We start from the raw sequence: 72089 nt of genomic DNA, 5'->3' as shown, positions 1-72089 counted from the left end.
CCTCATGGGAACAGTCCAGCCCGAACTGCCAAGACATGTTTTCCCTGGACCGGAAACAAGCTTCCTAGGACCGGTTTCTGGCATTTCAGCCGTCTTCAGCCAGGCTTGCTTGAATCCAGTGGCAAAGTGAGCAAGGGACTCACGTCTGAGCATTCCCTGCCAACTTATGGCGAACAAAGCAAAAACCAAAGGAAATGATGGACGGAGTGTTGAACATTGCAAGCACTCACCCCCAGTCAACTGATCTGGGTTTAATCCATCACCGTTCTTTAGCCCACTCTGCCACCCCAGTTCAGACATGGCCATATGCAAATCAGTCTGACCCTGTGCCTCATGGGAACAGTCCAGCCTGAACTGCCAAGACATGTCTTCCCTGGACGTTAAACAAGCTTCCTAGGACCGGTTTCTGGCATTTCAGCCGTCTTCAGCCAGGCTTGCTTGAATCCAGTGGCAAAGTGAGCAAGGGACTCACGTCTGAGCATACCCTGCCAACTTATGGCGAACAAAGCAAAAACCAAAGGAAATGATGGACAGAGTGTTGAACATTGCAAGCACTCACCCCCAGTCAACTGATCTGGGTTTAATCTATCACCGTTCTTTAGCCCACTCTGCCACCCCAGTTCAGACATGGCCATATGCAAATCAGTCTGACCCTGTGCCTCATGGGAACAGTCCAGCCTGAACTGCCAAGACATGTCTTCCCTGGACCTTAAACAAGCTTCCTAGGACCGGTTTCTGGCATTTCAGCCGTCTTCAGCCAGGCTTGCTTGAATCCAGTGGCAAAGTGAGCAAGGGACTCACGTCTGAGCATACCCTGCCAACTTATGGCGAACAAAGCAAAAACCAAAGGAAATGATGGACAGAGTGTTGAACATTGCAAGCACTCACCCCCAGTCAACTGATCTGGGTTTAATCTATCACCGTTCTTTAGCCCACTCTGCCACCCCAGTTCAGACATGGCCATATGCAAATCAGTCTGACCCTGTGCCTCATGGGAACAGTCCAGCCTGAACTGCCAAGACATGTCTTTCCTGGACTGTAAACAAGCTTCCTAGGACCGGTTTCTGGCATTTCAGCCGTCTTCAGCCAGGCTTGCTTGAATCCAGTGGCAAAGTGAGCAAGGGACTCACGTCTGAGCATACCCTGCCAACTTATGGCGAACAAAGCAAAAACCAAAGGAAATGATGGACGGAGTGTTGAACATTGCAAGCACTCACCCCCAGTCAACTGATCTGGGTTTAATCCATCACCGTTCTTTAGCTCACTCTGCCACCCCAGTTCAGACATGGCCATATGCAAATCAGTCTGACCCTGTGCCTCATGGGAACAGTCCAGCCCGAACTGCCAAAACATGTCTTCCCTGGACCGGAAACAAGCTTCCTAGGACCGGTTTCTGGCATTTCAGCCGTCTGAACTGGGGTGGCAGAGTGGGCTAAAGAATGGTGATAGATTAAACCCAGATCAGTTGACTGGGGTTGAGTGCTTGCAATGTTCAACACTCCGTCCATCATTTACTTTGGTATAGTGTGCTTGATATTATGCCTACCTTCTCACAGTGGAATGCGCCTATGGAGAGATATGTTTGCATTATACAGGCTGCTCAGCAATTTAAAGATGATGAAGTCGATAATGCGATGGAAATTTCAGAGAGACAGCATCGTATGGTGATAGATAAATGCTATCCGATGTTGCCAGCTTTCCCATCTGATAAAAGAAAGGATTTAGAGGATGATTCCTTGATGTCTCACCTATTGAGATTGCCTCCGCCCTATGCACAAGGTGCTAATGCACCCCAGTTGTTACAGCCTGTTCAGCCGCCAGTTGCGCCTCCGCCTGTTCCGGCTCTTCCACATTTGCCCCCTCAAGCATTGCCGCCTCTGCCAGCTTTGCCTTCGACTCCTTTACCTTCATCTTCTTTGCCCTCTGCTCCTCCGGTAATTACTGATTTCTCTTCCGTTAGTTCGCCTAATACCTAGTCCCCTATTCTTATGTCCAATTCTCCGTCTATGCGTAAACGACTCACAGATACGGTTTCTGGTCTTTTATCACCTTTCTTTGAGGCGTTAAATGTGTCTCCGGCATTTTCTCGAAGACAGTCTCGTAGTCAGTTCCCAGCTTCCGAAGAACGAGAAATGTTAGACTCTCTTGCTCGTAAATGGATTGAGAAGGGTCCTTGGTATAGTGTGCTCGATATTATGCCTACCTTCTCACAGTGGAATGCGCCTACGCAGAGATATGTTTTTAATGCTATGTGTTATATTCTTATTAAAGGATGGGAGGATATGGACTTGGGTTCGGTTCCTCAGGGTCTGTTAGACATTCAGGCTAATTTTGATAAGGGACTCATTGTGGATTCTAAGGTTGATGACGCTGTAAAGACACTTGTTACCTTCAGAACCTTATTTACCTCACAGACTTTTCTAGATTCCGATCCTTCTGTTAGGTTAACACTGAAAAATTATCCAATGAGAGAGGTTCCTCCGGTATGGAGAGACAAGTTTCCAGCAGCAGGTAACGTTCCACTTATTCCTGCTCACTTCCAGCGAATATGGGTACATGTCCCCTGGAAAAGATCTGAAGTTTTGGCCCTTAAACAGTCTCTACCGGATCCTCGTAAGAACCCTGCAGGTTATTATAAAGAATTGTCGCAAACTGTTGAAGCCTGCATCATGAATTTAGCAGATATTGATATGTTGATGGGGAATGTAGTTCCACAAGCATTATGGGCTAGGATTCGTAAAGAAAATCATGCCCAAGAATTAGGTGGAGACTGGGATGCTATAATTGCCGCAGATAGAAACCAAGTGGGTGGTGCGAACACTGATGCTTTGATTTCAGAACTCCCTGGTAGGATTATTACATTAATGAAAACGATGATGCCTGCCTTGAGAGTTAACTGGGATAAACTAGCCGCGTGTACACAGAAGAAATATGAGAGTGTCTCCGATTTCTTCACTCGTTTCGAGGAGACATTCATTGGTCACAGTGGTCAGGACATGACTACGGAGGGTGGACAGCGGTTATTTGTAGATAAGTTTGTATTTAATTTGCTTCCCGAGCTGTCGCATAAGTTGAAAGACTCTGAAAGTTCATGGGCAGTTTCTTCTTCAGCCCAGATATTGGCTACTGCTCAATATTATGAAAATAGAGATAAAGAAGAAAGAGATATGCAAGAGAAAAAGACTAAAGAATTAAAAACGAAGGTTCTCTTGCAACAGGCTTATCCACCTTGTTATGCTCAGCCCCAGTTCCAACAGCCTTCGCAGTTTCAGAGGGTGTATCAAAAGCCTGAGCCATATATTCCGCGACCTTTGTTAGGTCCTAATCAATGTGCCTATTGTAGACAGGAAGGTCATTTCAAGAATAGTTGTCCGGTTTTATTGCAGCGAAATGGGACACTATCTGCTCCACAAGGTCGTGCTGGCCTCCAGTCTGCAAACAGAGGTAGAGGTCGAGGTATGTTGACTTAAGAACAGCGTTCCCTTCCTCCTCCTAATTCCGTGAATTACTTTGTTCAGCAAAACGTTCGGTCTACACAGTATTACAATGAGGATTATTACATTGAAGACGGGAATGAAAGTCTTCATGCTAACTAGGACAGCCATGGACAAAGTAAGGGAGTTGTGTCGATTCCAGTAGATCAGAATGGACCTTATGTTAATGTCACTACAATGGGTGTTTCAGAGCCATTTCTTTTAGATACTGGTGCGATGAGAAGTTCTATCATTCATTCTAAACTCCCTGGGGCACCTTTGTCTGGCTTAACAAATGTATCTGTAAGATTTTCTGGCGCCCCTGTTCGTAATCCGGTTTCTTGCCCTTTGCCTATTTCAATTGGCCCTTATGACTTGGAAGCTCCGCTTCTTTTGACGAATGGTTGCGGTGAGAATCTGTTGGGTTTGGACTTATTGAAAAGAATGCATGCTACGATATATTGTTCTCCTTCTGGTGTACATCTTACTTTAGGACAGAAACTGACTTCTCCAATGTATTTGTCAAAAGATCAGTTTCCACCTGAATTGCTTTCTCTTCCGGCAACGCTTTGGGCCACGGGTCCGAACGATGTGGGCTGTCTTGAGATTCCACCTTATGTTGTCACTCTCAAGTCTAATGTTAAATTGCCACGTATTCCACAGTATAGAATTTCCACTGAAAGTGAAAAAGCACTTTTGGAAATCATTCATGATTTGATTCAGAAGGGTGTGGTTGAAGAAACGAGAGGAAACATATGCAATAGTCCTATTCTTCCTGTTCTTAAACGCACTGATCCTTCTCAGCCTCCTGTATATCGTTTCGTAATTGATCTTCGGGAGGTAAACAAAATTGTTGTACCACAATTTCCTGTTGTCCCAGATATCACTGCTCTGTTGACAATGATACCTTCCACAGCGACTTGGTTTTCTGTTATCGATCTAAAGAATGCCTTCTTTAGTATTCCCATTGCAGAAGAGAGTAGGGATATTTTTGGCTTCTCTCTTGGAGGCCGAAGCTTCCGGTTCAAGCGCGCACCTCAGGGCTATTGTGAAAGTCCCTCTATTTACAGCCAAGCTTTAAAATGTCATCTTGATACTTTTCATTTGCCGTCTGGTGCTGCTCTTATTCAGTACATGGACGACTTGTTAATCGCTGCTGATTCAGAAGATATTTGCAAAAATGTGACTGTTGCATTGTTACGTCATTTGTTTAATCTGAATCATAAGGTTTCACCTTCCAAACTACAATATGTTCGTCGAGAGGTTACCTATTTGGGTCATCTCCTATCAAAGGAGGGACGACGATTAACCCCAGAACGAATTCAGGCGATTGCGCAAATGTCTGTGCCATCCACACAAAGGGAGGTACGTGCTTTTCTGGGTATTACTTCTTATTGTAGGCAGTGGATTCCGATTTTTTCTTTGTTAGCTAAACCTCTGTTGGCACTCACTTTGAAAGATACGCCTCAGACCCTTCCATGGACTGACGAATGTCAGAAGAGTTTCACTGACTTATGTGCTGCGCTATGTTCTGCTCCTGTATTGGGTACTCCCGATTACAGTTAGCCGTTCACGCTCTATGTCCATGAGAGAGAGGGTTGTGCGTTGTCAGTCTTAACGCAGCGTTTTGGAGACAAACAGCGACCATGTGCATATTTTTCAGCTACGTTAGATCCAGTAGCCAAAGCATTGCCCAGTTGTCTTAAAGCGACAGCAGCAGCATCAATTTCTATTCGACAGTCTGCTGGAGTAGTGTTAGATAACACACTTATTGTTATGGTGCCGTATGCAGTGGATACCTTACTAAACCGAACGAAAACACAGCATCTTACGAGTGCTCGTCTGTCTGGATATGAACTGACACTTTTGGCTAGTCATGTGCACATCAAACGATGTAACACTTTAAATCCAGCTACTTTGTTGCCTCTTCCAGTAGATAAAGACGTTCAAAACCAACATGATTGTTTCCTCCGTACTGAGGAAGAGACAAAAGGAAGAATTGACTTGAGAGATACGCCGCTAGAAAATCCGAATGGAATTCTATGGGTAGATGGTTCTTGTTTTAAGCTTCCTAATGGAGATACAGTTTCAGCCTATGCTGTTACTACTTTACATACAGTTGTGGAAACAGCTCGTATCAAACACAATTCAGCCCAGGCAGCAGAACTGATAGCCTTAACGAGAGCATGTGTGTTGTCAAAAGGAAAAAGAGTGAACGTGTTCACCGATAGCCAATATGCCTTTGGTGTGGCGTTCAATTTTGGGCGTCTTTGGAAAGAAAGGGGATTCCTTACTTCACATGGCACTAAAATACAACATGGTCAGTTGGTGACTGATCTTCTTGAGTCACTTTCTTTACCTGCCCAGATAGCAATTGTGAAGTGTAGTGCACACAAGAAGATTACAGATGATGTTGGTCAAGGAAATGCATTTGCAGATGAAGTAGCTAAAAAAACAGCGAGAGATGCTACAAGTCGAATGAATGTTGCGGGTCCTGCAAATTGGGTTTTAGAGAGAAATGTATGAGGATACAGTAGAAAGTGTAAGGTCGATTCAGGAAGAGGCTACCGAGAAAGAATTGAGCAAGTGGAAAGAAAGTACAGGAATGTTAGATGAGATGGGATGTTGGGTAGAATTATCTGAACACCAACGTTGGCTGTTACCAGATGCCTATGTACTCCCAGTAGTTACTATGGCGCATGGTCCAGCCCACTTAAGTGCGAAAGGTATATGCAAGCTTCTGGCTCCAGTGTGGCAAAGTGAAGGAATCCCAAAATGTGCAGACAATGTAGTGAAACATTGTATTGTATGTTTGCTGTACAATCCAGGAAAGGGAACCCCAACTCCAGCGGGTCACTTTGCTCCTCCGACATATCCATTTGAGGTGTTGCAGATTGACTACATTCATATGGAACGATGCAACAACCTCAAATATGTTCTGGTGGTAATATGCGCCTTTTCTAGGTGGATAGAAGCATACCCTCTAAAAGACAATACAGCCTTATCCACAGCTAAAGTTCTACTAAAATAATTTTTCCCCAGGTTTGGTTTGCCGCGCATTGTCTGGAGTGACAATGGGAGCGAATCTGTGTGCCAAGTCATGCAAAAAGTTTGTGCGGGTCTTGGTATCAAGCAAAAGTTCCATGCGGCAAACCATCCGCAGTCAGCGGGTTTAGTGGAATGCTACAATGGAACTTTGAAACTTAGACTAGCGAAAGTGCAGGCTAGTACAGGACTTAATTGGCCCGATGCTTTACCATTGGCTCTTCTATCCACCAGAACTGCTGTACACTCTCGCTTTGCCAGAGGCTTCCACAGACCCAGGTCATTCCATCCGACCAGGAGACTGGGTTTGCATAAAGAATTTCCAAAGGACGAAAAATTTGGAGTCCAGGTGGAGGGAGCCTCGGTTGGTTCTCCAAGCAACGAGAACAGCAGTAAAAGTCGAAGGAAAGAAAAATTGGATTCACGGCGTGCATTGTAAGAAAGTGCCTTTGCCTCTACCCTTCGACCAATGGATGCGTAAGGGCATTAGTGACTCTGAGAGTGAGAAAGTTCCACGATTTGTACCTTTTAGTGATGCACGCCTGAATGGAACATTGTCTGAGAAAGAGGACGACGCCATTCTTCAGGAAGCGATAACACCACATCGTCGCTTGAATACGACAAATCCACGAACATTGTTCCGAGAACAAACTGTACCTGATAAAGAACACTATAACCTAAGACCTAGACTAAAGAACACTTAAGATTTTCTCTCTCCTATGTAGTATTCTATCCCGGTTGCAGGGTCACGGTAGGAGTCTTGGTTGTGACCTGAGTAGTGGCAATAGGCCTGCAGGACTTGCAGTGTCATAGGACGGCAGATAATCATAATTAAGTGATTGAGGAAGATTGCGGTGAGCATCCATTTAGAAAGATGGAAACTACATTAGGAAAAAGAGAGAGAAAAGAGATAATGAAAAAAGTATCCTGTAGATTAATGTACAGTCGTTTTAGTATAGCCTTATGTATTATTATATTATTGTGTATCCTTTTGGCGTGTATAAGTTGGATTATTTATGCTCTGCAGCAAAAAGTTGTCTCTCCTTCTACCTCTTCGTATTCTTCTACTGTCTCTCCACATCTATTTCATACCCTTCCTCAACATGAACTCATTAGAAGAACCGAATATTACAATAATTAATTTGTCCAGTTATTACATCAACACCAATTAGTGATCAATACAACTGACTGTTGGGTGTGTGGACTTATGCCACATGCCACAGAAAAAGGAATGCCGTATTTAGTTCTTCTGTTCTCTTATGAGGGTTCTGCTTGGGCTTATTTTGTGATCTTCTCCAATGCCTATCAAAGCAAATTCAGACGATCCATTAGTTCACATATTGGTGGTCCGGATTTCAGTCATAGTTCATTGATAAAGGGAATGGTAGCTATGGCTAAAATCATGGAAAATAGTAACATTTCCATTGACGAAAGAAAAGCGTACACTAACTGGAACGTCACCCATTATGTCACTAGCCTTAGTGATAAGGTTAAACAAGGAAAATCTCCACCGATTTGGACTATTCCTCATCAGGGAAATTTCTGTCTGCAAATAAATGGTCAGTCTACTGACACCGTACAAAGAAACAGCTGTTCCCACACATACGTCTACTCCTCTCAGAACTCGCTGCCTCTAGTACCATCTCAAGGCACATATTTTATCTGCCACGATAGGGCTTACACGTGGTTGCCAACTGGTTTTTATGGTACCTGTTATATATAGGCCTGGGCGTAGTTCGCGAAGTAGCACTTCGCGAAGCTACGCAAAGTGAAGTTCGCACTGTGCCAGATGTCGTTTTCAATGATTGCACAGTGCGGACAAGCAACCGGCACTGTGCAATCATTGAAAATGGCATCTTGCACAGTGCGAGCTGTAGTTTTCTGCTGCTCGAGTAGATTTTTGCTCGAGCTTCAGCTTTCTCAACACGAACTGGTAGTTTCTCATCGCGAGCGGTCGCGAGCATACGCGACCACTCGCAATGAGAAACCTGACCTCCTCGCTTTGGGAATCTCGCCGGGAGGTTTATTTTCCATGCTCGCAATCGCCAACTTGAAGTTGCTGATCGCGAACAAGGAAAAAGTCTCGCCGGGATGTCATTTTGCTTGCTCGCGGTCGCCAACTTGACATTGAGGACCGCGAGCAAGCAAAAAATGACCGCAGCACTAAGCAACACTACGCTACGCGTGTTCGCACTGTGCTACGTGCAGTTCGCGTAGTGCGAAGTAGCGTGAACTTCGCAAACTACGCGAGCGTAGTGTAGTGCTTCGCCCAGGCTTAGTTATATAGCTTTCCTTCTTCCCCCTACATACACCGCTTCTGCAAATCATCATCGAAACAGATATGGCAGAGGGATTATTGATTCTAAAGACACAGCAGAACAAGAGGGAGGAGATTTCTTCAAAGGATTTCTTCCTTTTTGGGGTCCAATGGCCAACAGTAGAAATATAAGGCAACTGGTTTGTGTCGTTGAAACCCCTATAGACATCACTGTAGGAGCCTTAAGTAATATCACGGCAGAACTACAGGCGGATCGTCTTATGACTTTACAAAACCGAGTTGCCTTAGACTTTGTTCTTGCAGACCGTGGTGGAGTGTGCAAATTGATCGGGTCAAGTTGCTGTATTTTCATACCTGATGACGCTCCAACAGTATACCAAGCTATCTTGTCGATTCATCAGGACGAAGGAGATTGGTCATTATTAGAGTGGTTTTGGGGACTACTGTCCAAATGGGGTTGGAAGATATTGACATTCCTTGGAGTAGTTTTGACCATCATTTTCTCTTGTTGCCTTTGTATGCACTGTGGTCCCGCCGTCTGCGACCTTTGTGCTACTATGTGCATCCCTAAACCCAAATCACAAAGAACAGAGAATATTAGAATGATGCTACAGCAACAGCTCGATGACCTCATGGCCATCGACATTGACTCAGATTAACGTGAGTCTAAGTATCTTACCTGAGTTCTGGCAAAAGGAGGGTCTGAGAAAATTCGATTTTCGATCGTGATCGAATCGACCCGCCATTTTGTGCTCCGCCACCATTTTGTGTTGCCCTCACTCAGGCAGCACGGCGAACAAAGTCTTTTCTGCTTTTCCTGCAGCATCGTGTCGAAATAAGCCTTCTGCCTCTATTTACAAAGCTGGTGTTTGGACTGGCCGAGTACACTAATCCCCGTCTGGTTTTTCTAATCCCTGTCTCAACTATCTGTTGGTTCACACTATTCTCTTCTGACTTTATCTTATCGTCTGGCCTTCGCTGTCCTCTGCTAGTATTCTCTCATTTCACAACTGTCCTCCAAAACACACAAACGTATCTCGCCACCTGCGAGTCAGTTACAAACCTGTTAATGAATTAGTTCATGGGGAGGGGTGGCAAACACAGTTGGAGGAGAGGCCTCTTCGAGTTACTTGATACTTTATTTTCAAACCTTTCCTATTGGTTCTGTTCTGTTTTCCAACCTTCCTTATTGGCTCTTTTTATATGTTTTAGGTGTGTCTTTGGCTAATGTATATTTCACCTAAGTACTATATAAGACTGTGCGCCACGGAGTGAAGTGGCAGTCTCCTGAGAACATACCGTGTGTACTTCTAGGACAACTGTACTAGCTGCAGCTAATAAAATCTGATCTTTTACGCCGACAGAGTGTCCCCGTGTCTCTGTGTAGCTGAGCAGGAGAACCCAGGAGATTAAGGCGTACCATGCCCAAAAGGTTCTGGTTCTTCATTGTTAAAGGGACTGTTTATTGAGCCCAGTTCTCTTGTAGCATTAGGTTGTCCAAGTCCTTTCATAACCATAGAGATTCATCACTGTCAAGTTTTTGTATGAGCCCTTGCATGTTACAGGAAGATAAGGTGAGGTTAGCCCTGCATGATCATTGCCCGTCATGAATTGGGATGGTTTGTCAGGGGGTGTTTCTGGTTTGGAGAGCGGTTGGCCGACAGCCCCAGTTGGGTTAATTTGACTTAGTATTACTGGGGTCATGACCTCCTTGTTGATTTTCATTCCCAATTGCCTGTTTGCCTTGAGGGATAGTGCAGGTGAGCGTGGCGGGTATTTTTGAGCTTTGTGATCCCTGTGCTCTGTTTAAAATAGAAAAGGTTGGATCATTATGCTGGCGAAGGAAAGCTGTTGGATAACCTTTGGCCCTTGCCGCTCTACTTTTATGCCCTAACTATCAAAAACTGTTGAATTGGCTCAGATGATTTCCACCCAGGTAGAGGAGAGGAAGGAAACCTGGGTAGATTCTGGTTTGTGTGTTCTTCTTGGCTCTCAAAATTCGATTGCCAGGATGTCTGCTGATCTTATGTGCTTTAGGTTTGGAATTGTTCGAAAGAGGAGGATCATGTTGCCCCTGTTTAGGTTGTAGTCAGCCCCCCTTGATTGGTATTCTGGGGTGAAGACCAGCCGATTGGGCCTGTGGAAGGCTGTCAGAGTGGTGACAGTACCTTGGGAACTCAAAATGTGCATTGGCAAATCTGATGTTTGACTAGAGTCCACATGTTTTTTGCTGTCAAGAGCACTGATGGTTCCTTGAGTTTAAGTCAGTGGTGTAAATTGGGTGAAGTCATCATGTTTTTCACTGTGGCATGCTCTGTTAGATGGTTCAGACCTCGGATTTGAATGAATTCCTGTTTTGCTAAGGGTCGCTTTTTTCACAGACAGTCTTGTTTGAGATGACAGGGCGACCTGAGTGGGCTGATGTAGCTCTGGAGGATGGAAGTCACTCCTCCTGAGTCATCAAGAGGTCTTGACCCTGGGACTGTCTATTGCCTGGCTTTAGGAGCTGGTTGTTTTGGGCACCAGCTGCCACTGCCAGGCGAATTTGGTCTGAGTGTTGGTTCTGTATTGCCAGGTCTGCTGATGAAGAGTTTGGAGACGATCATAGGACCGTTGCCTTAGACTCCAAGGAATGATGTATTTTGTCTAATTTTGTCTTAGTGGAGCTAGGATAAAACAATTTCTGTTTTATGGTAATTGGAACTTTTGGATTTTGTTTCTTTGTTTCCTTAGTTATTTGCAAAAGTGTTTTCTTAGTCTGCTTGGTTGTTTGGCATTGGTGAGAGTTCTTCTCTGAAGGTTCATTCATGTGGGAAATGGTTCCACAGCTCCAGCCAAGGGTTCAGAAGGTCTGATGTGACTCTTGGGTCTGAGACTCCAAATCCCACAATGCAGTTGGTCATTACAGGAAAATCCAGGTGAAGAGGGTCACCTGGAATTGTCCTCTTAGCAGATGTTGCAGGTAACGTCATCCAGCGCTTTTGTACCTGTTGCAGTTCAGGGAGTGCACTCCTTCCCCTTGAAGACAGGCGAAGTCATTCATGTGTGAAGGCTTTAAAGGGCAGCAGGAGCAGTCCTTTCAGTGCAGCCCTCTGTTATGCAGTCCAAGGGCCCAGGCAGGCAGTCCTTCTTCTTCAGATATTTCAAGCAGGATTCTCAGGTGCTATTGCTGCTCGCATATATTTATTACCCATTCAGGGCTGGCAGGAGGGGGGCAACAGCCCAACCATTGAGGTTCAAATTGCCACACTCCACCATAACAAATTCTTTTGAAGTATGTGAATAGTTCAGGTCTGGCTAACACAACCCAGAGGTCTGGCTAACCTTTCCCTAAACTCTCCCTTCCAGCCCCTCTCCTAATCTAAGCAGATGGACTCCCATTTGGCTGGGTATCAAGTAAGTGGGGGCTGGCCTGGGCCCTGTGACATCCGTGCTTCCTCCTTTGAAGACCGGTTTATCTCCCCAGCCCCCTTCCTGTCCCTGACTTCTCTAGGAAGCAACTCTCCTCCCACCAAATGGGTGCATTGCTTCAGCCCCAGGCCTCTTCACACCTACTTAGGGAGCAGCTTGGCTCAGGCTGTAAGAGGCTAGCCAATCAGAAGAGGCTGCTACAAAGTTGTTTTAGCTAAGTTCAAGACAGTACGTTCTAAAACTACTTTCCTGCAGTGGTTATAACAAACCCTACATTGGCAAGTTGTTGGATGTATTGTCTATTATTTTGTTGCTTTGAATTATGTTTCTAGCTAACACCTCTCAAAAGTCAGACTTTATTAAAGTTTAATCAAGCCTAATCATGTTTGTCTATGGAGTGAGCTGAACTACAATAGGGAAAAATTACTTTGGCTGTTTTCCCTAACCAGGGCATACAAAACATATCTAATGTCCCTTCTTTCTATAACAAGGCACCCTAGCCTTGCGTCAATGAGGACAGACCTGATGGGTGACCTATATGTAATAAATAGGCAGTTTTGGACTTTGGGAGTACTTTTAATGCCAAAGTAAAATTTGGACACAGATTTATTTTAAAACCAGGCTGCAAGATAGGGCTGGCTTTAAAATGACACCAGGCACCACCACAGTGCATATTTAAGTGCATTAAGCCCAATGAGGTCACTAAACCTACATGCCCTACCATAAACTAAGGACCTACAGTTAGGTTGTCTTGGCCAATTAGAATTATACCAAGTACCATATACCATTTAAAGGCAGAGCACTGGCCAAGGAACTAGTTTGCAGAGCCCAGAGCAATTTCACCATCATTTACCATCAGTATCAGTTAAAAAATGGGGGTGATCGGAGCAAAACGAATGACTTTCCTACAGAAAGGCTGAAAAAAATATGTGAACTGATCACCTGCAAAGGGGCTGGGTCCTTCAGGGAAGCCACAAAATTAGTATTGGGCAACCGATCACCCGATGTGATGGACTCAGAGTAATGTGATTTGATAGACAGCCTGCTAAGAGCATCTTCTAATTTGGTAAGTCTGACATTGCATACTGTAAAGGAGTTTATATATAAATTCTCCAATTTGTTAAAATGACAGGTAATCAGATCGACAACTAGTTATAAAGTCAATTCAGCACTCTTAGGGCCATATTTATAACCCGTTTTTGTCGCTCTTGCAACACGCAAAATATTTCTGCAACACACTTAAAAAGAGGAAAAAGTCTCTCAGGGCACCTTTCTGCACAAAAACAATCCTAAGTATAATGAAGGCACCCATGCACCATGGTGCAAGGGTGCCTGCATTTATCGCTAGGCTGACAAAACAGTGCCAGTGCAAGAGAAAAGCACAACAATGTGCCATATATGAGAAAATACGGCACATTCCTGTCCTTCCCCTATGACGCAGGACAGTGCAGCAAAGTGACTTGCTGTGCTGCTCTGCACCACAAAACTCATACATATGCACCTGTGTCTCGACACTGATGGGGACTATGGGGACTGACTTCTTTTTCCTCCGGGGGGCTTGGAAGATGACACAAGACCAACTGGGAAAGGTCGGTAAATGATGGCCTCAACAAGGTGCCTGTTTCAAGACAAGAGGAGTCTTGTGTCAGAATTAACATCAGGGGCAACCCCAGCCACTGGCTTGCTTCGATCCATGGAGCATTCTGAGTGTTTAGCAACAGATGGACCAAGGCCCAGCCATTCCTCAACTGAAACGATTTCATTTTGTTTAGCCCCCACTGCAGATGTCAGGTATATGAGAATGTTAGAGCCACCACACTGGCATTTCTGAGCACACACCACTGGGGACAATTTGCGCTTGCCCATACCTAGATCTTGAGAAACAATTGAAGCAGAAGAGCAGACATTAGAGGGGTGGCCCAACCTCCTCTGGGGTCTGACTGGTGTGGCCCGGGCATGTGCTGCACAAGTACCGCACCACAGGACCCCCTAGTGCATTAGAGCATGATGAAAGGGGGCATGGCCAGCAGGGTCCTGCCCTACTGCTGTGCTTGCTGAAACTTTCAGTCCTTCCTGAGGCTACTCTCCTTCCTCTACTGCAGGACTCCTTGAGCGCTTGAGAGTGTGAAGAAACAAGCAGAGGTTTCTGAGATGTTCTTTGTTCATGAGAGCTGATTTAATCTGAGTTAAGATGAGCAACAAGTGACAAAGAGAGCTTTTTATGTATAGTAGAAAGAAAACATGTTCTGCTATGGAAGTGGGATTGGCCTCTGCCGTTGTTCCAGAGCAGGAGGGATGAAATGAGGCAGAGCCCTCTCACTGCCCAGCATCTTCGCAGTACTGCCTGGCAAGGCTTAAAAAAACAGAGAGAGAGGGACCCCAAGCCAAGAGAGAGGGGTGCCAAGCAAGACCGTAGTCAAAAAGAAAGATCTCCCTTGGATCTATGAATATCAACCGTCATTCAAACATACAGATTTCACATTAACAGGATGAGATATGGCATCAACGAAGCAAACCAATTACTTGATAGCAAATTTATTTCAAAATAATCAAAAAATGTCACAATATATAAAATGTTGTACACATACATAAAAAAGGTAAACACTTTACCAAATATTAAAACAAAGGTTAAAACTTTCTTAAAATTCATACGCAGAAAGTGAAATGAATCACCATCAATATACATACAGAAACATAAAATTGGGAAAAAGAAAGAGAACAGGACAAATAATCCTACTCTGACATAGGAAATCGTTAACTACCAAATAAATCAGTTCTGACCACAACATAATTCAACCACAATATATATGGCACAAAACCATTGTAATTACAAATTGTAAACGGTTTCCTTATATTAGAGCATCGACGCGTTTCGGTAGGCCACAGTTTACAGCCAACACCTTCCTCAGGATTAGTTGCAGATCCCAATTATAATAGATTTAAAATCTGAAACAAATGTACAACAAAATAATATAAGTGACTCCACAAATGCTTTACCTCGAACAGTATTTGGTATACTTCGATGACCCTAACTCATCCCTTGTTCTTAAACATATACAGCACACACACTCTATCATACCATCACTTATAAATGCTAATACTATTTATCCGAGTAAGATTTAAAGAAATTCTCACACTGCTCTAAAGATGCCTAAATAGAGAAGTCCATTCATAATGTGTTGAAATAAGGACACTCTAACAAGCTATCCTCACTTAACTAGTGAATTGAGGCAATTATTATTTACTAGACCGTATTTATTTTAGATATCAGACTCACAGTTTGTGAAAATGTCAATGAATCACGATCCCTCTTGTCCAGACCGAGTCCACTACTCAGCACCTAAGTTTCATCTAGGATCTGTTTAGGTAAGAAGAGGAAAGGCTAGTATCTTCAAGCAGTTGTAACATTAATTCTTTATTTTATGGGCATATTATGAATATTACCTTATATATTCTTTAAGTTTGTTTATCGTAGTCATTCACACGTACATTGTTTCACAGGTATCCCCATAGGAAAAAATCGTGTGAGTGCGTTACCTAATGTGAATTACAAAATGAGTTTATTCGTACTGCATCACGAAAAACTAAGAATCCTAATTGATTAGTCATGATGCAGAAAACTTCATATTTACCAAATACTTGTGCTTAGTACAGACGTATCTTCTATCTTTTTCCGCTGTGTGTGTCTCAGTTTAGAGAATTACCATTTACTCTTCCAGAAGATCTCTGAAACAAAGAAAATGCTTGTGTAAACAATGTTAACCTACACTCGTTGGATCTTCTATGTTCAACTTCTCGTATCGTAGATACAAAGACAACTAGCATGCATTCTTAAAAACATTGCCCTTGGAACGCTATCTTCAATAGATCAAGTCTGTATTCATAGGTATTCCCCACTACATGTAAGCCAGACTGTTTAGACATGTGTGTGCACCGATATTCTCTAATTAGAGAATACACTCAGATAGAGGCGCAACTCACAGAATATCTGCAGAAACTATACTAGCCCACAGTAAATCACATTCCTACCACGCACAAGAACCGATACGGTATTTAACCACAGAGGTTTTTAAATCTAACATAGGGGACAACACACAAACTAACTAATCTCCTCACCCGATATCTTGAAAGAGTCTAAACAAATCACCGTTTACCTTCAGCAAAGTTCCTTTAGGTAGCTTGAAGTTGGTAAAGGTAAAACCGTCCCAAATCTGGGATCAGGTAACTCCCTGCAAGAAAGAGATCGCAGACATCAGTATGATGGTGCATCTCGGTTAAATCCGCCAACAGTTTCCTGAATGGGCTCCCAATTAACATACCTTATTCGGGTCCGGTAGTTTCTGCAAAGTGGATTCCTTAGATTCAGATGAACAGGGAACCCACAAACGAAGTCGATTTAAATACCGGCCAGCGTCCTCAGAACCGGATGTAAAACGGTCCTTCCGGGTTAGAAAGTTAACACTAGGTACGACTGCATAGATGTAACGCGCGAATAATCCGCCATCTTGGAGGAGTTTTAGAGGAGTTTAGAACGCACACACAAACTCTTATTTGTCTATGACGTCTTGGTTTCGAACCTCACCACCCTTGTGTATATAGCCGACCACAAGCCTATTAAAATATAATGTGGTAACGAATCATGCAGTATGTCAATCCTTCCGGATCTCAGAGTCGACACAGAATCCGACTTCATAGACACACCATATAGATTTTTATTTTTTATTTATTTTTATTTTATGTGTTTTATAGAGCGCGAACTTGACCCGTTAGGGTATCAGAGCGCTTTACAGGGGAGCAAAGCAATATACAGACAGATTTAGAGTCAACCAGTTACAGCTCAAGTAGCAGTATAGTGCAGGAATATATATACACAACGTATGTATTTACATTTTACATAACCGATTACAAAGAGCGACAAACCATATTTACAGAGTACATTTTCAATAATTCTAACCCGGTCCCAAGATTCTGGTGTTTCGGGAGACCCGGTAGGTAGGGGGGAGGTAGTGGGCCGTCATAGGCTATGCCAAAGAAGTAGTTGAGGTAGTGTTAGACGAGAAATTTGCCCATAAGGAAGATTTTGGCATCCTTTTTGAAGTGAGACAGTGAGGGGATTCTTCTGATGTGGGGTGGGAGATGGACTCGTCAACATAGCGATATTTCAATGCTGATTAAAACGCACGCTATACTACTAAAATATCAAATCCTCAACACATCTTTTTATGTAGCCTCGAAATATACTATTTCTCAATGTCAGGCTGTGTTGACACAGGCGGATCGGTAGATCAAACACCCATTAGCATGTGATATCTAATTGTCAAATGAAGCCTTACTGCAGACAGTCCCTGATAAACTCAAATGACAAACTGGTACAATTAATCAAATAAGTCTACAGGATCAGGCTGCTAGATGCCTCTCCCTGATCCTAGGCAAGGCAGATTCTAAATCCCTGACTCACAGTGCAGAGAGCAGGGAGGGAGTGTCAGCACGCTTGCAGTAGCTATTCCACACAGGTGCTCTACAACTCACCTTCCGATTCCCAGCACGCGTTGCTACCGTGAGACATGATGCTGAGAAGTGCGGTGAGTAAGAGCTGTAGCAGTGCTAAGGCAGAGCCCACTCCACCTCCACTTGATATGCAGCGTAGAGGCTGCTGGAGGTAAGCAGTACCTGTTGGATGCACTCCTTGCTGCCAGGCATTTGTAGTCAAAATAACATAAAAAATTCATTAGAGCAACATAATGACCAACCAGAAACAGTCCCAGTATTCCACAGCTGACGATCAAAAGTGCCAGCTCTAAGAATGCTTACAAATGTCATTGGGCCCGATTCACAGAACAAACTTAAGGCAAAATCCTAAACTTAGTACCATTTTGGTATTCACAGAATGCACTTACTACTTCTGGTATTCACAGAATGAACTTACTACTTTTGCGATTCACAGAATAAACTTACTACTTTTGCTATTCACAGAATGGATTTACGACTCCTAACTTTACGTCCGCACTCGGGCCGGAGCTTCCGGCCCGGAGGCGGGGCTTCCGGGCCGGAGGCGGAGCTTCCGGCCAGTGGCGGAGATTTAGCCATGGCCAAAATCTCCACCTCCGGGCCGGAAGCTCCGCCTCCGGCCCGGAAGCCCCGCCTCCTGCCCGGAAGCTCCGCCTCCGGGCCGGAATTTCCGGCCCGAGTGCAGACGTAAAGTTAGGAGTCGTAAATCCATTCTGTGAATAGCAAAAGTAGTAAGTTCATTCTGTGAATCGCAAAAGTAGTAAGTTAATTCTGTGAATACCAGAAGTAGTAAGTGCATTCTGTGAATACCAAAATGGTACTAAGTTTAGGATTTTGTCTTAAGTTTGTTCTGTGAATCGGGCCCAGTAACTTTACCTTGGGTCATGATCTTTAGACCCGAGGAAACATCAGGTTAATTTTTGTAAAATATTTCTGGGGGGCGGCTTCACAATCTGCAACCCGCCACAACACTCACAAAAGGTGTTGGTGGTGCCTCTGCCCAGACTGTGACACCACAGAGGATACAAACGAGTACATTCACCCAGGAAGGACATTGTGGAGTGCTTCTTCCTAGGAGCAGTGAATAATAAATGAATGGCTCTGACCACCATTTATTATTCTTTCCCTGCTTTTGTTTTGTATTTTATTATTGGTGTGTGTCCTGTCCCAACCAGGACTCCCGCAGCTCGCTTTTTTACTGGGAGCTATGGGGTGAGGACCAAGGCCCAGTGGCCTCACCGACTCCCTGCACACAGCCACATTTTTGTATGGGGCCGTGAGAGAGCCAGGCATGCTTTTCTTTTTTAAATTATTATTATTGTGGTGCACTGGGCACCCCTGTCAGCTTTCCGCAAACATCATTTTTTTTATTTTTAAATGGTGGGTGTCCCGGTCCCACCTGTGGCATCCACAACTTTTTTTTGTCTCATTAAGAGCCACAGGGGGAGGCCTATGGTATCCCCAGCCCTACTGGTTCACCTGGCAGCACCTATTTTGGGTACCCAGAAAAGCCAACCTGACTAGTTTGCTCCAACCCAGTGGAAGCTGCTTTTCTTTAGGCTCCCAACTCCTCTGTTCCCTTTCTACAGTAGCGCAGGTAGGGAGATACATTTCTGCTCCCGCGGGCGGGAGCCTTTCTACGCTTGCTGGGTGGCAGCAATGAAGTCCTGCCTCACCACTCTCTGGGAGCAGGAGAAAACAGTGTCCCGGGGAATGGGTTTTCCAGGATTATACCATGGCTTGGAGAGGGGGGTCTCATGACCCCTTTAGAAAAAATAATACAGCATGCCCCAGTGGTTGGGATCCCCCGGGTCCATTCCATTGCAACTGCACCCTGGTACACAGGGGAACTTAGGAAGCAAAAACTAATTTGCAAATGGCTAGAACGAAACTGGAGGAAAAAATTCACAGAAGCTGAGAAAGAAATCTATAAACAAAGCCTTATGGGCTATAAACAATCTGTACTTAATGCAAAAAAGCTTTTCTTTATAAACCAAATCATCTCTGCAAAAAAATCCTCAAAAGAACTCTTTAAAACTGTATCCAAGCTGACCCACCCAAGTCCACCTAAGATCGAGTCGAGCCAAGAACTAAGCGAGGAAATTGCGAGGTTTTTTGACAACATGGTCGAAGCCATCTTCTCAGTCTTTAACCAACTCCCGCAGGGAAAAACAGGTAATCCAATGATGGGAGTCAAGCAAGCTATCGGCGCCCATCCTGCTTTCGACAAATCTGCCCCACTCTCTACAACTGATACAAAAATGCTTCTTGGAATAATCAGGTCAGGGTCTCCCTACGACCCCTTTCCGTTACCAGTGGTCAAATTAGCCCTGGAAGCCACCGCACTCACATCCGTATTTAACGCCATGTTTTAATCAGGAGACTTCCCTAATACCTGGAAGACAGCCTCAATACTTCCATTATTGAAAAAACACAACCTGGATCCTAGGGACCCTAATAACTTTAGGCCTATCTCTCGTCTTCCACTGTCGGCAACGGCAGTTAAGAAATGATTTAACTCACAGCGGAGTGCCTTTTTTTATGAGAATCAGCTGTTGGAAACCACTCAATATAGGTTTAGAGAAGGGCACAAAATTGAGTCTGCCGTTATAAAATCAACAGAAGAAATCAGGGAAGCCCTGGATCAGGGAGGCGAGGCTGCACTTATCATGCTAGATCTCGCCGCGGCCTTCAACACGGAACACCATGATTTCCTGATGGATCGTTTGTCGGAGTGTGGAATCCAGAGCAAAGCAAGGAAGTTACTAAAATCCTTTCGAACTGACAGAACACAAATAGTGTCCCTAGGGAAATTTGACTTCAAACCTTTTTCTTTGCCATGTGGCGTACAGCAGGGTTCATCCCTCAGCCCTACTCTTTTTAATGTATACGTGGCGCTGGCCCCCCTGATAAGATCCTTTGGCCTCAGTCTTACCTCATACCCAGACGACACACAAATTGTTGTGTCACTGTTACCAGGACAAGAAGTAGGGATGTGCAAGAGGTTTCATGACTGCATGGAAGCAGTTAGAACCTGGATGACACAGAATTGCCTGAAACTAAACTCAGGCAAAACTGAGATCCTCATGTTTGGAAATAAGGCCAATTTCTGGACCATTGACTGGTGGCTGACAGCATTGGGTACCCTCCCCAAACCCATGAGGAAGGCTAAAAATGTGGATGTTATAGTGGATGATAGACTGAACTTTGGGAATTAGGTAAATGACACGGTCTCAGCCACTTTTCACTCTCTTAAACTGATAAAAAAATTCAAACCATTCCGGCTGGAAGACAGCATACGAACGGTAGTCTCATCCCTCATTTTATCGTGGCTGGGCTACTGCAACGGGCTCTAGTTGAATATTCAAGAGCGGTACCTAAATAAACCGCAGATACTGCAAAACACGACAGCAAGACTTGTGACAGGTACTTCCAAATTTGTATCGGTCGCCAAGGAAATCAAAAGACTACACAGGCTGCCTATCAGGAAACGGGTGCATTTCAAATTTTTATGCACAGTTTTCAAGGCGCTACATGGCCTGGGTCATGAATATTTGAAATGACAGCTTCAATGGTACACTCCCAAAAGAACTCGGCGATCACTAGGAGCCAAATTAGTGAGAGTACCACCCACCAAGAAAGCTACGTGGGGGGATGAAGCTTCATCACTTGCGCGGCCAAGGCCTGGAATGATCTCACTTGGAATCTGAGGAACTCCACTGATTTCGTATTCACGAAAGAACTGAAAACCTGGCTTTTTTACCTATAAATTCACCCACTGACAATTTCCCCAGAAATCTTGATCTCAGAAGAGTCAGCTATCCGCGCCAGGACACCCCTGGGTAAGCGTTGCACTTTAAAAATGTAAATAACATAACATTGTCATGTAGGGCAGCCCTGTCACTCCTCCGCAAACAGTCACATGGCGGGCATCGGGGATGGTGTCCCTGAGTCTATTGGATGGATTGGGGAGGGGGAGCACACACATATCTCCCTCCCTTTTATTTATTTACTGTTGTGTGGACCTCTCAGCCCTGGCCCACCCTGAGGATCTTTTAATTGAAAAGGGCGAGTGCTCTGCTTTAAAAATCATTTTACCGTGGTAGTGTTGTACTCTTGTACTACTGTGGTACCACAATACCGTTTACAAAAAAACGAACTGTTTTTAGCCCGCCAGGCTTAGAGAGTTTACTTACCCAGTCCCCTATATGTTATTTACATTTTTTTCAGAACAGAGGGACTGACTGCCCCGAGTCCTAAAATGGTTGCCAAACATCTCTGTTGTTGTGAGGAAGTCATTTAGATCTTATCTTTTAATTTGCTGGTCAAGCAATACTACCATATTTCCATATATGCATACATTTTAAAACTTCATTTCTCCTAAAATTACTGAATGAATTTACCCAAAATCATAAAAGCAGGTTTTCGGGTAGCTTGCTGCCAAATTTGGTGTAATTCCGTTCCAGCTGTTTTTGCGGTGTTGCTTTTCAATTTTCCAATGTAAAATTGGGTTCAATGACAAAATATTGGGACGCAATATATATATATATATTGTGGTTAAAAATATTGCATCACAAATATCGAGCACGCAAAAATATAATTTTCCTATACTTACAATAACAACAATATTTTATACTAATATCCCAAAACATATAAAAAAAGATAGTGTTTTTAGATATATAGTTAAACATAGTAAACATGAAACATTTTAACCTATAACAGTCATATAATATGAACTTAATATATTTAAACAATGTAAAACATATATAAACATATAGTTAGTTAAACAAACAGATATGCATGTGTATGTTTATTTGCACATATAAAATGTAAACTGAAACCTATGGTTTTTTCAGTGAATTTCTAAGGTTTTTTTAAATGTTAATTTCATATTTTAATATTTATAAAACCTCTATTTTTTCTACTTTTGTATAATATTTTCGAACTCTAAACATTTTTTTTACTTTAAAAATTATGTAATGTTTTATATCTTCAAAAAAATAATCTATATATTATTTTTTTTTCTGAGAAAACTAGAGTCCCGTACCGGTAGTCTACCAAGCTCCATCAGCACACAAATCCTATACGCCATATTGAAATGATGCACATTTCGTATCCGACGAGTTTGTGGCACCACGTCCCATGTAAGAACATATACATATGAGGTGGCGCCAGCTGCTACTTTGGTATGCAATGGGTATGCAATACCAAGCCGCGCCTTACGTCATGTAATTATGGGGTCGCGCCCGCTGCACGTTGCGTATTGTGATGATTGCACGCTGCCAGGCCCTGTGTTACATCATAGACGTATGGTGCCCCGCCGGGTACGCCATTCCCTCATTTTTTTTTTGGATGTCTCAAAACAATATCGACATAACTTTAAAGTGTATATGAAAGCAAGCGATAATCTAAAATATTTTAAACATTTTTATATTTCGAACTGTAATAAACTTATATTATGGTAATATTTTCTCAAAATCGCGTTGGGTGTGGCCTCCTTGCGCGCTCGCTGCACGATTTCCATGTGACCTCAAAGAAAATCATTTGATTGGTTCATAACATTTCCCATTGTAACAGTTGGAGGACCCCACCCATTTTTGCCATTCTCTCTACAGCGTTTCATGAGAGACTCCTCTTCTACTTACAGAGCTTTTTTTGAAATCTTTTTTCTATCTACACATATCTGACAGTACACACAACATGCAACCATCATCTTCATCAAAATTCATGCTCTGTAAACCACCTGTGATAGCCATGCATCTATAAGCAACATAACAGAACTTTTCCCCACTGCTAGAGGTAACATGGTTGCATACGCTGTCCTCTGCACAATGTAATGTGGTACGGCCAGGGGTGGTATCATGCCTAGATAATGAACACACGGACACAGATAGATAGTGGAAGTGGGTACGGGCACATGCGCTCGACTCCTTTTCATTACCAGGGTCACTTATCCAGTGACGTCTGTGCTGGATGCGTGTGCGGTGAGTGTAAACCAGCCCTTAGGGAATGGTTGCTGCTAGCATCAACTACAACAGTAATCATTGGATCACACACAGAGATTCAATAATAAAAGGGTCAATAGTTTGTGCTGCAGTAAGGTAGGGACAGTAGATGTAAAATAATACAGAAAAGAGTCTATTGTAAAAGAACCATAACTTGTGGTATACTGAGATACAGGCAGTAGATCTGAAATAATACACAAAAACATTGTATCATAAAGGGTCCAGCAGTTCTAGTGCACTCAGATAGCCACATCAAAAGCATTCAGCATGCGCACAGCCAGCGATGAAGCCTGCTGCGAGCGGGACGTACTAGCAGCAATGTCTGTTGCCATCAACACTGCATCATCTGCAATAGCGACTCGATCTCAATTGTGAACACTACTCTCTGCAGTGTAGGCCAGAGAAAGCGGTCAGCAAAGACCCACAGCTACGTAAGGTGGACTTGAGCTACACAGTTTGTCGTACGCGAAGCAAGAAAAAGCATGTGCGGAGCCTGCGATAACGCATATGCATGGAACGGACAGAGCGCACTGCAGCAATGTCTTTTCCTACAGGACTGCGTCATCTACAATACCGACTCAACCAGAATTGTGAACACTGCTGTCTGCAGTGTAAATTGAAGGGATTAGTCACACAGACATCCATTAATACTTTTTCTCACTTCCTCTTCCCAAAATACAACAACATAAATTACAGAAAACTCTGCAATAAGCATATCAAAACAATTCAAATTGCGATTTCTACTGTCCACAGTGTAGACTATTCAGTGTTCCTTTGAACTTGCAAGATGAATTTCACCATTGTACTAAACATATAATTCATCTAAAAAAAATTCTTCAAGCAAATATACTAAAAGAATATTATGTATATTTCAAAACGTTGTAGTTAGTTGCCTACTAAATTCTGTAATTAAACAATCACAACTCAATCTGAATTGTGAGCCCTGCTGACCGCAGTGTAAGCCAGAGGTACACAGAAATCATTACAGACTTTAACTCAATCATATAATCAAGACCCCGTTTCACTGTTCGGACCTTCTGTACCGTGGTGTAGTCCTCCGACTACAGTCAACCAAGCCAAATAATCATGTGCAGCAGTTAACTACGGAAGCACAGACACTGACTGATGCACCTCATCTGAATCAGTTCTGTGAAAAGCAAGCAGCAGTTAATATCGGACACCGTCCATTGTAGGATCAAAACACGGTTCCACTTTTAGGACCTAGAGTTGTTTGCAACTGTTCGAAGAGAATACCTTCATCTCCACTCTCAGATGCAGTTCTAACATCGTCCATTGTGGGATCAAGACACTGTTCCACTGGTGGGACCTAGAGTTGGTTTCACCTGGTGGAAGGGAGTACCTTCATCTCCACTCTGAGATGCAGTTCTAACATAGTCCATTGTGGGATCAAGACACCGTTCCACTGTTGGGACCTAAAGTTGATAGCACCTGGTCGAAAGGAGTACCTTTATCTCCACTCTCAGATGCAGTTCTTACATTGTTCATTGTGGGATCAAGACCCCGTTTCACTGTTCAGACCTGCTGTTCCGCGGTGTACTTCAGCCACTACAGTCAGCCAAGCCAAATAATCATGTGCAGCAATTAGCTACGGAAGCACAGAGTCTGATGCACCTCAACGGAGGGAGTTCTCTAAAAACTCAGCAGCAGGAAATATCAGACATTGTCTATTCTGGGATTAAGACACTGTTCCACTGTTGGGACCTAGAGTTGCTGGCACCTCGTCGAAGGGAGTACCTTCATCTCCACTCTCAGATCCAGTTCTAACATCGTCCATTGTGGGATCAAGACCCCGTTTCATTGTTCGGACCTGCTGTACCGCGGTGTACTCCACCGACTGCAGTCAGCCAAGCCCAATAATCATGTGCAGCAATTACCTACGGAAGCACAGAGTCTGATGCACGTGAACAGAAGGAGTTCTGTGAAAACCCACTAGCAAGTAATATCGGACATCATCCATTCTGGAATCAATACACCGTTCAACTATTGTGGCCTACAGTTGGTTGCACCTGCTCCAAGAGAGTACCTCCATCTCCACTCTCAGATGCAGTTCTAACATCGTCCATTGTGGGATGAAGACACCGTTCCACTGTTGGTACCTGTTCGACTACTGTGTTAGTAGTATGCAGAGCACTCCACGCTGCTGGGCCTCAAACTGAACGCTGTGTGCCTGTGTCACGGTAGCCAGCGTTGACCTGAGGAACCTTCTGACCTCGCAGACCTCACCCCAGGAGCTTCCGCCTGCACGTGGTGGACCCTCTTTCAAATAATGCGGTAGCGAAAGGTGAACTGTGGGGCATATGTGCATCGCAACGGCCACAACGGTTTCTGAGTACAAGCAGGCTGAGAGCATTATTCCCTCAGCCACCTTTGCTCACGGCGTCAGCCTCGTGGCGGTGTAAGTTGCGCTGACCTGGAAGACACGGTTGCCATTCCGGAAGAGAATCACACCCAGAGAAATGTGGCTTTTATTCAAACCCCTACGCTAGCCTGGCGTATGCCGAGCCAGCCCACTGCGCTAAAGATTTTGGGGGGGGGGAGGGCACGTACGTGCTATGGTTTCGAAATTTTCCCTACTGACTGTACTATTATGGTTCCGTCCACTATCTACTTCACTCAATAGACCATCAGTGTATGTTCACATGTACATGTGTGTGCTCTGCATACTCAAGTGTGTCCGGCACATCCTCTCAACACTTTGCATTGTATACTTTTATAATCGAGAATCACTTAGCATCTTCGCACACACTTTGCTCCCATCTCTCCCCGCATTCTGCATTGTGTGAAAGAGGTGCTATGCCATGTTTGGTTTGTGTAAATGGCTATCCACGGTTCCCACAGTACGTAGTGTAATTGTGTATGATAGGTGTACATGTTGTTTGTCATGTTGTATGCGATTATATAAGGTAGCGCGTTTATTCACGAGCAGTGGTTTCTTCCATTTACATATCGCTGTCTTAAAGAGCATACAGAAGTTTTTCTCACAGGTACAAACTGTGACCACAATGGCAGTCATTCATTACTATGCAAGAATTTCCAACTGCACAACACTTCTAAGCTTACAGCCCCGAATCATGCCTGCTTTCTTGAAAGCACACCAACTCCCACAATCACACCAACCTTCACACAGCTTTCTAACGGAGTTATCCGCTTCTCAATAACATGCACTCCTATGGAATGTGAGGTGGCATACCGTATGTCCTTACTGTTTCAAACCGAGTAACTTCCTGTAGCAATGTCTACTCCCACCCACACAAACTAACTCCCAAACTTCAACTTGGCCTTGAATCCCTACTTTGCAAACAGATTTCATTAAACTAACCAAACTAAAGCACTTTTCTTCACAACAGAAGTGTCCCTCACTTCTGCAAAAGAGATTTATCGCCTGCAGATAACACAAACTTCCAATAAAATACACTGCCTTTTAAATTCGAACCTCCCATTACACTTTGTGAATTGTTACCCAATTTTCAACACATCTCACACTCAAGGTCTGGCACACTTTTTTAATACGGTCTCCTCCGGCCTTCTCACAGCCTTTCAAACTGTTTTTCGTATAAAACCACACTTCATTTATTCGATTATCTCTAGAATAACAGGAACAGTGCCCAAAATTCTCTCTCTCTTTACAGCCTTCCTACTAATATTTTTGCTTGTAAAAAATGACTGCGCTCCCTGTGGTAACAAGCATCTCTGACAGAATACGCCTCTATGCGAAGCTACATCAATACCGTGAAAAAAAATGGAACAACATTTCGGCTGCCTGTCTCTATCTATTATTGGAGCCAGCTACAACATGATATTTATTTACACATATACAATCTGCGTGCAACCATCTTTCTATTGCAAAATTTGCCCATTCGACTGGCGAATGGATGTATGCCTTGCCAACATCCCAACAATCGCTCCCGATATCCAGCAGGTAATGGAGTATCTTGAAATCCATTAACTCGATTGTTCAGGCAGTAGAGCAATGGCGGATGCAACGCAAAAAGGTATCGTGGCGGAATGGGATTTCTGCGCAGCCGCGAAAGATCTACTTCGCTTTTCTCACACGATGGCAACAATGACCTCTTGGAACATTATGCATCTCAAGCCACTGAAGAACTTCCGGACTGCAATCTCCAAGACTTGTAAAAAATTCTCGTTCTTCTTGGATTGATTTTTACCAACTTTTTTGAGTTATTCCTTTCAATTTTTTTAATACACTTCAATTGAACTATTTTCATATAATACTTTTTAAGTATGCTCAGGCATTTGAACTCTGTTTTCATTATTAACCCTTATGTCTCCAGTCTAACAAGGGATGGGTGATGTATGGCCTATCGAAATACGTTATTTACTTCCTAAATTAGCCTAAACCCGTCATCCATTTTGAAACCATCTCTATTCTTTGTGCACACGTCTCTCGGCCTGCCTGTTATCCACAAAATCCTTTCACACAAATGTACTCATCCTCAGCCTCTACTCACGAGCTGGCGATCAACATAAAAAAACACAACATTGTTTAGGAACTGGTTGGCACAGTGTGCCAATCGTATCCGACCTTTATTTTCATTATAGAATTTCGAGTCATTCAAGTGTGATAGGTATTGTTTAGGTCACATGGAACTGTAATATGTAATGTGGAATTCAGTGACGCAGGAGCTTACGTTTGAATACAGCAGAACCGGTTGGAATTTGCCTCAACTGAATGCCTTACCTCTTGCACCAGTGGATCCATTTATGCCACTTAAATAAAGACATTCTTTATATAGCTTTCAAACTCCATCGCTTTATTACACACAGCCACTTTCTTAGACACACCTGATTTCACCATTTCTCTTCTGTGGCATTGCAACATTCTGCATTATATTCTTCACGATTATTTCTTTATTCCTCCTTCCTATTACACACACCCACTTTCGTAGACACACCTGATTTCGCCATTGCTCTTCTGTGGCATTGCAACATTCTGCATTATATTCTTCATGATTATTTCTTTATTCCTGCTCCCTAAAACACTACATTTGAGTCTTCAGACCGGTAGCGGTGAGTAGTTTGCTTCCCACTCCTGCTATAGTCTAAACCCATACTAACACCACTTGCACAGCTATGTTACAGCGGCCAGTATGCTACAGCGCCCAGAGCACATCAGTTTACAGCAATCAGCTCACGGTTTCATCCCTGAGTGTACCGGCACCTCACCTCAGCACCATCTCACTCTGGGCAAAACAGCACTTTCACACCGCTAGGAGTGAATACTTCACTTCACACACCCTAACCACCCCACAGAGCTCACACCGCTGTACTCTAAACTAGGCCTGGGCTAAAATTTCGTTCCGTTCGCGGAAATTGCGATAATTTGACATTTTTGCGTTCCGCGGAGAGCACGAAAATGTCAAAATTTCCGCATTCCGCAGCTTTGCGATAATTTGGTTCTTGCTCGCGCTGTAAAATAATACATTCTCGCGCGCGCGCGATCGCCTTACCTGAATCCCTGCGTTCGCCGACAAGTTTTCTTGATCCGGTCACGTTCTCCATGAGATGTTGTATTGTTTTTAGCCATTTGCGCTGTCTCGCGACAGTTCGCGCCCGCAGTGACGTCATGCGTCGCGCGATCACGTCTTTCTTCTCGCGATCATGCACCGCGAGACAACTGAAAACAAGATGGCCGCGCCCGCGAGCAACCGCATGGGTAAGTTGGCGAGCCGCAACCATGCAGAAAATCTCGCGAACATGCGGGAAAAAAACGTCTGCATCTTCGCGATATTTCCGCGTGTTTGCGATAATTTTTAACATTTTCGCGATAATTTGCGAAAGTGGATTTCGCAAATTCCGCCCACCCCTACTCTAAACCCATACTAACATCACTTGCACAGCTATGCTACAGTGGCCAGTATCCTACAGTGCCCAGAGAACATCAGTTTACAGCAATCAGCTCACGGTTTCATCCCCGAGTGTACGGGCACCTCACCTCAGCACCGTCTCACTCTGGGCAAAACAGCACTTTCACACCGGTAAGGGTGAATACATCACTTCACACTCCCTGTGTAGCACACCCTAACCACCCCACAGACCTCACAGCACTCCTACCCTCCTCTTTCCAACTCTAGGAAAAGAATAGGAAACAGGAGGCTAGGAGCACTGTAACCTCTGTGGGGGAGTGCGAAGTGAAGTAGTCACTCCTAACGGACTGAAAGTGCGGTATTGCTCAGAGTGACATGGTGCTGAGATGAGATGCTGCTACACTCGGGTATGAAACCGAGAGCCTAAACCGTGAGGTCATTGCTGTAAAGTGATGTGCTCTGGTCTTTGGAGCATACCTGTGAAAGTAGTGTTAGAAGGCGTTTATACCATAGAGCGAGTGGGAAGCGAACTACTGACCTCTACTTTGGATTTATACTATATCGGAAGTGGAAAATGAAGTACTCACACCTACCGGTGTGAAGAGTCGGGATCAAACCGAGCTGATTGTTTTAAAGTGATGGGCTGTGGGCACTGTAGCATACTGGCCGCTGTAGTATAACTGTGTAAGTAGTGTTAGTATGCGTTTATACTATACAGGGAGTGGGAAGCGAACTACTCACCCCTACCGGTCTGAAGACTCGGGGATTAAACAGTGAGCTCATTGCTGTAAAGTGATGTGCTCTGGGTGCTGTAGCATACCTGTGGAAGTAGTGTTAGTTTGCATTTATAAAATATAGGGAGTGGGATGCAAACTTCTCCCCCCTACCGGTCTGAAGACTCGTGGATTAAACCGTGAGCTCATTGTTGTAAAGTGATGTGCTATGGGCGCTGTAGCATACCTGTGGAAGTAGTGTTAGTTATCGTTTATACAATACAGGGAGTGGGAAGCGAACTACTCACCCCTACCGGTCTCAAGACTCGTGGATGAAACAATGAGCTCATTGCTGTAAAGTCATGTGCTCTGTGTAGTATTCCAATGTAAGTCATAGTAGAATGTTATATGTAATGCTACTATAATGTAAGTATGTAATGTTAGAATGTAGGGCTGTCATGAGGGGAATCTTGGGGAGTTTGTACACGGTGCTGACTAAGACGGTTACCTTGATGTCTGCTCCTGTTGGTGGCTGTTTAAGCTCTCTTCTTTCCCTGCAATAAATCTACTTATCGGATCCACTGCTGTCTGCCTCTTCACTACATAAATTTGGCGACGAGCAGGAGAAGGTAAAAAGAAGGCAGCACTCACCAATATTTCGAGCTTCCTTGCGTTCTGCTGAAGACCCGTTTTCTTCGTGAAGCTGTTCCTACTCATCCCAGGGTCATCGGCTGATCGAACTATGTGATCCTACCTCTGGTAGGATTTCTATTTTTTGATTTTGGGCTTCCTCTGCCTCTTCACCACACTCTGGTTGCTGTACTACAGTGTGCAAGTAGTATTAGTATGCGTTTATACTAATTCTGTAGTTATGCAGTAACCAATGCATCATGGCCCTATGGAGCACCACCTCCCAGGCGCAGCTCATACAATGTCCCGGGGTGTGCATCCGCGGGACATTTATGTTTGCTATTACAGGGCGGGAGCATTGCTTCCACCTTGTGATAGTAAATTCTTGTTTGCCTCGTTGAAGCGAGAGGAGGAAAACCTTGTATCGCTTCAATAAAGCGGATCTGGATGGTAAAAATGGAGAAAAAAAAATTAAGTGGGGTCTCACCCTTTCTTTTAAATGAGCCCACTGGTGGGTAATGTTCCTGGGTCAATCCTATTATTATATTGCGGGGTCTCTGCAGCACTGGGGATCTTAATCTCACATGTAAATTAGGCGCGGGAGGGCACAGAGATGTTTTGCAGCCTAGGGGATCGACACCTCCCTGGGTATTGTTTACAAATTGTTCGGGGGGGCTTCGAGGCCAACTCAAGACCGGGGATCGGCAACCTCCGGGGCTTTACTTAAATATGCAGGGTGGCCCTCGCCAGTCCTTGAAGCCTCGGTGGCCCTAGGCAGTGCCTTATTGGTTCTGTAATCTCACGGGCAGTACTCATGGTGTTATAAAGTGATACACTGAAAGAACCTTTGCCGTTGTAGAATTACCCAGGCTTCATTTATTTAATAGTCTGTTGGTTTATATTTGGTAGGTGCACCGCAAAATTAAAAATGTTTTCCCTCATAACCTACTATCAACCGCCGATTATCAGAATAAACCACAGGCAAGTGTTGTCCGAAAAAGAAGACCCATACACTCACTTATTTATTGGTAAAAAAATAACTTTTATTAAAACAACGCAAATAAATGGAAACTTAACTTTAGTCGAACAACAGTAAAACATGAAAGAAGTGGATGGGACTCCACTGGAAGCAGCGTACAAAACCTGCAAGAGAAAAAAGAAACATAAGTATATGTGCTATGTCCAAGAGAACAAGCATTTGCAATGCAATAGGTCTCGCATTAACGCGAGTTTAAGCTATTGGCATTTTAAATGACAATGCCTTTTATTAATGTTTTAAAAACAAAAACAAAAATAAAAGGCATTGCTATTTGCATTGTCAATAGCTTAAACTCACGTAAATGCGAGACCCAATGCATTGCAAATGCCTGTTAATTGCTGGCAGGTCTACGACCAGGAGGGACCCGGCCTACTTAAAGCCCTGCACACTGTACGTTTTCAAGCAAGCGCCCTGCTCACAGTATGAGGTTCCTATCCCTAAAACTCACCACCATTGGATCACCACATGAGACCAGAGGCAGCCTTAAGCCACGCTCATGAGCTGGCATCAGAAAAGAGTCAATACCAGCACGCGCTCTGAAGTTCTCGTAAGGCGCCACTTAGGCGCTCTAGAAACGTCAAAATAAATACAATGAAATAACAAGCCCGGGAGTTGTGTGCGGGGGCGAGCGCGCCCAATTTGTTTTAAAAAAACCACACAAGTGGTGCTCAGAGGCGTTTGAGTGAGTGCGCTGGCGATGAGCGGGTGTGTGATAGCGCATCCTGCTCTTTTTCAAAGCACATACTCGTGCTTGTGGCGTGTGGCTGTGCACTCCCGCAAGCCGTATGCCGCCACAAGCACGAGTATGTGCTTTGTAAAAAGAGCTGCACGACTAATAAAGGTCTCGTAAGCAGTGCATGCGCACTGCATAGGCGAGACCTAAAAAGAAAGGTAGTCAGAATGAAAGGAAGAAAGTGAGAATGGGACAGAGAGCGAGTGGGTGGAAGGGAGAAGGGGAGGGAGAGTAAAAAAAACAGAGGGAGGAGGAGAGAGAGCGTCAGCCTTCTACACCCAGCCCTCACTGTTCAACTCCCGTCACCCGTGTGTCTGGGATGCTGGGGTCCGCGAGAAAGAGTGCAGTCCAGCAAGTCTTTCAAATGAAACAGAGATATGAATGAGGCCAGAGATTATATTATTATCTACGGCAACATCGCTTGTCTGCACCTGTGCACCCAGGCTGCTGCACCCCAGCCCCTTCCCCCGCACTGTGCTCAATTGCAGCTCCTGCGCACCGAGCCATCACTGCTCACCTGTCACAACCGGTGTGTCCAACGACGTGCCGGGGCAAGCTCCAACTCCGGGGTGCCGCTCTTAGGGTGGCAGAGCAGGTCTCCGGTCGGGGACGGTGTCTTGATGCCATGATGGAAGGTGTCAGAATGCCCAGGGCCTCATCACGGGCTGCGCATCCGCTCAGCCGATTATGGTGCCACTAACTCAGTGTCTGAAAAGGGAGAAATATTGCAATGGTGGAATCGTCTTAAGGTAAATGAAGGTTTATTTCAAGCTTAAGAGAGAACACCAGTTGAGTGTATCCTTCCTTCTTGAAGAACGATCTACCAACTGTTAGTGGTAATCGTGGTTCAAAGAAGAGTTGGAGTGCACGAGAATGCACAAGGGTAAATAATAATATGTTATGCCAACGTTCACATACAAAGGAACAGAGCGCATGCTAGAAGCTTAATGTGCGTGTGCAATGCAGTTGGGGAAGTCTGTGTGCATGTACACTTAGTAATCAGCTCACTACAGTGCCCCAAAAGCCAATGCCACATGTTTGTAGGGCAGCGCTGCCCGCTGGCTCAGGCATACAGTACGGTCCAGCAGGTCCTTAAAATGAGACAGAGATGTGACTGAATGAGGTCAGAGATCACATCATCATGCACGGTAACATCGCTTGTTTGCACCTGTGCTCCCAGGCTGATGCACCCCATCCCTCCAGCCACAACGTGCTCAATTGCAGCCCCTGTGCACCCAGGCCCCACTGCTCACCTGCTGTCATTAGTTTGTGTCCAAACATGACATCCAGCAGGGTTCACAATTCAGAATGGAGTTTTGATTGCGAGGATGATGTACACGTCATGGATCCCTTTTTTTATTGTGCATTGTGATATGCGAGGTGGATGTGGCCATATCACCTGAAGCAGTGTGGAAGAACTGGGACATGTGGCGTCGTCGCTATCCTATTTATGCGCACGCAAAGTGGGCTGGGCTTGCGTATGCCAGGCCAGCGTAGGGGTGTGAATAATTATTCCAGGGACCTGGGCGTTATTCAGTTCCTGCCTGGGCAGGAAGTGTACTTATGTGTGTGTCCCTGTTGCAGTTTTGACGTCGCACAATCTGCAATTTACAATAATGTAGCATGTACCGGGAGGGCGGCAGCTATCGCTAATGAGATGTTGTCCAAAAACATTGAATGGACAACATCACATGTCGTTGTCAAGCTTGTGGATATGCGCAGACACGCATGTCAATGGTGTGCGGTATTATTGAAAGTGTTGCTATCCCGAAGCGCACACATGTGAATGTGCTCAGATGGAAGGAAGATCAGCAGCGAGGCTACGTCATACACAGTTATAATGTTCATTATGCTCAGTACAGTTAAGCAATGCATGTCAAACGTAAATCTGAAAGTCTCACATATGACACACTACTATACTGGTAAAGCCTGACAACAGAGCATACTGCAACACAAATCTACATATTACTCTTTACTGTTTGTCACATGTGATCTAGGATGTGCACTCTGCCCGTGGCTGATGATACCCCTTCGAGCCACCAATACCTAGGCCGAAAGGCAGCACAATAATGCGCACACACACACACACCAGGGGCATCGTGTAACACACATTTGTTTTTTGATGTAACGTTCAGATGCATGGGTATCACACGTGGAAGGCTACTGTACAGGGCATGATTATTGATCAAGATGATTGTTGCATGTTGTGTGTACTATAAGATATGTGTACAAAGGCAAAAGGTTTTCAAAAAAGCTCTGTAAACAGAAGTGGTGTCTTATCAAACGGTGTAGCGAGAATGACTAAAATGGGTGGGGTCCTCCAACTGTTACAATGGGAAATGTTATGAACCAATCAAAAGCTTTTCTTTTAAGGTCACAGGGCAAGCGTGCACCGAGTGCACAAGGAGGCAGCACCCGACGCGATTTTGAGAAAATATATTTACCATAATATAAGTTTATTACAGTTAGAAATATATAAATGTGGAAAATATTTTAGATTATCGCTTGCTCTCATATACACTTTAAACTTATTTAAATATAGTTTTGAGACATAAAAAAATAAATGAGGGAATGGCGTACCCGGCGCGATACCATACATCTATGACGTAACACTGGGCCTGGCAGCGTGCACTCGTCGCATACGGAAAGCGCAGCTGGCGCGACCCTATACGTAGATGATGTAATGCACGTATTGGTACCGTGCAGCCGTCGCATACCAAACTAGGAGCTGGTGCGACCTTATACGTATATGATGTTAGGCGGGACACGGTGCTACGATGCGCATCCTTAACGAGTTTCGCAATATCGTGGATAGGATTCGCGTGGGGATGGAGCTTGGTACACTACCAGTACGGGAGTCTAGTATTCTAAAAAAAAATATATATATATACATACTTTTTTGGAAGATATAAAAATTGCATCAAATTTAAAAAGAAAGGATAATAGAGTTTATATGGTAATTATGAAATTAATATTTAAAAACCCTTGAAATTCACTAAAAAAACGTAGGTTTTACAGACGTTATAGTTAGGAATTAGCATTTAAAAAACCTTAGAAATTCACTGAAAAAGCCATAGGTTTCAGGGACATTATAGTTAGTTGGACATTTGACTCATAAAACCAGAGAAATTCGCCTGTTATAGTTAGTTGAGCTAACTATAAGTCGCGCGCCCGCAATGCACTGGTGATGATGTCACATATTACATCACTCATGACACGGTCAGTGACATCACTGATGACATCTCAAATGACATCACTGATGACATCACTGATGACATCATCCACTTGATAATCTGAGGCACATAATGATGGCCTAATATAAACTTTGATACACACACTGTAAAATACAGACTACTATTTTTGAAACCATACACATAACAATGCCAGATACTACATACCACCCACTATTTCCTAGGTCTTCACTCACATCCACTCACTTATACATGCAGTTACTCATCAATACAGTACTATAATATGCACTCATACACCTATACATACAGTCACAGTCCGCCACTCATTCATACAGTTACTCACACACCTAGTCAGTTATGCAAAGAAACAATCACGTAGGCATTTACTCATGTATACAGTTATACACACCAACTGTGTTATTTACACACACACCACATCACTTATTTATGCAGAATCTAACACATACTCACTGTCTTATACAATCACTTATAGAAGCAGACACTCTTTTATACACCCACTCTTCAAATAACTTACTCTCACGTATAGTCATTTATATACTCCAACTCTCACATATACTGCCTTAAAACATATGTAGTTACTCACACATATACCAGTGAGACATTCATTCACTTACCAACTCACCCATAAACACACTAATTTACCCATACAGCCCTTCCCAGATGCAGTTTTTAATCCATACAGCCAGTGAATCACTCACTCAGACATGTATGCACAGAGTCACACACCCCCGCACCTACCCAATACAGACACTCAGACACCCATACAGATACTCAGAGAACAAATCAATAACCCATATAGACACTCATGTAGCTACTCACCAACCCATGGAGCCGCTTATACACCAACTGAGACACTAATACAGACTTTCACACAGTTTAGTTACTAACCCATACATTAAGTAACACATGTTCAATCACTCACTTATACAATCAGTCACGCACCTACTAAATAATCCATTCTGGGACTTGTAAATTCACTCTTTCTTCAATACACCTTATAGATATATATGAAAAATATTTAAACTTTACAGAAACACACATTCACTGGATGATGTCATCAGTGATGTCATCTGTGATGTCATTTGAGATGTCATCAGTGATGTCATCAGTGATGTCACTGACCGTGTCATGAGTGATGTAATATGTGACGTCATCACCAGTGCATTGCGGGCTTTATAGTTAGCTCAACTAACAATAACAGGCACATTTCTCTGGTTTCATATGAGTCAAATGTCCAACTAACTATAATGTCCCTGGAAACCTATAGTTTTTTCATTAAATTTCTAAATTTTTTTAAATGCTAACTCCTAACTATAATGTCTGTAAAACCTATGGTTTTTTCAATGAATATATATATATATATTATCTACTGGTGGTAGTTAGGACCTCGTTTCTGTTCAAAAACCGGTTTTTGTTTTGCCAATATCTTTGGCGCCGGTTGATAAAACTTCGCAAAAATTTTCAAACTAATGGGGAGCTCCGGACAGCTCCTGTCTTGAAAGTTTTGGGGTGATTCGTCAAGTGGGAGCCAAGAAAAAAGGGGGGACCCAAAACGAGTTTTCCCCATGTTAATTTCCATAGGAAATTTTAGACACGGCTACAGTCAGAACTGCTGAACAGAATTACACTAAATTTGGCAAAAAGGTAGGTCTTGGACCTCAGGACACAAGTGGACTTTATCCCCCAAGCAGCAGTGTGCCAGGAGGCGCGTATGCAGAGTGGAGTAAAAAGGGGGCGTGGCCTCGAACCCATCTCTTCAATACAGCTGTGTTGCCTTACTGGGGGTACCTGGTGGGCTAGTTGGCCCCCAGGGACCCTCAGTATTCAAGGGAAAGTAATTCCCCAAATAATAACATGCATGGGGCGCGTTTGCAGAGTGGTGGAGAAAGGGGGGCTTGGCCTATTTCTACGTCTCAGCAATCCCACTGAGTGGGGCTTAGTGGAGGTAAGAGGTAGGCTAGTTGGCCCCTAAAGGACCCCCAGCAGCGAAGGGGACTGCAATCCCCATCCAAGAGCGCGCCAGGGAGCACGTTTGTAGAGTGGTGGGCAAAGGGGGTGTGGCCTGCAATGATTACTTACCAATGCTGCTATGTGGGACTTACTGGAGGTAATAGGAGGGGTAGTTGGCCCCAAGGATGTCTTTGGGGGCCAACTACCCCTCTTGTTAGCTCCAGTAAGTCCCACACAGTGGGATTGCCACGACGCCTTTTGAGGCCATGCCCCCTCTTTCTCCACCACTCTGCAAACGCATCTCCTGGCAGACTACAGGATGGGTGATGAAGTCCAATTTACTCCTGAGGGAGTTTGGTGGCCAAGAAGCCCTCCTAGTACCTCCTGTAAGTCCTATGCAGTGGAATTTCTGAGCGCTGGTCGGAGGCCCAGGACCCTTTCTCCACCACTCTGCAAATGTGACTACTACTTAAAGAAGTACCTTTCTGCACCTCTGACTTAGAGGTAGTTTTAATAGGGGGATTACAGAGGAGGTCATGCCAATCTCAGGGATACCAGAACACATAGAGTTCCCTAGTGTATGTAGGTGTTTTCACTGTATTCCAAGTGTTTTTGAGTATAGCACTGGCTCTAGGCCTGGTTAGTCAGAGTCAGTTTCCAACAGTACACGTCAGCAAAATGTTCGGGGCACAGGATGATTTTGCAACAAGGCCTCTTTCTGTTATCTATTGGTTATTTCTGCACATCTCTTGCTTCTTCCTCCACTTTTCTTCGTCTTTCTGGACTTTTGTTGCCTCTTTCTGCATGTCTTTTGCTTCTTTCTGTGTGTTTGTTCTTTCTTCAAATGTCCTACCTCTCTAGGCATAGTCAGAAATTTGCATTTATACAACCTTTGAAATTCACTGAAAAAAACATAGGTTTCAGGCATGTTATAGTTACAAATTAGTATTTAAAAAACCTTAGAAATTCACTGGAAAATCCACAGGTCTCAGGGATGTTATAGTTAGACATTTGCATTTAAAAAACCTTAGAAATTCACTGAAAACAGCACAGGTTTCAGGAACATTATAGTTAGTTGGACATTTCACTCATACAAAACCAGAGAAATTCGGCCGTTATAGTTAGTTCAGCTAAATATAATTCGCGCCCCCGCAATGCACTGCTGATGACGTCACATATTACATCATTCATGACATGGTCAGTGACATCACTGATGACATCACTGATGACATCTCAAAGGACATCACTGATGACATCATCCACGTGATAATCTGATGCACCTCCTCACACCCTAATATAACCTTTGCTACACCCACTCTAAAATCCAGGCTACCATTTTCAAAACCATAGACACACCAATACCAGTTACTGCATACCCATTCACTGATTCCTAGGTCTACACACATCCACTTATTCACCTATACAGTTACTCATACATGCAGTCACTCATCAATACAGCACTTTCATATGCACCTATACACCTATAGAGACACTCACACAGCACCACTCACCCATAGAGTTACTCACACACCTATCCAGTCATGCAAAGTATCAATCACACTCCCATTTACTCACTTATAAAGTTATACACACACCACCTCACTTATTTATACATATACTAACACATACTCTCTTATACAATAACTGATACAAGCAAACAATCATCCATACAGCCAAACCCACAATCCCTCACTCTCACATATAGTCATTTATATACTTCAACACTCACATATACCGCCTTTCACATATGTAGATACTCACACATGTACCACTGAGACATCCTTTAACTCACCAACAGAGCCATACTCATACTCACCAAGCCATACAGCCCCTCACAAACACATTCTTGAACCCATAAACTCAGTGAATAACCCACTCACACATCCATGCAGGTAGTCATGTATCCCCCACCCACCCACACAAACACTCAGGCACCCATACAGATACTCAGACAACCAATTATTATCCCATATAGACACTCATGTAGATACTCACCAACTCATGGAGCCCCTTACACACCAACTGACAGACTGATACAGACATTTACACAGTTTAGTCACTAACCCATGCATTCACTAAGACACGTTTAATCACTCACTTATACAGACAGTCACGCACCTACTAAATGATCCATTCAAATACTTATACACCCAGATAGTCTTCAATACACCTTGGCATATATATATATATATATAAAACATACTTAAACTTTTCAGAAACAGACAGTTAGTGGATGATGTCATCAGTGATGTCATTTGAGATGTCATGAGTGATGTCATCCGTGATGTCACTGACCATGTCATGAATGATGTAATATGTGATGTCATCAGCAGTGCATTGCGGGGGCGCGAGTTATAGTCAGCTGAACTAACTATAACAGCCAAATTTCTCTGGTTTTGTACGACTAACTATAACGTCCCTTAAACCTGTGTTTTTACAGTGAATTTATATATTATATATATATTTAAATACGCAGTTGCTATACCATATATATATATATATATAGGATACATTTCACTAAAAACATATTATATAACACAATAATATCATTTTGTGACCACAAAAACATAATAATATTATAATTATCAACGATATAAACAATATTTTAAAATTCTAGGAATAAAACATATAGTCCACCCTACATCATAGGTTTCTGTCCGACCGCTGTCTTATGATAATGGCAGTCGGAGGGAAACCTGCAGGGAAATTCCGCTCTTCTTCCGATGGGCTCACGGAGCCTGTCTGGGTGGCGGGTGGAATTATAATCCTAAAATGGCAGCAGAGCCAGCCTTGACTCTGCTATCGGGATTACAGAGTCGCTTCCCGCCTGCCCTTTCATGGCGGTCCGTCATCACATCATAATATGGCCTATAGCATTCCCACTCCAGTCTGTGCAACAGGAAAAGTTTTGGACTCAGTGGGGTAAAATTTACTATTCCCACTCCAGTCTGTACAACAGTAGGGTCACAAATCAGTTTAGACTTTCAGAACAGCATACATACAGTTGGGCAGTCAACCAGTGAACTCTTCATCCATTGACTATTTTACCAACGTTTGGATCTGCCTAGTAGGCAACCACTAGTTTTTAGGATGTCAGGTAGTCTGACTAACAATATTTTGCCAGCTTACTTTGTGTTACTCTACCACCAGAGAAGTCTGACTTCAGGAGAAATGTATTTTAGTTCATCCTCCTTCAGCTTAGCTGCAAATGCTGACTAATGCTAATCAATTAACGAGTACCAGCAGGTCTGCCGCCATAGCTACTGGACCACAAACCTACAAACCTTTACTTTCTAATGTTTTTATTGAAGCACATACCACCCACATTTAGAAGCCATATGTGTTTCTTTATTTCTTTTTTTATTTGTTTTAGCATATACTTGCACTACAAAGGAAACCACCACCTTGTTTTCAGATGGCTAGGGATACTTTTTTGATTCCAAGACTCTTCCCTGCAAATGTTCATGAAGATATGGCTCATGTAGTCTGTAGTGATGGTGCAAATGTGCCTTACGGGAGATTAGATAACCTCACTGGACATTTAGGCTTCAGTGTAGCTAACTTCAAGAGCTTTGAATTACACTAGCGCAGATACTCAGCTTGTGTCTCCTCTACGCCAATCTAACCAAACTCTGCTCCTCCTTAATGAGCGATGGCCCTGTGTGTGAGCAATGCACTTTTGTGAGGACAGGATAGCCACCATGTTTTGTGAGGGCATTATGAGGGATGTGCCTGTGTTGTCTTGTGTGCATTTAGGGTATGTGGTGTTACAGTTGAAAGTTGCATTTGGCTGACTGCAGAGTGCAGCATATGCCTTTGTGAGTGTGGTACGAGGATATGCCTATTGGAAGGCATTAGTGTGAGTGTGGGTTCCCTGCATGTCGGTTGTGTTCCTATTGAGAGCTTTTTGAATTGCATGCATATATTGTGCACCCCATAGAGTGTTGGATGTAATTGTGTTGCACCAGTTTGGACCAATCGCTGAGGTTTGCTCATATTTTTTGAAAGTGCAAATAATTAATCGCCCAGCAAAGTGCTTCTATTTTTAGTTAACATTGAAGTGCTTTAATAATACTAAAACAAGGCAATACACATATAAAATGTTAATCACCAGAAAGTTATATATTACTGGTGCTACCTACACAGAAAGTAGAAGACTAAATCAGTGTCAGTGTGGGCACACTATGGTTGCTGATAAACAGCATTCCTAGTTTCTATGACCCATAGGTCAGTTTTAACACCTTTTTTAGACTGTTCTCATTAAGCAGGATTTTATTTTATTAGAGGATGGATCCCATATAAATATTTAGTTAGGTTTATGGTTAATCTCAGGTGATAGTTGTACCTAAGATGTCAGATATTTAATAGGCCTAAACATGAGTGTGTGGGGCATCATTTTACAGATGAGTAATCATGCTTGTGGGTGCAGCAATTTGTGCAAGAGTAGTGGCCCTGGAGAAGTTGGAACAGTTCAGGCAGGTCCATCTAACGCCAGAGGTTATCTTTCATTTTCTGCTGAGTAGTCTGGGTCCTGGTCTCACGGTCTGCACATATCTGTTGTCCGCCTCTAGTGGAGCTCACTGGAATGGGTACATTAGGGGGGGGGTCAGTGAGCAGGTAGGGCTTACATTGCTTAAATGTAAAAACACTTAGGAAGGCCGATAGACTCTCAGGCAGACTCAGGTCAACTTTGGTACTCTTCCACAAACTGTCTGCTCTTTTGGTCTGTGCCTCCTCTGGGCTTGACAGCTGGGCTCCTTCCTCAGGCACTCAGATCATAAAGGGCCAGACATACTTCTCCCCTTCCTAGCAGATCAGGCAGGCTTCAGGTCACAGCTTGACCCACAGCTCTTTCAGGTGATGTCCTCTCACATCATGTTTATCACGAGCCCCTGGGTCTCAACAATTCTTCACGTACTCACTAGATCACTTCCTTCCTTGATCTTGAAAAACATTTAAATGGATCCAAGTGGGATACTTTGGCTTCCACATTTATACACTCATTCCAGACAGGTGATGTTTATGCCTTCATCAGTACCCACAAACTGGTTTTGAGTGGTTCTTTTTTTCTGATTACCCACAACCCCTACCAACCATTATATAGCCATACATAGCCAACCCTCCATGCTCACATAAGGATACTAATGTGTTATATTCAGAACCAATAAGGTGGTAAATGTTTACAAATTTATATATGGATTTGAAAAAGATGTCATATATTGTCAACTTGCTGGCTCTGGTACATTCTACTTAGTTGTTGAGGGTGTTATAATATATTACAGGTCTATATTATACAACAAATCCAACAAGGGTTCAAGGAGACCATTTGCCTTAACCAAAGGGATTTGGTAAACAAACAATAAATTTGGGCCTTACTATTAAAGAAACACGAATTAGAAAAAGACTGACTTTTTAGATCAGGGTTTTCTGTTATAAGTCCTGATGAATGCCACAGACCCATTAGGACGATAGGACATTAAATATGTCAATCCATGATGCAGTCCAGCTTAGTGCGCCAAAGTGATATCTGGGCCTTGTAAATCAGTGGGCCATCACAGCAACTTAGGGCTCTCCTTTGCATTGCCATAAACCACCTGAGTAGCTTCTAATTCATCTGAACCACAAAACTGATACGAAACAAAAAAGTAAAGCCAGAGCCTCCTCGAGCTATCGCAAACCACTCTTTCTTAATGACAGCTCAGTTCTGTTCCTTAGAACCCAGTTTGTGACTCACAAATACCACAAGGCAATCTCCTTCCTTGTTGATGACATGACTGATTGATTTGTCTTGCCTGAGGTGTCGGTCCATACCATGAATAGCTGACTGTAGTCAGGTGCCTTCATCACAGGTGCATTGCATGTCATGACTTTCAGGTCCTTAAAAGTCTTCTGCACTTCACAATCACGATCACTTTCTTTGGCTTCTTGTTGGAGATTAGGGCTCTTAAGGGGACTACTATGGTCAAACAGTTGGCCACAAAGCTCCTGTAGCATTGTATGAGTCGTAGGAAGGGTCTCATGTGGGTCTAGATAGTGGGAATCTCCAACTCAATTACAGAGAGGATTGTGGCCTCCAACCGGCAGATCTTCCCATTGCCCACCTGGTGTCCAAGGATGACTACGGAAGGCTGATTCACATTGGAATGTGTGGCCTTCATTGTTAGTTTTGCCCCCTGTGATCTTCCCATGAATTGTGATCAAGGTAGGCCACATAGAACTCATCAAGCCATAACAGAGCACAGTTTACCAGATGTTGAAAAGTGGAAGGGGCATTCTTGAGTCCAAAATGCATTATTCTAAACCATCAAGAACACAGAATTCTCCTTGGACCTATATGATAAAGTAAACTGACAATAGCCACTGGATAGATCAAAGGTTCTCAAGTAGAGAGTAGGAGATAATAAACTTGGGGTATCAGGCAGGCAATAGTCTGTGAGGGAACAAAAGTCCATGTGTTATCAAAGCAGCAAAAATCAATGCAAATACATAGGTTCATTGACTTTTGTTTTGGGACAAAAACCATTGGACTGATCCATGGACTGCTCAATCACATCCAAGTCTCAAACCTTTACAAGTGCTAGTCATTCGGTATATGATATGTATAAATAATTGGCAGGGGATGTATAAATGTATTTCACTTTTTTTCTACTAAAGTATATTTTGGTGAGGCAATATTTTGATGATTTGGGAGGATGTGTGCTGTTGGAAATTTTTTATAGTTGACTTAATTTTCGTTTTTGACATTGCAGAATTATTGGCAGTGTTTTCCTCCTTGCTTACCATGCCTCCTTTGTGTACTGCCCAAGTGGCCATTTTTTTGTCTGGCGTGTGTGTGTGCCATTAACAACTATTTTGTCTTTTGTCTCCATGCCATGTTGCCGGTGGCCCTTTTGTGTAGTCAGTGTCAGTAGATCTGCATGTGTTCTTGTGTTGTCTAGGCCTCCTTGCTTTTTGTTGGTTGAACTTGTGGGCAGCAGCCATTTTGGATAGAAGTCAGTATACTTTTGCTGTTGGCATGCATTTGTTCTTTCTTGTCCATGCCTTCTTGCTTGTTGTTTAAAGGTGTGGCTGGTTGCCATTTTGTACAGCCAGCCACTCTGCTTTTGCCATAGACCTGCATGTGTTCTTTGTTGTCTATGCCTTCTTGATTGTTGTTGTTTGAACATGTGGCTGGCAACCATTTTGTATAGCCAACTAGTGTGCTTTGCTATTGGACTGCATGTGTTCTTTGTTGTCCATGCCTTCTTGCTTTAAGTTGTTCGAACATGTGGCCAGTGGCCATTTTTTGTAGCCAGTCTGTGTGTTAAATCTTTTTTTCCAGTTTGCCAAGGCATTTTCTAGAGACATTGATGGAAGAGGGCTATGCCTATTTGGCTTTTTGTTCATATTTTTGCTTTTTTCCTGATATCAGTTTAATGTGCTTGAGGATGATTGCAGTATGTATGTACAGTGTTTATACAATATTATATGCCTTTTTGCCATTTTCCCCTCACCTCCTTGCCTCCCAAAGTATTTCCTATTGTCTCTAGTGAAACATCAGCAATAACTTTTTTTTATATTATTTCGTTTTTCACTGCACCCTCTGCCTGCTATTGGTCTTGTAGGCCACGGGCAAACTCCAGCATTAATGTTTTAAGGATTATTCAATTTTTCCACTGCACCCACTGCCTGCCAAAGGTCTCTTAAGTCATAGGCACACATCAGCATGCATTTTTTAGGATTATTTCATTTTACCCTGCACCCCCTGCTTGCCATAGGCGCACACCTGCATTAAATATTTTTGAGGATTGTGCCCTGCACTCCCTGCCTGCCATAGGTCTCTTAGACCATAGGTGTACACTAGCATTTTTAAGGATTATTCAATTATTCCCTGCATCCCTTATGTGCCATATGTCTCTTAGCCCATAGGTGCACACCATCATTAATTATTTAAGGATTATTTCATTTTTCCTTACACCCACTGCATGCCAAAGGTCTGTTAGGCCATAGGCACTAACATTTTTAAGGATTATTCAGTTTTTCCTTGCACCCCATGTCTGCCATAGGTATCTCAGCCCATACGTGTACATCAGCATTAATATTTTAAGGATTATTTCATATTCCCCTGCACCTCCTGCCAGAATAACTCACCAGCATTCATGTTTTTTAAGGATTATTCCATTATCCCTTGCATCCCCCTGCCTGCCACATGTGTCTCATTAGGCCTTAGAGGCACATAAAGTAATTTTTCCATCTGTATGTTGCTGTTGAAATATTATGTTATGGTATAGATTGGAATGGATACACTTTTGTGAATTATTTGGGATAACCTGACTACATTATACTGCCTGGTTGAATAATTTAAACTGCAAAAATGCTGACTGTTTATCTTGTTTGCCAGCGCAAGGTGACACCACACCACCTGAATCCCCCCCTGCTTCTGCTTGTGCAGCTAAGTTACATATGACAGAGCTTGAAGATGGCCGCTAAGAAAGGTGTTCCTACCAATATAGGAGCCAGTGAGGAGGAGAAGAAGAAGCAGATTGCCACCACTTGCATACTGCCCTCCACCTTTATCAGGAAACGTGGTGCGCCTGCCCCACAGTCCTCCACGCAGTAATCTAGGAGCAATGATTCTGAATTGGATTTGCCTCCACTGCAAAGTACCCAATCGTCATAGGAAACTGAGCAAAGTGGGCAACAGGAGCTGCAGCCAGCAACAGCTCTTCCTGAAGTAGGAGCAGTACAGGAGGTCGAGCTTCTTGCTGAGCAATATGTAGCTCTGGGTCTTATACCATTGGCTTCACGATCTCCAGCAAAAAAAGAAACTTTACACTACCATCTTCTCCAAGCCCCCCTTCTGATTATCTAGACATTGATTGGACCCCGGGCAAGTCGGAGACCCACCACAAGAGACAATGGAAAAGGAAAGTCCCTAAAAGCCTTAGAATTAAGGAAAGTGACCGTGATGAGGATGAGCCAGTGATTGTCAATACAGAGTGTGGCTCAGAGGATGCCAAAATGACCCCCCCTATTCAACCTGCTCAGTGGGATGTGACACTGGTTCCACCACCCCTGCCAGCTTCCATGTGTGTAAGATCCCCGCTGAGTCCTGCATCCACCACTACCTCAGTCAAAGTACGTACTGTAGAGAGGCAAATGACACTCCCACCGACCTCCAGGTCTTCAGGCATTAGGCAGTGGCACACAAAAAAGTTCTCCTTCTCAGTTTGGCACTTCCTTATGTTAGCAAGCAGGAGGATAACATTGCAATATGCCCCATTTGCCACATGAGGGTTCATCAAGGTAAGCCAGGTTCACACTATGGTACTGGAGGCCTACAATCCCATATTAAAGCACATCACGCAATCCAGTAGCTAGTGGTGGTGAACAGAGAGAGGAAGCAGCTCCAATTATGGTGCTAGAAGGATATGATGAGGGGAAGGAGGTGATGAGTAAGAAGCAGTCCTGTCCCCTGCAGTGTGCCTGCATCTCCTGCATCGGTATCAACCAGCCGCGGTCCGTGCAGGTAACAGTGGTGGGGCCGTGGGGCCATGTGTGGGGGATTTCGAGGGATGATGCAGAGGGAAAATTAAATAAATAATTCATTTTCCCTTGGCATCATCGCGACTAACGCGGCCCCATGGTGCCTTCACTGTTACCTATGCAGACCTCGACTGGTATCAACTAACAGAGTCAACCCAGTAACCCTGATAACCAGTGTAATTATATTCAACAAATTACTGTGGTTCACTTGGGATAGCATTGACCCAGAGGAGTAATGCTATATATTTAAATTACTTTAAAAAGTGACGCGGATTGCGACCACTGCTGTTGCACTGCTGCGAAGGAAAAAAGTCTTCCATATAATCCAATTTTTCATTTTTAAACCAAGTAATCCATAGTGAACCAATCTAGTTAAACCTATTGTATTCATCATCATCTTAATCAATATGTAAAGTCAATCCGGAGACAGCTGAAGTTCACTTGATGTTTATTTATGTATTTTCAAACGTTTTCTGCAGCACATCCAAGCTTTAACATAAACGTGTGCAATTTTGCAATTTTCCATGTGACCCAATGCATTTCGAACCAATAAGGTTCTTCGTCAGGGGTTACTGTAAAAGATTAAAAGCATGCTCTTAGCCATCCATTCCAACGTGACAGACTTAATAATTCAAAAACAAAAATTGTCAACCCTTTTAAAGCTACGAAAATCCCCACCCTTAGCCACCCTCACTGTGTCCCCAACGATGTGAAAACAAGAATCAAACACTCAAAAGTCTCCTTTCATAAGTGAAACTTATACAAGATATGAAAATCAAATGTGCCCTTTCAAAATACCCCAGCTGTGTTAACACATAAAATGCAGACAAACAACTAAAAACAACCTTTCCCATTACGCAACCACATTATCCCATTTTACCTAGTGAAAACAGCTACAGCATTCTGCTCTCTTTATGCCTTCCCTCATTCTCGGCATCTATAAGAACAAACAAAATCCATCATTAAAGCCTAACCACTACGAGTTTTAATCAAAGCAAGTAGCTATGAGGCAACACATATAATACTGGTACATAATATACAGAATGGATGGCTCTACTGATTAAACAACAATGACACACAGTTGGTTACATTTAAGAATGAAACAGTATCAGAAACGCAATTGCAACATAAACTTACGGCAGTCCATATTAGTTAAATGGAGGTTGACGTTTCAGCCCAGCGGTAGAATTGACCAGGGCCATAATCAGGGCAAAATTGTTGCAAAACATGTAACGAGAAGCCAATGCCCTGTATGTTAATTCTCCTGAATAAAGGATGAATGTCAGGGCATTTTATTATATATGTATATACATAAAAATTAAATACAACGGGAATACATCACCGAGTGAAGGGTGATGAACTGTAACAAGAGTACAAAAGAATACCAATTACCCTGTGTGTAGGCTTGAACAAAAAGAATAGAGACAGATAGATTAATATTCTAAGCAAAAGAAAATCCCAGAAAGACATGTGCCAAATCCAAGGGTTGTAGAAACGTTTAACCTGAAGTCCATTGTAATTAAAAACAAACATGCAATCCTTACTTACAAATGCATCTTTTACAAATGCTTTTAGCAAGACCAAATGTATGTCCTTAAAACCTCAAAGGTCCTTTAGGAAAAACATCCATGTTGGTAGGGAAAATCTTAAAATTGTCTCACATTTTAATTATCCTGGTATTACTATAGACTCTAGGGTGCTGGGGAACCCCCAAATAAGTTACACAAAAAGGATTCTTAGACATGGTGCAAGCGTGGCCTACAGTAAATATCATAAGTCTACAATAAAAGCTGTTACGCCGGCTCTAGAGATATACAAGTACAAAGTCCAGTATGCAGCATTCTATGGGTCCAAGCTCTGGGGCATGGAAAATTTGAGGCAGCTTTCATTGAGGAAAATAAATTAATGAGGGGGCCATTAGACCAACCAGCGCTACACTATTAATGCCCCTTTTCCACAACCTTAACGTAAAACGGATAGAGCATATTGCAAACTTGAGACATCTGCTCTTTTGGGTGAGGTTCTAGATGATAAAGGAGTTGGATCACTATTGAGAACGCCTTAGAGAAAAAATAGATGTAGTTGAACTGCTAACTCTCCCCTGGCTGCGGTATGTGAAAGCATGGATCCTTTATCTTGGTTTAATTGATTATTGGGATGAGCCACAGACACTGTCCCAGAACTCCAAGAAACAATTGAAGCAGATATATTGGGGATACTAGCTGGGCATACTGCAGAGTAACCCAAGATTAGGCAGATTAAACTCACAATTTTGGGAAGTTAAGCCTTGTCCAGGGTTTGAGGAGTTGTTGGATGCTGTTTATCCTCCCCCGGCGAGAACAGTATATTTGTTTTGTTACGGTATCCTTCAAATTAAAACCTATACAGTAAAATGGAATATGGATAATGGGCTAAACGCTGAATTCCGTTGCACTTTATGCAGAAAGTATTGCACATATATTGTTCTTTTGCATATTCAATGACGAGATTAGAAAGAAGTAGATTTCCCCTTTCTGTCAGAAGTTGGGATATATAAAACAGCAGGAAGCTCTGAGAATTTTGAGGTGCACTACGCTGCCTTATGATGTTTTTAGCTTGAGCAGGTATTTATTAGCAGTTGCAATTGTACGGAAAAAAATATATCCAAAGTTTTAACACTTTTTTCTCTTTTTAAATAATGTATTAATTGCTTATCTCACTCTGCTTTTATTTTTTTTCCTTTGTTTTAAATGGAGAAATGTATTTTAGAGTAACTTTTATGGTTAAAATGCCAGAAATAATGTTTGAAAGAGTGAAAAGTCAATGTGTCCTTGTAGATCTTGGAGTGAAGGGCATAACTTACTAAAGTGTCTAGATCGTCATAGTGTGTCTAGATCTATGTAAAACATTGCACGCAAATTTGTTTTTTTACATCAGAGGTTTTTATTGACCTTGAAAATTTCTATTAATTTAGGAACTCATGTGTGGAACTTTCTGTTTCATTCTCTGATTATTTCTCCTTTTTGAACCTTGTTGCATACATGCCAATAGACCCGAGTCAGGCGCAAAAATCCCGATTTTTTAAATCCAAAATTTGCTGTATTTTGACTGTCTCCTGTCTGAAATTGCCTGTGCTCCCGATTATTTTTTTTTAATCACCCTTTTCTTCTTTTATAATGCTGGCATGTATGCTCTCGATCCCTTGCTCCTGTGATCCTCTGACGCTCCCTCTCCTCTCTCTAAAACCAAGGATGAGTAAGTCTTTGCCAATGAATTTTGAAGGCCAAAGTTATTGCCTTTGCAAATTCTTGTTACATATCGATTGAATATTAGCACAGTTTTATGGTTCATTTTTAATCCGTCCAAAAAAATCAATACAAAAAACTGGGATGAGCTGTACTGCCCACCACATGTTTAAAATAACTGCAGAAGGAATGTCTTCGAGTCTAGGAGCACGGCTAATCTTCAGACCTTCAATTATCGTTATAAAGGTATTCTCCATCACAGAACCCTTCAAATCACTATCAATGGTCAGGCCACAATCAGATATGTCTTCACTTGACGCATTACAAACCCTACAAAGAATGGCCTGGCAGCTCCCCTCTGCCACTTACAAATAGGCTCCCGCCATCTATGTGGCTGAAGAGGACAACTGATGCTTGTAGGTCGGGTCCACCTGCTTATCACCCCAATAGGCATCCTCACCACATCTTGAGGATGGTTGTATGATGTTACAACGCATTCCGTTGCAACGCATGCCTTTACCACGCATGCGTTACAACGAGAATGCAATTAGTATGCATAACCCTTGCCACGAAAATGCCTTTACCACTCATGCTTTTACAACGTTTTTCGTTGTTAAACCATGCATGTTGATGGCATTTTCTTGCTAAAGGTTATCTTCGATCCCTTCCCCATTTCCATATACTGCTCCGATTCCCACCCACAAACCCTTTTATTAAATACCCCTCCCTTTAACCCTAATATTTTACCCCTTCTCTACACAACGCCCCATCCCTTATTTTTTTCTTTTAAATACTAATATCCCCCTTACCTCTTTAAGCGCTCCTCTCCAAGCTCTTCCGATGTCATATCGCACGTCGTAAAGAGGAACCGGAAGTGTCTTTCCAGTTCCTCTAACAACGCCGATTGCCTCCACATCGCGACTTCAACTGGTGAGTTTTTTTTTTTTGCCCGTTTATTTTTTACCTTTACCACACATGCCTTTACCTTGTATCTCGTAGTAAAGGTATGCGTGGTGAAGGCTATTTGTGGTAACCACGCATGCGTTGTAATGTAAATGTAAATGTATTTATATAGCGCACTTCTACCCAAGGGTCTCGTAGCGCTGTATTCATACCGCTGTAGAACCCTTCCTGGTTTTCCTGTGAGATGTCCACTCCTGGGCACCCCCAAGGTGAAGCCAGGCATCCTAGCGCTGTGGGGGCGGTTGTGGAGATTAGGCAAGCTATTGCCCAGAGTTGCACAGTGGGACCCATGGTTAGAATAGGCACCGAGGCAAGAATTATCTAGGCCTGGAAAATTGAATTCAAGCGCCACCGAGGCAGGAATTGAACCCTGGTCCCGGGCCAGATCTCTGCATCAGGGTCTGCCGCTCTAACCATTGAGCCACACTTCTCCACAAGCCATGCATGCATGCGTGGTTAATGTTAAGCGTGTAAACGGCCGTGTTGTAGTGGTCGTTTCCCCTTGAGGATGGGTATGAGAGGCTCTGTCATTTGAAAAAGTATGCATTGAAGGGAAATTCTTCTTGTGACTTGTTACTTCTGCCGGATACAACCTGAAGCAGGCCTAGTGGGTACACATATGTATGCTTACTTGAATCAGGGAAGGGCACACATGAAAATTAGCCCCTTCCAATTTATGGGGAAATACTCACGGTATAACTCTGTGTGTGAGTGTATGTGTATGCGTTTGTGCTCGCGCGTGCATGCACGTACATGTGTGGCACACCCACAATGCATAGTCTACAACTGCAGTTTGTGAATAATGGACTCGGGTATATCGATCATGCAGGTGGAATTTAAAAAACTATCTGGTCAACAAGGCAAAAATAGAGATCATTTGGCACAACAAATTACACACAATCTCTTTTTTTCTGGCAATGTAAGAAGCACACATGTCAAGGTTAAAAACTGAAAAACTCTAATTTAAGAAACGATTTCGCACATATATTTTCCCACCCATTATTGTAGAAAGTGATTGCACATGCACGAATGTGTATGTGCGTGTTTGTCGGTTTTTGTGTGCACTTGTATGTGTATGCAGTTCTGTTTCTTAAAGTTCACAACAATATTTAGGAAATGCTGTTCCTTACTTTAGATAGGTGTAAGCATTTTAAATATATGAGTAACAGGGCATTTTCACAATTGCCCATCAAAATGATTTTCTGTGTTACTTCTGTAGCGTAAGTATGTTTGCAAAGCTACAAAGACAACATGCCATGTTTGTAAAATTAATTATTTTGCACCACGGGAACAATGAAGGCAAGAATATAATGCGGTTCCATTTAAATATCTACTGAAAATTAAATGCTCAGCAACTGATCCAAACACTCAGGAGCTTATTTACGAGAAAGTTTGAGCCACCGGAGCATCACTTTTTTTGATGCTCTAGTGTCGCAAGCCTCTCTATTATATCTATGATGCCATGGAAATCCACTTTGCATGACTTTTCATGAACTCTTAGATATGGAGTAAGACAAAGCAGCCCAAGTCACTGCGTTGCCTTACTCTGTGCCAAGGAGAGGTTCCATGGGTGTTGCAGTGGGTTTTCCTGTGCATCACCCATGGATTTTGACACTGTCACAGATTTATTTAATCACATAAATCCAGGGCAGCCCCAAAACCTTACACCTCCCAAGAGCAGGAGTAACAGGGAGAAATATATTTATTTCTCCTCATTTTTTCCTCTCTCTATGCAAGCTGCATGCTGCAGCATGCCTAGATAGAGGAAAAACGCCGCTCTGGATTGGTTTGTGCAGTAAGATGCCCCTTCCTGCACAAAAACAATCCTGCATGCAACGCAGACACGGTGAAAGGTTGCCTGCATTGGCACTAGGCAGCAAATGTGGGCCAGCACAGGGTGACAGGACAGCAATGCACTCTATTTTATAAATATGGTGCATTCCTGCCCTTTCACGTTGCTGTAGGGCAGCGCAGCAAGCCTTGTATTGCTGCCCTACACCAATTCCCTATAAATGAGCGCCTCAGTGGATCAAAGAACAACTAATGCCGCAGCGAAGCAAAGTGCAACCAATAAAAGAAACAATGAAACTCTAGAATATGTTTATTTAACATTCACAATCCAATCAAAAGAAAAACAAATCAAAGCGATTTGTAAGCAAAGTGGAATATAAAAGGCCACACACAATAAATACATTAGGCTTGTTTAAAAGCCACCCTTTAAAGTCTGCGTGCAGTTTGTCTTGGAAGAGATCCGTTTTTCCCTCTTACCATGTTCTAGTTTGGGGCTGGCATTGTCTGAATCCCAGAGTGAGAAGCAATACATCATCCTGCCTCAACATCTGTTAGAGCTCCTCTTGCCTGCTGATCTACCAAGATCCCAAAAGCCTTCCCCACCTGCCATAGCAGCACATGCTCATTAGAGCACACAGCAACGCCCTTCAACGTCCTCTCTGCCAGTCTCTCAAGGTCACGCGGAACAACGCGTGTTAGCGCGCAGGCCTCCTAGAAAGCACACCAGCCTGCCACGAGGAAAGAGGGGAGGAGCAGATGCCATATGGGAGGCGAAAAATAATTCGGTGACGTTCTGGGGCTGGCGCTCGTGCTCTGCTTTAAGGATGAGGCAACCTTTTCAGATGAATCATGATTCCGGACAATGACGCGCTCGAAATTAGTAGGTTTCACTTTCCACTGGAGCAGACGAAGAAACCACTAGTGGTTTGGAGCCTAAGTAGTGTTTTAAAATGGCCCGTAGGAGGGCCTAAATATAAACAAAAGCCCTGAGGCCTCTCGTTGGTTACTTAAGTATTACCGTTAAAATACATGAAAGGCTTCCGTTTTCCTATTGTAATCTTAGTTGTGACATCGCCAGAATCTAATGCAATGCCCTATTACAAACGAGACGTTATGTCACAATGCTGGTTGTAGGTCACACAAGTTTGTACATAAATATTGTTTTACATAAATATTGTTCCCTAAATATAGTTCACAGAAATATCATCTGATTGAGCGGAGTTGTTCTGTTGCAAACTGCAATGGAATGGCATTTTAAGAGAACAATATTCTGGTAGGACAATTCAATGTTTCTGCAAGAACCAACAGACATAGCAAAATGCAGGCCAAAGAGCAGAAAAAAAAAACGCTGCTTAAAGAAGGAAGGGGCATATCAGCAAGCGGCAGCGCTAATTATCGCTGGCCGCATATAGCGTGCAAAATCCTAACGCCGCCTAACGCCGGATTCTATCGCCTGGTCAGCGCAATATTCACAACGCGCATCGCCGAGGCGATAGAAATCCCGGCAAAAGCGGCGATAGGCATAAAATATCGCAGGAATACCAGCGATATAACAAACAGTTAGAGAACACCTTGTAAATAGGGAGAGATGGATCTAGCATTATGATCCACCTCCCATGCAACATATTGCTAAATCGTGAAATTATCAGGCGTAAGGAACCAGCGAAATACCCGGTTAGCGCTACTTTTAATGTCGCTAGACGTGTTAATAGAGAGTAGCCCTGTTAGCGATTATTCCCGCTGAGTTTCAGTCGGGAACGCCTACCTCGCATCTCATTAGCGATGCGAGGCAATAAGAAAATGGGCACAAAGCATGGATTCACGCGTTAGCTTGTCCATGCTGATAGGGCGTTATGAATTATCGCAGCTTTTCGTCATAAAACTGATGCTAAAGCGGCGATAATTCTAACGCCTTGCCTTGTAGATATGCCCCCGAGGACGCGTAGCTTTTCATCTATCTTTCTTCCGAATTTTTCTTTAGAAGTATGTGAATGATACCTCGTGGCTTTCTGGACTTTTGCATTTGTCACCCGTGTGTGTAGCTTGGTTAGTAACATTGGGGTAGTTGAGGGGGGTTGAGCTTCAGATTTCCCACCAATCACGCTGGCATACAATGTTAAAATACATTATACAACAGGCAGGGCACATGAGTAGTGGAAAGGGAGTGGTATGCGGATTGGTAACAGTACTAAGGGAGAAAAAAAATACAATCCTTTGTGTAAAATAATCAAAACGTGTTTAGGGCTTTCAAAGCAGATGACAGAGTGCATGTGTTCTTTTGTCAGTGTGAGCCTGCAAAAATCCCAGGTGAGAGCCACCTCACCACACCCGACTAAAAACACCCGTACACAACTATTCATCAGAAAAGACATTTATTAGGGGGGTGTAAAACCCCAAACATCCCCCCTGAAGCTACACCTCTGCACCCATTTTTAAAGATTCTTAAAGTAATCTATGTTTGCAATAAATTATAAACAACACATAGATTTGTTATTTTTTTGCAGTATAGATATGACAATTATTCTACATGCAGCCAAAGGACGTATTTCATTAGAAGGAGCACGACACTGAGAATATGAAAGTAAATTGCTTGCAGTGTGTGTTGCCATGGATTACAAATGATAAATGAAATACACTGTACTACATGTAAAAATAATATTAAAATTCCCCACTGAGATCTGAGACCTTGGAAACGAACTCCTCAGTGACTTGTCCTTTCATTATAACCTATGTTGGAGTTATTTTCCCCATATATTATGATGCAACGCTTATTCCTCCTCACGGCTTTCTTTAATTCACCCTAGAAACATATCACTTACCTTCAAATCTTCACATAAAAAAACTGTAGGTGCAGCAGGAAAGTGTGTACCATATGACAGTCTCCAGGGGTGATCAACACTGCATGTGTTCTTCTTTACTGGATATTGCAAGTTTCAGTGCGAACTCGAAAAATTGTTTAAATAGGCATTTGCAATGAATAACTAATCTGTTGAAAAGCACCCGCCTGCACACAAATGAAACCATAGATTACAGATATATAAAAAAAGATGAAAAACTGTTTAGATCTAAGTAATTCAAGCATGTGCCAACTTGAAACAGATGCCAGTATTTAAGTGTAATTGTTGTTGGTTTAGAGGTTGTCAGTTTATATGTGTCTCTACACTGTTGAATGTACCATAGGGTGTATCGGAATTGATATTGCAGAAGAGCAGAAGCATAGCATATCTAAGGCCATATTCATAAAGACAGAGTGGAGCTGAGGGACAGTCCCTTTTAGACATTAAGGGCCAGATGTGTGATGCATTTTACCGGTTGCAAACGGCCCAATGGGCCCTTTGAGACCAGTAAAATGCATTTTCCTATTTCCCAATCCTATTTTGCGAGTTGGTAACACATGACCGTCTCCCAAAAAAGGGTTTTGATTGGATATAAGAAACAAGCGTATAAAGAGCATCCCTTCCTAATAGCGAGTCACACTGGAATGTATAAATGTTTTGCGACCGGGAATGCGGTTGCAAAACATTCACATTTTACTGCCTTCTTCAAGTAGATGGTAAGCCAGTCGCAAAATGAAAGGGGCCTTTGTGAATGGTTGTGAAATTTTTTTTAAGCGCAGGCAGTGGTCCCAAAGACCACTGCCTATTCTTAAAAAATGAAACTGACACATTTCTTCAGCTCCTTTTTAAATGCATCCTGTATTCCTTTTAAGGAAAACGGGCTGCATTTAAAAATAAAAAAATTGCTTTATTTAAAAGCAAGCACGGATATGGTGTTCTGCTGTCCCCGGCAGGCCACCATCCCTGTGTTTTTAGTGATTCCCAATTGGTCACTAATTGCGATCTCCCTCACGAATATTGATGAGGTAGGTCAATTGTGACCCCATTGTGAATCACTAAATGTTTCTGAGACACATTAGTAGGGGCCTAGTTGCTTTCGATCCAACCCCTTTAATCATTGCTTAATTACCATATCATTTACATTATGAATTAGCCAGAGTGTGGTATCCAAGCTACCTGTGCCTAGGTAACAAGATGCCCAAGGTCCTGGAATGTGGGGACAAGAAGGTAGTTTGGGGTGCCAGTTTAAAGGTTTACTGTTGTGTAAGGACTCTACCAGCTTGGTCTCTAATAAAGTACAACTTACCTTTAAGACAGTGCGGCGTTATTACAATTTGGCGATGAGCGGGAGCATGTCTTCCTCAAGTGATTCCTGTACCTGAGCACCTGTAAGGAGGAGAGCAAGCTGAGGAGGAAGACATTGCGGGCGTTGTCCAGTGGTGCTTCCGCCAGTTTTGAGAGTGGCACCCCACACAGGAACACAATTGTTATTTCAGGGTTGTCCTGCAGAAAATAGTTTGGGTTAAGTGCGGGACCAACAGCGAACACATGCATATTTGGAAGAATCGCTTGTGCTCGACCTCGTGACTTCCAACTGGTGGCTGAGCAGGAGAGCTGAGCAGGGTGTGGGAGGGTGGTGATGCTCCCATTAGCTACACGGCAGCCTCACGGTGACGTTGGAAGTGCTGTTATGGGCTACGGCTATGCTAGTTACAACCACACATTATGGCCGCACGCTCACGTCGGCGCCATCTTGGATGTTACCACAGTGCATCGGAGCCGTGCCATGACCAGTAAGAGTGTGTGCAGCGATGTGTGTCCACGATGATAAGCACATCTTACATTCAGGATTAGATATAATTTATTGGGCACGTCACAGTGATTCACACACCTGAATATATTAGCATCACTACGGTACTGTGGAGCATTCAAAGAAGCTGGTGTGCATCACAGTAATACACACACTTTATGTGACAGTATTGAGTTAAGTGGCACGCTTAGAGAGATAACTTTAAAAACTGAGGAGAGAATTGCTATATAATGGATACGCATTGCGGTGATCCACACACCCCTATCATATGGGGTATATGGGGTACAGAACTATTCTCGTGTGAAGGCAATGTCACAGTGCATTCTATGGTGATTCGCACACCAATATTTGCACCAAAAAACATTGTGGGAATTTTGGTGCGTACCTTACGATTTCAGATACAGTTGTGGGGGCGCATAGTGATAATCCAGTGTTCAAGGTATTGGAGTGTACAATTTAATCTATACATTCTCAAGTATAGGATTATTTGAGGGAATAGACAATGTCACAGTGTGTTCCACGGTGATACAAACATCAATATTGGACCAAACAACATTGAGGTAATTTTGGTGCATACCTTACAATTTCAGGTACAGTTGTGGGGGCATATATTGATATCCAAATTTCAGTCTTTGGTGTAATCCATGAAGTGCGTCACTTCTTCGACGCTTTTACAATGTTTGTGCATCAGGCATTAGAACACTGTAGCCGCTTGGCCAAACTGCATGTGTATGAATCTATAACACTCAAAAGGAGTGACGAACAATATAAGATTCCTACTAGTAGGACGAATTTGAACCTGGTGGTAGGCTGAAGTTAAATCTATCATTGTAAAACATGTAATATCCTTGGATTGTGACAGTAGCTCGCCAATCCTAGTTAAGGGAAATTTGCCAACCACTATGATCTTTTTCAGATCCCTGAGGTCAATGCACAGACATAATCTGCCATCTGGCTTATGCACTCTCTACTGGTTCTATAATTCCTTTGCTCTCCAAGGCATCTAACTCTTCCATAATGCTTTCCCTGACATCCAGTGGTATATTCCTGACCTTATGACATACCGGTGTCGCTCCTTCCTTCAATACAACTTTATGGACGAAACCACTAAATTTCTCCACCTTACCGGTAAATACACTAGGAAATTCCTTCTTAATCTCCTGCTCTATATGCACCGCTGGTTTGCTAATTAGCATTACCTGGCATCTGCTATTAGGGTCAAAAGTAGTACTTAGTGCTCCCTGATCCACCTGCCCAAGTACTGATGGACCTTACAATTGCCCTTGGGCTGTCCTGTTTTTCAATTCAAATTGGTCACACAAAACTACTTCAAACCTGTCCTCCCACACAGAATGTTGCACAATTGTATATGGTGACCCAGAGTCCACCACAATTTGTATTTGTACACCCCCAATGTTTATATTGCACATAGGTGTCTTCGTGGAGCTAATGTTTACATCCAGTGGTGCATCCTCAGACTAAGGACACCTGCGTCAATCAAAGATTAATTTTTCCTTCTGCATCATCCTCTTTATCCATTACACACTTAACCACATTCCTGTCCCCTTTATTATTATTATTCCTACAAACATTAGTGAAGTGGCCCATGATTCCACAATATACACATTTGAATTTAACAACAGGACAGTTTTTATCCCTGGCCCTATGGCCCCTATTCCTGCATCTAAAACACACAGGTCGCTTGTCATCCAACTCTGGTTTACCTTTAACTGACTTCCACCCAGAACTTTATTACTCCACTTCTCTCATTTCTTATCATCATCCTTGGAATTCAACACCTGGTACACAGATTCCCCTTCACTACCCCCTTTCATTGCAGCTTTTGCACATCTTTTTGACATGCCAGCCTTCTCTACAATGGCAACAATTTCCTTCAATAGTGAATTGCTGCATAACCACATTTTTTCTTGGATACTTGCATTATTATAATGCATCACTATCTGATCTGTTATGAGATCATCAAGCAAAGTGTCAAATTTACACATAAATGCAATTTTCTTAGGCACAGCTACATAGTTCTCTACTGACTCCATCTTTGCCGCCAGTGGGAAGGGTCTGTGGGTAGTATTAACCCATGTGTCAGGTGCTGGTGACAAATGCACTGTAGCATACACCTCTCGCTCATTGTCCCCCTCCAAAGAAAAGTTCTCAGTTACTGTAAAGGAAATATTAGAGGCAGTGTGGCCAATGGAAAAATTCAGGCAGTATTTATGGGGATCCCAGTTTAAGCTCCATACAGACCATAAACCAATGGTGAAGGTTTTCACTTCAAAGGGCTACTCCACATATTACAAGAATGATTTTGAGGTTACTGTATTTTGTATACAATGTTGAATTCCTGCGTGGGAAAAGAAACAAGGTGGCAGATTGTTTAAGCCATTCTCCTTTACGTTTGTGTGAACAAGAAAAAAATGAGAAGTGGAATGACTACAGTGTGGCAATGATTGAGGATGGCAATGCAGCTATTCTAGATGGTGAATGGAAATCTAAATATGGAGAAGATGAAACTATGGTGTTGGTCAAACAATTCATATCAATGGCTGGTCTGATAAAAGCAAATTACATGATGAATGCAAAAGATTTTGGGAAATTAAAGATGAGTTGTCCCTTAGCGATGATGGTTATGTTCTCATGGGGGACAGATTGGTATAGAGTATTTTGGACATAAACCATGAAAGACACCTCAGTATTAATAAACTTAAAAGAAGAGTGAAATCATTCTATTGGTGGCCAGGCATAGATGTTGTCAAAGAAAGATTTGTAAAGAATTGCCAGATATGTGCCAATTTAGACAAAGCACAATCTATGTTCCGGCCATCTGTGTGTGACAGAAAGTGTCCATGGGTAGAATTGAGCATAGACATCCTGGGCTCCATTTTAGATGATTTGGATATATCCAGATGTGTTACTGTGGTCATTGACCAGTACTCAAATTGACCTAAGATGGAAGTTTTGGATGTAGTTGATGGTAATGTCATAGTTTCCCTCATAGAAAGATTGTTTTTAAGAGAGGGTATGCCCACGTCTATCCTAAGCGATAATGGCCTGTAATTTATTTCAGAAAAGTATGGTAACATTTTGAGCAGGAATGGGATTTGTGAAAGAAAACTCAAGTTTGCCATCCTGCTGGAAATTTACGTCATGGAACGCTTCAACAGAGTGCTTATGAGCAGAGTACAAATGGCTATCAATGCTGGTCAGGATTTGATGAAAGAATTTAATAGCACAATCTGGGTGTACAGGATAACACCCACAGGGTAAAGTCCATTTAGAATGCTTAGAGGAAGAGAACTGTTTGCGAAAGACAACATGACCAGGAAGACCATGAGCATTTGTAGTAAATGGTCTCCTTCTGTGGTGAAAAAAAGTAATTTGATAAAAATGCACAAATTGTACAAAACACACTATGAAAAGAAGCTTGCTGTAAAAGATGTGCATTTCGTTTCTGGGGATAGGATGACAATGAAGTTAGTCCACAAATCAAGAACTGGGTGTAGCAAGTGTTCTGAACAATTGCAGGCTGTAGAGTTTTATGCTACATCTGCTTTGTTGAGTGATAACTTGATTTGGCATTTTTTTAGAATATCCAGGTGCAATAAAATTCTTGAATGTCAATTGGCTAAAAGGGGTGCAAGGAGACTCTCCAATGTCTATAGAATGGATGTGGGATGATATTGGTAATGCAAGCAAAAAATTAGGATGCTACCAGCTTACTCTAATAAAGTACAACTTGCCTTCAAGATGGTGCATACATTCGTTCTTACGAAGAGGAGTATTTCTGTCTCACATCATGCAATGGACAATTGTGTTTATTATCCACCTCTTATGTAGTACTTCCATTGCACAAGGTGCGTTGATTTTAGGAACAGCACGAGATGACAGAGGGGCTGATTAAGAGTCATCGGTTGGGGTGGATGGATAGCCCGTCAATTGTACTACAAGTGCATTATATTCAATTGCACTTGTAATACGGCAGGGGGAATATCCGTCACTTTTGTGATGGAGTACTTGTCAGTGGAACTCTAAATCAGGCCCTTAATTAGATGATGCTTTAAACAATTGTGTTGTTTTTAATACAGGCTGTGCTGGTTTTAGTGGCGAATACTATTTCAAAATGACATCTCTCATTAACCTGTTGAGTTCTCATGATGAGCTCAGCTCGTCATGAGTCACAGTGGAGCTGTGCTCATGACGAGCTGAGCTTGTCATGAAGGTCGCGGCCCGCCCAGGCGCGATTAATTCTCTGCCTGTGCGGGAGAATTAATCAGTGGGCGGGGTCGTGACGAACTCAGCTCGTCATGAGCACAGCTTCACTGTGAGTCATGACCAGCTGAGCTCGTCACGAGCACAGCGGTGCTGCGGCAGCCCCCCCCCGCACCACGGGGGAATTACCCCCGCAGGGAATGGGCTAATGGCATGCTTTGAATTTTAGTTTTTTTGTGTTTATCCTTGCTTTGCTAACCATGAACTCTGTTCTGTTCAGAGCATTTCTACACCTCATAGCCTAGTGCATCTTTTTCCATTTTAATTTTTGTATATGCTCATGTTGCTGAACATGGGTTGAGCGCAGCTGTATAGCTGGGCCAACCCATCATTTATTTATGTGCCTGGACACTAACTTGAGCCCTATGTTGCATAACACTATTGAATTACATGATGAAACTTAAAATACAAAAATACACAGACTGGATCTAGAGAGAAAGTTCACTTTTCCAGGTGAAGAACCAGAACCTTTCGGACCTGGCGGCGCAGGGTACGCCCTCTGTCTTCGGAGTTCACCTGCTTCGCTACACAGAGACACGGGACACTCTGTCGGCGTTAGAAGATTGGATTTATTTAGCTGCAGCTAGTACAGTTATCCTAGAAGTACACAAAGTAGGTTCTCAGGAGACTGCCACTTCACTCTGTGGCGCATCAGATTAAATACTATACAATACATAATTATTAACGAGACACACTCCCCAAGCATAGAAGAAAAGAGCCAATAGGGTAAGTGGAAAAACGAAGTGGAACCAATTAGAAAGGTTCAAAAACAGAAATATCAGATGACTCGAAGAGACCTCTCCTCCAACTGTGTTTGTGATCCCACCCCCCAACTAATTCATTAACAGATTATAACTAACTTGCAGGTGGTGAGATACGCTTGTGTGTATTAGAGGACAGTCGTGACACAGGAGAATGCTAGCAGGAGACAGTGAAGGCCAGTTGATAAGATATGATCAGGAAAGAATAGTGTGAGTCTACAGATAGTTGAAACAGGGATTAGGAAAACCAGACAAGGATTAGTGTACTCGGCTAGCCCAAACACCAGCTTTGCAAATAAGGCCGAGGACGTATTTCGACACCAAGCTACTGGAAAAGCAGAATAGACTTAGTTCGCCGTGCTGCCTGAGTGATGGCAACACAAAATGGCGGCGGGTCACAAAATGGCGGGTCGATTCGATCGTGATCGAAAATCGAAGTTCCTCAGACCCTCATTTTGCCAGAACTCAGGCAAGATAGACTCACGTTAATCTGAGTCCACGTCAATAGCCATGAGATCATCGAGCTGTTGCTGTAACATCATCCTTATGTTTTCTGTTACTTGAGGTTTGGGTTTTGGGATGCACATAGTAGCACAAAGATCACAGATAGCGGGACCACAGTGCATACAAAGGCAACAAGAAAATACAATAGTCAAGATTATTCCAAGGAATGTCAATGCTTTCCAGCCCCATTTGGACAGTAGTCCCCAAAACCATTCCGTTAAAGACCAATCTCCTTCGTCCTGATGAATAGACTCGGAGATTATGTGCAACTTGGAGATAGCTTGGTATACTGTCGGAGCGTCATAAGGAATGGAAATACAACAGCTTGACCCGATCAATTTACATACTCCACCACGATCGGCAAGAATAAAGTCTAAGGCAACTCGATTTTGCAAGGTCATAAGACGATCCGCCTGTAGTTCCGCCGTGATATTACTTAAGGCTCCTACAGTGATGTCTATTGTAGTCTCTACGACACGGACCAGTTGCCTTATATTTCTGCTGTTGGCCATTGGACCCCAGAAGGGAAGAAAACCTTTTATGGAAATCTCCTCCTTCTTGTCCCGCGGTGTCTTTTGAGTCAATGATTCCTCGGCTGAGATGGGTTCGGTGATAATTGGCAGAAGCAGTGTAAGTAGGAAGAAGAAGGAAAGCTATGTAGCAGGTACCAGAGAAACCCGTTGGTAACCAAGTATAAGCTCTATCATAGCAAATGAAATAGGTGCCTGGAGACGGTACTAGAGGAGGCGAGTTTGGAGAGGAATAAATGTACGTGTAGGAACAGTTACTCTTTTGTGCAGTGTCAGAAGAACGATCGTTTATTTTTAAACAGAAATTACCTTGATGCGGTATAGTCCAGATTGGCGAGGATTTTCCCTTTTCTACTTTATTATTAAGACTCGACATGTATTGGGTGACGTTCCAATTGGTGTATGCTTTTCTTTCGTCAATGGAAATCTTGCTGTTCTCCATGATTTTAGCCATAACTACCATACCCCTAATCAAGGAACTGTGACTAAAATCCGGATAATTAATTTGTGAAGTAACAGACCGTCTGAATTTGCTTTGATATGCATTAGAGAAAATAACGAAGAATGCCCAAGCAGAACCCTCATAGGAAAAAGGAAGAACTAGATATGGCATTCCTTTCTCGGTGGTATGTGGCATAAGACCACATACCCAACAATCAGTTGTGTTAACCACTAATTGATGCTGGTGTAATAGTTGGAAAAAGGAATTGTTGTAATACTCGGTTCTTCTGACAAGTTCATGTGAAGGAAAAGTATGAAAGAGGTGTGGAGAGATAGTAGAAGAAGGCAAAGAGGAAGAAGGGGAGGTATTTCTTGGCTGCAAAACATAAACTATCCAACCAATAATCGCCAAAGCAATACATAATGATATAAAAACACATAGAGTTATACTAAAATGACTGTACATTATTTTACAAGATGCTTTCTTCATTTCATTTCTTCTCTCTTTATTACTTGGTGTAGTTTCCATTTTTACTAGTGGATGCCCATGGCAATCTTCCTCAATCATTGAAGTCACAATGCTCTACCGTCCTATGACACTGAGGATCCTGCAGACCTATTGTCACTACTCAGGTCGTGACCTAGACTCCTACCGTGACCCTGCAACCTAAACAGAACACTACACAAGGGAGAAGAAAGTCCTAATTGTTCTTTTGTCTGGGCCTAAGGTTGTAGCGCTCCTTCCCCAGAATACTCTGGTCTCGAAACAATGTTCTTGGCTCAGTCGTATTCAAGCGACGATGCGATGGAATTGCTTCTTGTAAAATGTCGTCGTCCTCTTTTTCAGACAATGTCCCATTCAGGTGTGCATCACTAAAGGGTACAAATCGTGGAACTGTTTCGCCTTCACAGTCACCAACCCCTCTACGAACCCACTGATCAAAAGGCAAAGGCAAAGGTACTTTCTTGCAATGCACACCGTGAATCCAATTTTTCTTTCCTTCAACTGTAACTGCTGTCCTTGTCGTTAGTAGGACCATTCGGGGCTCCCGCCATCTGGGTTCCAAATTCTTTTTCTTCTGAAAGTTTCGGGTGCAGACCCAGTCACCTGGTCGGATGGAATGACCTGGGTCTGTGGAAGCCTCCGGCAAAGCACTCTGAACCTGTCGAGAAAGGACATGCAATTTAGTTGTAAGGTCATGCAGATAGTCAATCAACATTGGATAGGGCAAGTCTGAAAACTTTTTAGGACAAGGTATTCCCCATACGTTGGCCGGACGGCCAAACACCACTTCATAAGGGCTAAGTCCCAGACGAGAGTGTACTGCAGTTCTGGTTGATAGCAGAGCTAACGGCAAAGCATCAGGCCAATTAAGTCCCGTACTTGCTTGAATCTTCGCTAACTTCAACTTCAGAGTTCCATTGTAACATTCTACTAAACCCGCTGACTGTGGATGATTTGCCGCGTGGAACTTTTGCTTGATTCCAAGACCTGCACAAACGTTCTGCATGACTTGGCCAACAAATTCACTACCATTGTCACTCCAGACAATGCGCGGCAATCCAAACCTGGGAAAGAACTCTTTTAGAAGGATTTTAGCTGTGGATAAAGCTGTGTTATCTTTCAAAGGGTATGCTTCTATCCACCTCGAAAAGGCACATACTACCACCAGAACATATTTGAGGTTGTTGCATCGATCTATGTGAATGTAATCGATTTGCAACACTTCAAATGGGTATGTCGGAGGAGCAAAGTGACCTACTGGAGTGGGGGTTCCCTTTCCTGGATTGTACATCAGACAAACAATACAATGCTTTACTACCTTGTCTGCACATTTTGGGATATTCTCGTTTTGCCAAACTGGGGCTAAAAGTTTACAAATGCCTTTTGTACTTAAGTGAGCTGGACCATGAGCCATAGTAACCACTGGGAGTACATAAGCATCCGGTAACAACCAACGTTGATGTTTGGATAATTCTACCCAACAACCCATCTCATCTAACATTCCCGTACTTTCTCTCCACTTGCTCAACTCTCTTTCTGAAGCCTCTTTCTGAATCGTTTTCACGCTTTCTACTGTATTCTCACACATTCCTCTCTCTCTGACCCAATTTGCAGGACCTGCCATATACATTCGACTCGTTGAATCTCTCGCTGTTTTCTTTGCTGTTTCATCAGCAAATGCATTTCCCCGACCAACATCATCCGTAATCTTCTTGTGTGCACTACACTTCACTATCGCTATTTGGATGGGTAAAGCAAGTGACTCAAGGAGATCAGTCACAAACTGGCCATGCTGTATCTTAGTGCCATGTGAAGTTAGGAAACCCCTCTCCCTCCAGAGACGCCCAAAATTGAACGCGACACCAAAGGCATACTGACTGTCAGTGTACACGTTCACTCTTTTTCCTTTTGATAATACACAAGCTCTCGTCAGTGCTATCAACTCTGCTGCTTGCGCTGAATTGTGTCTAATGCGTGTAGTTTCCACAATTGTATGCAAGGTAGTTATAGCATAAGCTGAAACCGTATTTCCATTAGGCATCTTGAAACAAGAACCATCTACCCATAAAGTCCCATCCGGATTCTCTAACGGTGTGTCTCTCGTGTCAATTCTCCCTTGTGTCTCTTCCTCAGTACGGAAGAAACAATCATGCTGATCCTCAACACTCTCCTCATTTGGAAGGGGCAACAAAGTAGCTGGATTCAGGGTATTACATCGTTTGATGTGTACGTGACTAGCCAACAGCGTCAACTCGTAACCAGTTAGACGTGCACTCGTAAGATGCTGTGTCTTCGTTCTGTTTAGCAAAGTATCCACTGCATGTGGCACCATGACAATGAGAGTGTTATCTAACACCATTCCAGCAGACTGTCGGATAGAAATTGCTGCGGCTGCTGTGGCTTTGAGACAACTGGGCAATGCTTTAGCTACGGGATCTAATGTAGCTGAAAAATAGGCACATGGCCACTGTCTATCTCCAAATTGCTGTGTCAAGACTGATAATGCACAACCTTCTTTCTCGTGAACATACAGTGTAAAAGGCTTAGTGTAATCTGGGGTACCCAGTACAGGAGCAGAACTCAGAGCAGTGCGTAAATCAGTGAAACTCCTTTGGCACTCATCAGTCCAAGGAAGGGGCTGAGGCGTATCTTTTTAAAGTGAGTGCCAACAAAGGTTTGGCAATCAAAGAGAAGTTAGGGATCCACTGTCTACAATAAGAAGTGATACCCAGAAAGGCACGTACTTCCCTTTGTGTGGATGGTACAGACATTCGCGCAATCGCCTGAATTCATTCTGGTGTCAATCGTCGTCCCTCCTTTGATAGGAGATGACCCAAGTAGGTAACCTCTCGACAAACATATTGCAGTTTGGAAGGTGAAACCTTGTGATTCAGCTTAAACAAGTGACGTAACAGTGCAACAGTGACATCTTTGCAGATATCTTCTGAATCAGCGGCGACTAACAAGTCGTTCATGTATTGGATAAGAGCAGCACCAGACGGCAAGTGAAAAGTATCCAGATGACATTTCAAAGCTTGGCTGTAAATGGAGGGACTTTCACAGTACCCTTGGGGTGCGCGCTTAAACCGGAAGCTTCGGCCTCCAAGGGAGAAACCAAAAATGTCCCTACTTTCTTCTGCAATGGGAATACTGAAGAAGGCATTCTTTAGATCGATAACAGAAAACCAAGTCGCTGTGGAAGGTATCATAGTCAACAAGGCAGTGATATCTGGAACAACAGGAAATTGTGGAATCACAATTTTGTTTACTTCTCGCAGATCAATCCCAAACCGGTACACAGGAGGATGAGAAGGATCAGTACATTTAAGAACAGGAAGAATATGACTATTGCATGTAGTACCTCTCGTTTCTTCAACCACACCCTTCCGAATTAAGTCATGAATGATTTCCAAAAGCGCTTTTTCACCTTCAGCAGAGATTCTATATTGTGGGATAAGTGGTAATTCAACGTTGGGCTTGAGAGTGACAACATAAGGCGGTATCTCAAGACAACCCACATCGTTCGGACCCGTGGCCCAAAGTGCTGTTGGAAGAGAAAGCAACTCAGAAGGAAACTGATCTTTAGACAGATACATTGGGGAGATCAACATTTGACCTAGAATAAGATGTACGCCTGAAGGAGAACAATATATTGTAGCGTGCATTCTTTTCAATAGGTCTAGACCCAACAGATTCTCACCACAACCATTTGTCAACAGAAGTGGAGCTTCCAAATCATAAGGACCAACTGAAATAGGCAAAGGACAAGAAACCGGATTGTGAACAGGGGCGCCAGAGAATCCTACAGAAACATTCGTTAAGCCAGACAAAGGTGCCCCAGGGAGTTTAGAATGAATAATAGAACTTCTCATTTCTCCAGTATCTAGTAGAAATGGCTCTGATACACCCATTGTAGTGACGTTGACATAAGGACCATTTTGATCTACTGGGATTGGCGCAACTCCCTTACTTTGTCCATGGCTGTCCTAGTTAGCATGAAGACTCTCATTCTCGCCTTCAACATAATGGTCTTCATTATAATACTGAGGAGATCTCACATTCTGCTGATCAAAGTAGTTCCTGGAATTGGGAGAAGGAAGGGCACGCTGTTCCTGAGTTAACATACCTCGACCTCTACCTCTGTTTGCTGACTGGAGGCCAGCACGACCTCGTGGAGCAGATAACGCTCCATTGCGCTGCAATAAAACCGGACAACTGCTCTTAAAATGACCTTCCTCTCTACAATAGGCACATTGATTAGGACCTAACAAAGGTCGCGGAATGTATGGCTCAGGTTTCTGATACAATCTCTGAAACTGCGGTGGCTGCTGAGTCTGAGGCTGAACATAACGTGGGGGATAGGCTTGCTGCAAGAGAACCTTAGTTTTTAAATCTTTCATCTTTTTCTCTTGCTTTTCTTTTTCTTCTTTATCCCTATTCTCGTAATATTGTGCAGTAGCCAATATCTGGGCAGAAGAAGAAACAGCCCAAGAACTTTCTGAATCTTTTAATTTGTGTGACAGCTCGGGAAGCAAATTAAATACAAATTTGTCCACGAATAATCGCTGTCCACCCTCGGTAGCCATGTCCTGACCACTGTGATCGATAAATGTCTCCTCGACACGAGTAAAGAAATCAGACACACTTTCATCTTTCTTTTGTTTGCATGCTGCTAGCTTATCCCAATTCACTCTTAATGCAGGCATCATAGTTTTCATTAACGTAATGATTCTACCAGGAAGTTCCGAGATCAAAGCGTCAGGCTTTGCGCCACCCACTTGGTCTCTATCTGTATCAGCTATAACATCCCGGGTAGCACCTAGTTCCTGTGCGTGATCCTCTCTACAAATCTTAGCCCATATTGTCTGTGGGACTACATTACCCATTAGCATATCAATATCTGCTGAATTCATAATACAAGCATCGATTGTCTGCGATAATTGTTTGTAATAACCTGCAGGGTTCTTATGAGGATCTGGTAGAGTCTGCTTAAGGGCCAAAACTTCAGATCTCTTCCATGGCACATGTACCCATATACGCTGAAAATGAGCAGGAATAGCTGGATTAGCACCTACAGCCGCAACTTCCTCCTTCCATACTGGAGGAACCTCCCTCATAGGATAATTTTTCGACGTCAGTTTAACCGACGGATCAGAATCAAGAAAAATCTGAGAGAACAATAAGGTTCTATAAGAGATGAGTGTCCTTACAGCTTCCTCGACTTTAGAACCTACAATAAGTTCTTTTTCAAAATCGGCCTGAACATCTAACAAATCTTGTGAGATCGGACGTGAACTCACATCTTCCCATTCTTTAATGAGAATATCGCACATTACATTGAAAACATACCTTTGCGTAGGCGCGTTCCATTGCAAAAAGGTAGGCATAATATCAGACACGCTATATTGTGGACCCTTCTTGATCCATCTTCGTGCAAGAGAATCTAGCTTCTCTCGTTCCTCAAAATCTGGAAACTGACTGCGAGATTGTCTTCGAGCAAAAGCCGGAGACAAATTAAAAGCTCCAAAGAAAAGAGATAGAATACTAGTGACAGAATCTGTAAGACGCTTACGCACAGACGGTGAATTAGACATTAGAACTGGAGACAGAGTATTAGGAGAACTAACAGGAGAAGAACTAAAAATTACAGGAGGAGCAGAAGGCAAAGGAGAGCTAGGATCATGAGATGAAGGCTGAGAAGTTGAGACTAATGGTAAAACCGGCAAGGGCGGTAATTCTGGAGGAGGCAAATGCTGAAGAGCCGGAACCGGCGGAGGTACCACTAGCAGCTGAGCAGGCTGTAACGGCTGAGGTACATTGGCATTTTGCGCATAGGGCGGAGACAACCTCAATAAATGGGACATTAGGGGATCTTCTTCTATATCTTTCTTATTATCAGAAGGAGAAACAGGCAACACCGTATAGCATTTATCTATCGCCATACGATGTTGTCTTTCTGAAATTTCAGTCGCATTGTCAATTTCATCATTCTTGAACTGTTGGGCAGCCTGTATAATTGTCATACCCTGTGCTTTCCTATCTCGTTTTGCTTGTTTAATTTCTTTCTGTTTGGCTTCCTTACGCCAAAGGCGGAAAGAGTCAAACATTGCCGGCCGGGCTTTTCTTTTGAACAGAACTGCTTCCAAATTATCTAGCACATCAGGGTCAAAACTACCGTTTTCTGGCTATTTGAGAACACCATCTTTCTTCGTGTATCGAGTCCATGTCTCGTTAAAGGCAATGGGGCCGATACCATGTTTCGAATAGAACTCAAGTCGGGAGTCCCTATTACAACCAAGACAACAAATTCTTCCAAACTTAGTCAGACCAGGCATTTCGCAATGTCTCTGGACTGTTCACAAACTTCAAGGGAGTAAAACTCAGTTTACGCAGCACAAATGCACTTACCCTCGGCTTTAGTCTTTGCAATGACTAAATCTAAGACACCTAAGGACATCAAACAAAGAACCAAAATTGTGGGCGCGACCCACAAAAATACTTAACTTAACTAAGGACGTCTTCTTCCACCAACAGAGACCCGTCTATCGTCTCACTTTACCATACATCACCAAAGGAATGGGCCAAAGCAGGGCGGCAGTCAGGGCAGCGGTCGCCAGTAGCCGTCAGGAAGGAGTAACCGCGCTGCAAAAGACCTTCGGACCACTTTCGACATACAGGGGTCGCTTAGTGTGGCTCGCGAACCCTCCGGAATTTTCTTGCGAGGTTCCTCACGACCTTCGAGCAGAACCGGTACCACTGAAGCCGCCCCATGTTGGGCGCCAATTGAAGAACCAGAACCTTATGGACCTAGCGGCGCAGGGTACGCCCTCTGTCTTCGGAGTTCACCTGCTTCGCTACACAGAGACACGGACACTCTGTCGGCGTTAGAAGATTGGATTTATTTAGCTGCAGCTAGTACAGTTATCCTAGAAGTACACAAAGTAGGTTCTCAGGAGACTGCCACTTCACTCTGTGGCGCATCAGATTAAATACTATACAATACATAATTATTAACGAGACACACTCCCCAAGCATAGAAGAAAAGAGCCAATAGGGTAAGTGGAAAAAGAA

At 43.1% G+C, this 72089-nt stretch overlaps 1 long non-coding RNA gene across 2 annotated transcripts; it reads right to left on the bottom strand.

Annotated features, from left to right (window-relative positions):
• Positions 1-33367: 33367 nt before the first annotated feature.
• Positions 33368-54016, bottom strand: LOC146865624 (uncharacterized). 2 transcript variants are annotated; one of them, XR_014976666.1, is made up of 3 exons: positions 53824-54016; positions 48249-48305; positions 33368-33389 (listed from the first exon to the last, which is right to left on the bottom strand). It is a non-coding gene; the product is annotated as an uncharacterized LOC146865624 (long non-coding RNA). The 2 variants fall into 2 exon arrangements; XR_014976665.1 differs by lacking the exon at positions 33368-33389 and adding an exon at positions 47810-47940.
• Between the last annotated feature and the right edge of the window lie 18073 nt (positions 54017-72089).

Source organism: Triturus cristatus, chromosome 2_1, assembly GCF_964204655.1.
Source record: "Triturus cristatus chromosome 2_1, aTriCri1.1, whole genome shotgun sequence".
Classification (NCBI taxonomy): domain Eukaryota; kingdom Metazoa; phylum Chordata; class Amphibia; order Caudata; family Salamandridae; genus Triturus; species Triturus cristatus.
This window is presented reverse-complemented; position numbering and strand designations above follow the sequence as displayed.